General features: G+C 29.2%; 3 protein-coding genes across 6 annotated transcripts; all 3 read left to right on the forward strand.

Moving 5' to 3' along the window:
- The first annotated feature begins 17354 nt into the window (after positions 1 to 17354).
- LOC111290848 (uncharacterized) lies at positions 17355 to 25046 on the forward strand. The gene is made up of 4 exons (XM_022882346.2): positions 17355 to 18663; positions 22168 to 22739; positions 22825 to 23044; positions 23447 to 25046. Exons 1-4 carry the CDS (start codon positions 17425 to 17427, stop codon positions 24794 to 24796), a joined length of 3381 nt encoding a protein of 1126 aa, XP_022738081.2. The 5' UTR covers positions 17355 to 17424; the 3' UTR covers positions 24797 to 25046.
- A 17068-nt stretch (positions 25047 to 42114) lies between these two features.
- On the forward strand, positions 42115 to 47387 carry LOC111290824 (uncharacterized protein At4g14100-like). Of its 3 annotated transcripts, none has more exons than XM_089745251.1 (3): positions 42115 to 42704; positions 42809 to 42961; positions 47252 to 47387. In XM_089745251.1, the coding sequence occupies exons 1-3, from the start codon at positions 42236 to 42238 to the stop codon at positions 47341 to 47343; spliced, it is 714 nt and encodes a 237-aa protein (XP_089601377.1). In that variant the 5' UTR covers positions 42115 to 42235; the 3' UTR covers positions 47344 to 47387. The 3 variants fall into 3 exon arrangements, with proteins under 3 accessions (XP_089601377.1, XP_022738048.2, XP_022738056.2); XM_022882313.2 differs by lacking the exon at positions 47252 to 47387 and adding an exon at positions 46776 to 47133; XM_022882321.2 differs by lacking the exon at positions 47252 to 47387 and adding an exon at positions 46023 to 46250 and having other exon boundaries at positions 42116 to 42704.
- An 11648-nt stretch (positions 47388 to 59035) lies between these two features.
- On the forward strand, positions 59036 to 62001 carry LOC111290797 (E3 ubiquitin-protein ligase At3g02290-like). 2 transcript variants are annotated; one of them, XM_022882279.2, is made up of 6 exons: positions 59036 to 59174; positions 59885 to 59953; positions 60049 to 60279; positions 60700 to 61138; positions 61336 to 61445; positions 61676 to 62001. In XM_022882279.2, the coding sequence occupies exons 3-6, from the start codon at positions 60160 to 60162 to the stop codon at positions 61700 to 61702; spliced, it is 696 nt and encodes a 231-aa protein (XP_022738014.2). In that variant the 5' UTR covers positions 59036 to 59174; positions 59885 to 59953; positions 60049 to 60159; the 3' UTR covers positions 61703 to 62001. The 2 variants fall into 2 exon arrangements, with proteins under 2 accessions (XP_022738014.2, XP_022738022.2); XM_022882287.2 differs by having other exon boundaries at positions 60101 to 60279.
- Positions 62002 to 72089: the final 10088 nt, after the last annotated feature.

Raw genomic sequence — 72089 nt, forward strand, 5'->3', positions numbered from 1 at the left:
TCCCTAAGCTCAAAGCTCAGTACTAACAAATATCTTTCCTTTTTATTTTCTTTCTTTTTGTTTTCAGATTTTACATCCTAAGCTTCCTTTGTTTAGATTACTTTGATTCTCTTCCAAATTCTTTAAGGGTGTTTGGTTCTGGAAAAAGTAATATTGTTGGCTAGAAGCTTGCTTTTTGTAATCTGATTCCTTATTTTGATTAACAAAATCTAATTCCTAAAATTTTCTAGATTCCAACAGTGTCAAAAAGGAGGGTGATAGCTCTAAATAAAAAATTCTCATCTCTTTAAGTTTTTCTAAAATTCCTAATATAACGTAAAATTTGTCCCATTTTTGCCCTTAATAATAATTTTTTACAATCTATTTTACCTTTAAAAATTAACATAATTGCATAATAAATCAAGACCCATTCTAGCACATGAAGCTGCATTCCAAGCCATATGATTGGGCAATTGGTAATGATCATGTGCAATTGAATTTTTATAAATTTAAATATTTGCTTTCAACTGATAAAGTTTTAGAAAGACAATGTTTCATAATTAAAAACTTAGTTGATCTTGTATAAAATAAATTTAAAATTTTTCATTTACACAATGTTATTATTTTAAAAACGTAGTGATATGCTATAATATGTATGAAAAAATTTAATTATAATAAAAACAACTTTTTTAAAAAGAAAAATGTAATAGATTGTCAAAAGTTTTAATTTTAAATTTTTTATAGTTTCAGAAGCATTATTTTTTAACATATGAAACATAGTTAATCGTAGAGAATAATAAAAAAATAAAATTTACATTTTCGATGTCAACAACGTTTCACAGTATGTAATTATAGTAATTGATAACAAGTAGTAATTAAGGAAGGGAAAGTGATGTAGGGAGAAAATGATATTGACTTTATATTTGGAAATTAAGAATTAACGAAATTTTAGGACGTTTCTAAAATAAAAATGCAAACTTTGTTGAAAACATGAAAAAAATATATATATATTTTTCAAAATTTAAGAAAAACGATGTTTCTAAAATAGAAAACATAATTTTTGTTAAAAATGTGAAAAAAATTAATTTCTAGAATTCAACAAAAACCGATGTTTCTAAGACAAAAAAACATAGTCTTTGTTGAAAATATGAAAAAAAATATTTTTTAGAATTTTAGCAAAAATGACGTTTTTATAATAGAAAATGCAATCTTTATTGAAAAAACGACACTTTTAAGATAAAAATGCAATCTTTATTGAAAAATGAAAAAAATATTTTTCAAAATTTAATAAAAACAATATTTCTAAAGTAAAAACGTAATTTTTGTTGAAAATATGACTTTTCTACTATTCAAAATGCTCTTTGTTGAAAATATGAAAAAAAATAAAAAAGTAAAATTTCTTTACTTAAAATTATTACATATAAAATATAAAATACATTTACTTAATATTATTATACATAAAATAATAATAAAACACAGGTCGATCTGTATATTTTTCTGCGTAAAGCCAATCAAAGTTATGATATTAATTAGAATTGTGAGATTATATTTGTTGAAAATATAAAAAATCATTTTTCAAAATTATTTAGTTTTAATGAAAACAATATGTTATTCAAATATCACGTGTTATTATCTGTTATCAAGGATAATATAGTAAAAGATTTAATTAGGTAATTTGACATTCTTATAAACCAAATATAAAAATCTTACATTTTTTAAATCAACAAAAATTCAGAAATCACACATTCCCCTTCAATATTATTTTCTCCCTAAATCACTTTTCTTTTCGAAATTAAAAATTCGCAAATCAAATACCGCCTTAGCATTTTTGTGGTTCTCATGTTTTTTCACAATTCAACTTTATGATTCGTTTACCTTTTAATTTTTTGCTTTTTTTTATTTTTCCTTTTATATTTTTGACTTTTCCTAAAAAACTTTTTAAAAAGAAACATGATTAAAAAAAATTGAAGAAAAAAAAGTACGATTTGGCATTTTACTTGGGCTTACGATCCAATCATGAGTTTGGACTCATGGCCTAGAATACAATTAAATTATTAACAAATAACGATAATTAACAACGATACAACCCAATTAACAATTAAATTATTAAAAAATAAATTCCACAGCCTAAAATTAAATTGACATCAACATTTAGTCAAGTTCCAAAATTGAATTTTAGTCCCTCTAGTGTAATTAATAAAAATCACTTCTTGTACAAGTTGAATTTGATAATTCTGGTTCAATTATCAACATGATTAATTACTTTCCATTAACTTTGTTAATTTTACCATTATCCTTTTAGAAAATCATTCGAAAATTAAAAAAATAGCCTAAAATTTTTCAACAACAATTTGAAAAATTAAAAAATCTCAAAAATTTTAAAAATGACTTTTTAGGCGTTTTTCAAAATTTTAAAAACATTAAATTTATTTTTTTTCAAATATTTTACTTTTTTTAAAAATCATATTTCTTGAATTTTCTTTAACAATCGAATTTTAATTTTTAAAAAAATCAAAATTTGGAATTTTTTCTAATTTTAAAATTTTAATTTTAGTTTTTTTTCATTGCTTTAATTTTTTAAAATATAATATTTGTTGAATTTTTATGAAAAATTGGATTTCCTTTTTTGAAAAATAATTTTAATTTTTATAATTTTTTAAATATTTACTAAAATTTATTTTTTAAAAAAATAATTTTTTAATTTTTTAATAATATCAAATTTTTTTAAAAAAATTTTATATATTAATTTTTATAATTTTTTAATTTTCTAAAGTATTAATTTTGATTTTTCAAAATTAATGTATTGGAAATGTTAAATTCAATATTTTAAAAAGTGGATAAATTATAAAAATTAAAAACTATTTTTTAAAAAATTGAAATATGATTTTTTAGTAAAAAAATAATATTTTTAAAAATAATTTTTAAAAAATTAAATTTAATGTTTTAAAAATGGAGAAAGTTCTAAATAATTCACAAATTTAATTTTTTAAATTAAAACTTTATTTTTCTAAAATCTTGAAGAAATATTATTTTTTAAAAAAATTAAAATATAGGAAAAAATTTTAATTAAATGTTATTAAAGAATCTGAAAAGCCTAAAAAATTAATTTTTTTTACTTTTATTTTTTAATTTTCAAATATTTTCTTTTGATTTTTTATGACTTTTTAATGTTTAGATGTTTTTCTAAAAAGATAGTAGTTATATCATCAAAATCAACAAGAGAGTAATTAATCACATTAGTAATTTGATCAACATTATCAAATTCAATTTGTGCAAAAACAAGATTTTTGTAAATTATACTAGAGGAATTAAAATTCAAATTTCTTATGAGTTTATGGATCATTTGCATAATTTGCAACTGGTTTAATTCATCCATATTGTCATGTTAGAAAAGTCAATGTCACGTCAATAAGGTCAATGCTTAGGTCATCAAGTAACCATCCATGTTTGCATTTTTAACAATAAAAATTTAACGAGGTTAGTGATTAGACTAAAATTATTAAATCAAAATAGTATAAGAACTAAATTTTTATGAATTATAGTAGAATGACTAAATTTCATATTTCATTACAATATAGGGACCAGTATCATAATTTGACCATTGTTATGTCATCTAACAATTTTAAAAGAAAATGCAAGTAGGATATAATAAGAAAACAAGGTAAATTTCATCTAGGTCCTTAAAGTATAATTCAACTCAAATGAATTAGTTTGAAAAACAAATACTTTGCCTCAAACTTTTCAAATAATAAGACAATAGATTTTTTTATTAATTATCTCTTAATTATTTCATTAAAAGTATTTTTAAAAGACTATTTTACCCTTAAAAAATTAATATCCCTAAATATTTACATAAACTAATAATTTATATAAATAATTTCTTAAAATATATAAAATATACTAATAATTTATAAAAATGATTTTTAGGTGTAATAAAAAAACAAAATTCATAATTATAAATAAGCTAATATGTAAATATTTATAATAAAATGAATATGTTGAACATGTAACAATTTTTCAACATGGAACAAACTTCTAAGAAAATGAACAAATAACATATAATAAAAAAAAATGTTTGGTTGAAAAAAAATAAAAGAAAAGTTTGGTTAAAATTTGTACATGCTTAATATATTTATTTTGTTATACATATATTTTACATATTAGCATATTTATAATTGTAAGTTTATTTTTATATGTTGCATTTAAAAATCTTTTTATATTATTAATATATTTTATGTATCTTGAGACAAAATAAAAATAATTTATTGTTATAAACTACTACATTAAATGAGTATTTGAATATATTAATTTTTTAAGAGTTAAATAATATTTTAATAAGATTTTGAACAAAATAATTAACAAATAATTGACGGAAAGACCTCATTGTCCTATTAATTGAAAAGTTTGAGGTAGAGTGTTCATTTTTCAAGCTAATGGACTTGAATTAAATTATGTTTAAAACTTAAGGACCTAGATGAAATTTACCCAAGAAAAAAAGTTTGGTTGAGAAGATAAGAGAAAATAACTCTAATGGGGCGTTTGGTTTGAGGAAAAGTTAGATTATTGGTCGGAATCTTTTTTTTCATAATTTGATTCCTTAGTTTGGTTTGTAAAATCTAATTTATGAGATTTTCTAAGATTTCCAATAATGTCAAAAAAAGAGAGTGATAACCCTAAATCAGAAACCCACTTCTTTTTAAGGTTTTTTAAGAATCTTGGGGGGAATGTAAAATTTGTCCCATTTTTTACTTCAATAATAATTTTTTACTATTTATTTTACTATTGAAAATCAACATAATTATATGATAAAATGATATCCATTCTAACATGCAAAGCTACATTTCTAACCACACAATTAGTCACCTAAGAATGATCATGTGTATTTGAATTTTTATAATTTTAAATATTTTTTTTTAACCAATAGAGTTTCAAAAAGATAATATCTTTTTATTATAAATGCCATTGACCTTATATAAAATAAAATCTTAATAAATCAATTTTTTTTCATTTACATAACGTTGTTATCTTAGAAACGTAGTCATATATTATAATATGTTATGAAAAAATTAATTATAATAAAACAATATTTTTATAAGAAAAACATAGTAAATTGTTTCAAACTTAGAATTTTAAATTTTTTTATAGTTTTAGAAGCACTACTTTTTTAACATATGAAACTTAGTTGATCATAGAAAATAACAATCAAATAAATTTTATATTTTCAATGTCAATGTCTTTTAGTATGCAAATGTAATAATTGATAAAACATAACTTTTTTTATATATAAAAACATAGTTGTTGTTAGTAAAGTTAGTATAAACCAAAATTTTATTTTTGTTTTAATTACATTTTATATGAAAAAAATGTAGTAATTAATAAAACTAAATTTTTATTTTTATTTTTCTATATTAATGACTATGTTTCCTGTTATGGAACTTAGTCATTAATAAACTATAGTAACTGATCACTTGTAACTGATAATATTTTTTACATATAAAATATAGTTAAAACCAAAATAAATATTATATTTCTCAATATCGATAATGTTTCTTGTTATAAAAATGTGATTATTGATAAAATATAATAATTGTTCAGTTATCACTTGGTAATGATAATGTTTTTTTACATATAAAATGTAGTTGATAATAGAAAATAATAACAAAATAAATAATATTTTTGCAATATCAACAACATTTTTTATTATGAAAATGTAGTAATTGACATATCTATTTTTGTTCTCCTATTTTAATTTGTATAGTTATTATGTTTTGCCAAACACAGACCTCTAGTCAAACTTTAGATCACAGCCTTTTCTATTTCACACAATATCACATTCTAGCTTTTTGATTTCATCTTTATTAGGTTCAATTCAGATTATCTTTATCATTATCTAGTCCGTCGACTCTCGAATTTGTATGATCTAGTTTATGTTTTTGCATTTCTATATTATTTGTTTATGTTAGATAGCTTTTTGCTATGTTGGTAGATATGGGTTAGATCTTGATTTAAAAGTTATTGATATATCATATGTGTTCTTACTATTTGTTATTTGTTTGATTTGACTTAGTTTTTGATCTATTCAAATGTTTTCTTGCTATATGTTATTTGTTGGATGTGGCTTAGATCTTGACCTATCAAATGCACATTGTTACTTTCAACACATGTTTTCAATATTAACAAAAATCTTGTTTGTTAAATAGTTATGATTAATTTATCAATAAAAAAAGATGTAATTGGTAATAGTTTTTATTTTACAAATTAATCAGATGAAAAGTATGTTTCCACTGTTGCTTATTATTACTGTGACATTGGTTGTTGTGATATTAGTTGCTATGAAACTTAAAAAAAAATAAAATCACTTATGTTGATAAAACTCTTGATAATCATCATATTAGGTCATTAAACTTAAACAAAATAGTCATTGAGAGTGATATACAGAGTGTGGATAATTGTAGAATGGATGGAAAAGCTTTTGCAAAATTAAGCCAGTTGCTTCAAACACAAAAAGGATTAAAGGCATTTAAAAATATGCTAATAAAAGAAATGGTTATTAGCTTCCTTCACATTATTGCTCATCATACGAAAAATAAGGTTATGAGGTATCAAGTAGTCAGATCTGAAGGGATAATTAGTAGTCAATTTCATGTTAAGTTGAAATCTGTTTTGAGACTTCATTCCTTATTGTTTAAAAAACTAAAATGATAGCCGAGTATTTAATATATAATAGATGGAAATGGTTCAAGATAATGCATTAATCATTGCTTGCTCTAAATGAAAAATTAATAAATCATAATTTTGTATAATGTATAAATGTATTAATAAAAATTTTTGGATTTAGGGTTGCCCTAGATGAAATTTACATAAGGGTGAATTTAGACTCAATTGACAGACTTAGGTATAAGTTTAGAAAAAAATAAAGTTGCTACAAAATTTCTTGGTGTTTGCACACCAGACATACAATTTATTTTGTGTTCTACTAGGATGAAAAGTTTTACAATAGATGACAGAATGTTTAGAGATGTCATTACATATAGAAATAGTTTAAGGATCACACAAGATATTAGCTTTCATATTTTGGTTTTAATTATGCCATGGAACACATTTTAAATGTATATTAATGCATTGTGACACTAAATTAGGTTTTTACTATTTGTGTAATGCTAAATACATAAATGAAAAAGATTTTTTGGTACTTTATAAAGGTCAAAGATATCACTTGAATGATTGGAGGTCAAGATACTAACATATAACAACCTAGGATTTGATTAGGCATGTTAAGTCAAGTTCTGCCTAAACTAAGTTTATAGACAAGCTAGTGGAAGAGATGTTCCTGAATTGGTTACAATACAATAGTTAAGGATAATTTATTTAATTTTTTTCTATTTGATTGCTAACATTGTTAAGTGTATGATATGTTGAGTTTATTATTTGTTTTCTACATTTGTTTTAAATTTGTTTTCTTATTTGTTTTGTTGTTGAGTGTATGATGTAGTTGACTATTATTTACAATAATATTTGTTTTGTTACCATGTTTATTGGTTTTCTTCCCTTTATAATTATTGGTTCATCTTCATTAGTTTTTGATGTGATATGCATTTGTTATATGATGTCTAACTAAAATATTAGGATATCAATATATTGTCATCTGTTGTGAATGTAAAAAGTACAAACAAAAAAAATAAACTTTTGGTAATCACATAGAACGGTTGAGGATGTCACACATATTCAATATTTACATATATTGGCAGATAATCCTAGATAGAAAGTTGATAATTAAATATTTAGAGTTAGGTACCTAAAATAATTGAAAAGGATGTTGGAAGCTAAAATTTTTGAATCATACCTGAAGGCAAACCTTTACATTGAGTCAAAAGTCAAGTTACTGAAAAGATAGTATAATGCTATCTATGATATGATAACCACTAGAAGTGGATTTGATTGAAATAATAAAGACAAATGTTTAGTTACATTTAAGAATGTGTTTAAAAAGTAAGTTAGGATAAGTAGTTAACATGCAAATATAATTTACTTAGAGTGCTTATTTCTTATCAAAATATTTTATTCATAATTATCCATATACTAATAATGTATATGTAATTAAAAATAACAATTAACTTCATTTGGTGTACTCAAAATATCATTATCTATTATTTCTTTCATGAAACAGAGACATAATATCCATATTCTTGAGTTTCTGGTTAATGAGAAACTTACAAATGATTGTTAAGTTATTAAGTACTTTTCAAACTAGTACTAACAATTAATAAAATAAAATAAACAAACATACTATGAATGTAACCCACATTATTTTTTTTATTACGGATAATCAATCCCCTAAAATAATAGAATGTACTCGTAAATAAATCGTAAACATAATAGAACTAATTTCCCATAACAAAAAATAAATACCTTTTTATTATATCTTTGAGTTCTTATGATAATTTAGGATTACCTTTTTTTGAGTCGAAAAAGTAAACCATATGATTTGCAGAGTCAATCACAATAAACTGCCAATGACCCCTAAATAAATAATATGGATTACAATATTGAAATTTAAGACTTTTAACTATTTTCAAATCCGTATAAAACAATGTAAAGTAATTAACTAACGATTAGGGTATATGATGAAAATATACATAGGATTATAAAGTGCAAGAAAGTATTAGGACTCTTTTTCCACTACAAATGTCAATGCAATAGAATGATTAGAAATAGAGCTTATGCCACTAGATATACAATTTGGAATGAAATTATACCAACAATCATCTATCTCTCCTTCACATACTTGTAAGAGAGGCTATAATGAAATACAAATAAATTATAATACAAGTTTAAACTATATATGAATGAATATATATTATTTATATTTTAATGAATATATAAGCTAACCTCATGTACACCATTATTTTTGTAATTGATATTTCTATCATTAAACAAAATCTTATTATTTTCCCTTTTCCAATCCATAAATTTGTTGGATAATAAAATAATCCAACTTCGTTTACTACATTAATTAGTCCTCCACCTACTAATTGATGTTTCGCATAATGAAAAATCCCATGCATACTATTATGAGATGGAACTTGGCTATCTTAGTCTCTAAAACCTATTACATACAAAATTCAAGTGTACTTATATAAAATGAAATCACAAGGACTCTAAAACCCAATTAATTAAGTCAAAACATGTATTATTAGAGGAGATGATTGGTCAAAATCTTATCCACAAATACATTTTCTACATTTTCAAAACTTGCCCATTATATTAGTTGCCATAACTACTAATTGTGTCTCCAATTCAGTAATGTGTAAATTTTATTGAGTTATTATAGTCATCAATTCAACAATCTTCAATGTGCAGGATTTAAGTTTTGTTTTGAATTAGGCTGTTGGACAAACAAAGCTCTCAATACCCCTAAAATGGCTAGGATTGTCTTTAGTACTAAAAGCTAAGGTCAACATATCAACACCAATTTCACCGAACATGCCTCTCATACCTAAGTCATCTTAAAACATAAAACGCTTACATAAGTTAATATGATATATAAACATGGATAACGTTGAAGTAATAAACGAGATATGTATGAACTTACCATCATTTTTGTCATTTATGCAATTACTTTATCAAAATACTCTTTAGTTTTTTAAGCATGTGCCTTTTTCCAAACATCTAATATTTGATATTTTGTTGCTTGATTTGAATGTTTCTTACAACCATATGAAAATATAAGTTCTATTTATAATATAAATGAAGTTCAAATAAATTGAACCAAGTGTATAATACACAATAAAAAAAACTTACAAGTTCATATTTCAAATTTGCATAATCCTTTCTTAATATTTTATGGTTACACTTTTTTTGGGCCCTTATTTTCTATTGAGTTTCTTTTATTTTCTATGACAAAATAGGATAAGAACTACTGTATATTAAGAACCCGTGAAACTAACAACGTTGATAACAATTACTCTTTAATAATTTTTTTCAAAAAGATTACTACACATATATTAAATTCATATGATAACTGAGCTGAAACAAATTTTGTTGATTTTGCATCATTAATTATTTTTTAATATAGCTAGGAGATGACTCAAAAGTTCAAAGTTATCAACATTAGGTAATATATATTTTAAAGTTAATATGCCTTTGAAGTCTTTGAATTTCAGACCACCAAATTATAATACAACATTCTTATAGTCAATAGGTACGTCAAATCATTCCTATAAAGAATGAAATAATGTATTAGAACAAGGTAGTGTAATTGCATTCTATAAGTAATAGATATCAAAGAAGCAATAACTTATACTTCATTAATACAACTTACCACCATTGATTCTCATATTTTATCCCTTTTCTCTATTAAAACTTTTCTCCAACAATTATAGTTAATGGATATCATCTCTCAAATGAGACATCTAATATGACCAGTCATATTTAACTCTCTACTTAAGATAGTCTAGCCATCGGTATTGAACTCAACATGTCTTTTCTTTCTAGTTGCTTAAAGTAACTTAGATTATCCCCTAGCTTTTTTTTTTTTTCAAAAACGATGTGTCAACCAAATGGTTTAACGAAAAATCATGTCCAGTCGTGGGAAACACATGTTTTTCCTTATGATCGATTGGAGAGATATGTGTTCTTTAGAATCCATTATATCTACAAGAAATTTATATCTCTAGAAACAAATATAAAATGGAAATAAAAGATAAAGACTTTGAAACTCTATTATTTTCTCTATTTCATATTGTAAAACAATGAAAAATGGCTTGTTCTTGACTAGGTAACTTTGCAAGCGCATAGGCCATATAAGTAATAATAAAGGTCGAAAAACTTAAATGTCGATCCCTCAAGAATTAGCTAAAGATGTTCTTAGTCTAAAAACCTTTTATTCTTACACCCTATCTAAAGTTGGTTGAATCGAAATATATGCATAAAACCAAGCAAAGTAAAATAAAAAAATTACAAAAATGGTAGCTAAAATCAAATGAAATGAACTAAACATGAATTAAAATAGAAATCTAATCTAGGAATTGAAAATGACATGCAGAAAATTTAACAAAAACAATAACTAAGTGAACATAATCGAAATAACTAATTATAACCAAAAACTAACTTTCAGCTTCTAACATTTAGAATTTCTAAAGAAATAATCCAAACAAGCTAAAAATTTACAAAAATAGAATGTAAATAAAGATTAAACTAAGAGTAAAATATAATTGAAGTAGCAAAAATGCAAAATTAAAAAAAGACAACAAAATCGAATGCTCAAGTGCAATTCTAGAACAACCAAATATGCAATAAAAAACTTAGATATAAAGGGCTACAAATTGAATGAACATAAGTAGTTGTTGCAAAAATAGTAAGTAAACTAAGGTAAAAATAGAATTAAAGTGCAAGCAATGGAAAGGAATTGCAAAATCTAACTAGAAAATTGAAAATCAAAACTGATTTTGAATTCTGGAAATTACCTATTCTTGAAAACAAATTTAGATCTACAACTCTCTAGATGGAATGAACTCGAATTGAGCTAACAAATCCTAGATCTACAAGTTTATAACATTAATCAACAAAGAAATTGCATCAAACACAGACAATTCTAGCTCATTGAACTACAAATTCAAATTAAGTGCAATTTTGGAAAAACAAAGCATTCTCAAAGAAATTTATCCAAACAATAGGTAAAATCATGAAATTAAATACAATCAAATGAGAATTAACAAGTAAACACATAGATTTAAGAGTGTAAACTACAAAAGTTGCAAACCAAATACGAAGATAGAATCCTTAATTTGTTGTCACTCATCTAAAGCTCAACTCTACCAATTAGTTTCAAATGAAATTTTGAAGATTTTTCTAGAATTTTTTGGATGGAATTTGAACAAAATTTTTTCTTTCAATTTAAAGTTATCTAAGTTAGGAAATGAAAAAAACACATTTGGCTCAAAACCAGCTAGATTTCATCAAGATCTTATCAAAGCATTGTGAAGAGGTTAAAACTATGAGTTGAAAAATATATTTGATGTTTATGTGAAATCAATAAAAATTGAAGATGAAAACATGAGAATGTAGAATTTCATTGAGAAAATCTGAAACCAAATTGAAAATTAATGCAAAAAAGTTAAATTTGCATAGAAAGTAAAAGAAAATTGGTTGCCAAATAGCTTTATTTGTAGAGAAAGAAAATAAAAAGTGTAGAGAAAAGTAAATGCAGAATACTTAAAACTAAAATTTGAAAAATCTATCTAATCTTCCTTCTTTTACTGGCCATTTCCCTTTATTTATAGGCAAATGAAAGGTGCCCCAACCCCTAAATTTTTAATGAAAATATCTAAATGTTGCCAATCTTTTAGATCCTTCTTCTTTCATTTTTTCATGCCCTTTGCTTTTTTGTTTGGCACATTTAGTTTTCTTTGCTTTCAAGCTCTTTTCTCATGATCCTTTACACCCCAAGATCAAAATTATGACCAATAAAAGAACTTCAAATAGCCAACTCAACAACTTTAAATGGTTTTCTTTGAATCACTAAGAGAGATGCCAACATTACATTTGGTCACATAAAGCTCGCTACATAGCACACTTGCACTTTAGCAACTTCATTTTTTGGTCTCTATTTTAACAACTTTCTTTTTCATTTTGCTATCAATTTTCAAGCCATTAAGTGAACAAATTTTACATTTTAATCACTAGAAAAGTTTTGAAAAATTACAAATTAAAAATTACCTTTTAACTACATTAATGCATTCAATAACTTTTTAATATGTATAAAGATATCATAAAGGTCATAATACACTAATGAGCTAAAAAAGATAAACTTCAAATGAAAATTAAGAGAAGTGAAACTTGAAATAAGGCTTTATGAAGTATATTTGAGCTTAAAAAATCATTAAAAAAAAAAGTTAAGAAGAACTCCCCTAAATGATAAGATTGAACAATCACACTAGTTATGGTAATTTTTAACTTTTACCACCATAAATCCTCTAAAATGAGTCCAAATACTCCAAAATTCCTCATTTTTCATATTTTCTACTACAAATGAGACAATTATATATTTAGGAATATTTTTGCTAAAATTTTCAAGGATCAAGCTAAAAATCAAGAGAAATTACACTAAAAATGAGTATGATTAGTATAATCAAATCTTTAAACTTAAATTTTTACTTATCCTCAAGTAGAACAACATTGAACAATAATCATCATATACTTTCAATGGTTCATTCATCATGAATGCCTCATGAATTTAACAATGGATATAACTAAAATAAAATCATAAACATATGCTAATATATAAGAATCAACCTAAGCTAAGCTTATTCCTAACTATGGTTTTGAAAAACAAAAAATACTTCTCACAAATCCTTGCATGAAATCTAATAATGTTATGTAAAATATGAAAATTCAAGAATAAAAATCAATAAAGTGTGTTTAAATTTCATATATTTGCTCATCGCATCTCTCTCTACTAATGTAGATAAAGATTTTCATAAGCTTGTAAAGTAAGGATATAGTCAAGGTATGATAAAAGATATTTTATGCTATAAAGTACCTTAACTATGCATTACTTTGTCTAGGATCATTCATAATTGAGCTCTCAAGGTAAAAAAGGGTAATCTTTTCTAAAAAATCACTCCCAAACTTTATTTTTACCCACTTTTCTTTCTTTTCTTCCTTTCTTTTCTTTTTCACCACTTTATTATTTTTACTTTCTTTCTTTCTCTTTTTTTTTTCACTTTTTTTTTGTAAGCTAGATTGACTTTTTTTTCTTTAAATTTTTGTTCATTCTTTTTTCAAACTCCATCCTTCTTCCCTAATAATGTATAATTTATAAATGATACATGAATGTCTTAATACTCATCAGGTAAAGGACAAAAAAGATAAAAAATATCAACTCAAAAGCTTGGGCTTGTGATGTGGTCTTACAACAAAGAAAAGGTATCATTAGGCACAAATAGGGTGATTAGAGAATAATTACATCAAGGTTGGCTTGAAAAAGCTCAATCAATCCAAAAATAGCTTATATTATTTCTATAATCATGTGTACTCTAAGATTTTACCTTGAAAAATGATTAAAATAAATTCTAGAATATGAAACACAACTTCAAAGACCAATGAAAAAAAATATTTCATGCTTACATAATCAATCATTAGATAAAAAAAAAATGTAATTCAATGATCAAAGTATTAACTCACAAATGAAAACTCATACTTAAAAAGTCACTAAACCTAATCATCGTTTCATATTTCTCACAACATTTAATCCTTTTCTAAAGCTATATTCATTCTCAATCTCTACCTATCATTGGTTTTATGAAGAATTGATCAAAGAAAATATGCTAATAATTTAAGTTACGACAAGTTAAGCTCAATTTTCAAGTCAAAACTTAAGAAAATTTCAAAAAACTTTGCAATTTTTTGAGAAATTTTGAGCAATTTTCTCAAAATTTTTTTAATTTTCTCATACTCTAAACTTAAAAAACACATTGTCCTCAATGTATAAGCATTAAGAAATAAAGCATAAAAGAGGAACAAAAAAACTCTCATATCATCATAGAAGCATGGTGGCCAAATGTACAATGTAACTTTGGTCAAAACTTATGCTTCTTCCTTAGGCTTTTATTCAACCTACAAAATTAAAAAAGAAAAAAATAACTACACCAAGAAACAATATCAATATGTATAAGGAAATATAAGCAAAATAACAAAATAAACAAATGAATAAAAAAATTAAATGTAAAGCTTGAGTCGCCTTTCAAAAAATGCTTTATTTAAATTTAAAAACTTGACTTTCATTGGTTGTAAAGAATCACACAACATTTTCTTCCCGAATCTACCCATTTCATTCTTTTCCTTTGCACCAAATATGTAATAGTGAAGTTTAAATGTATGTGGTGCACATAGATAAATTCATGTTCCACCTCTATGAATAATCTAAACATATCGCAATCTAACCAAATAGAGGTGGTCGTTGGCTTTAATACTAATGAATTAAGTACGTCCATGGAAAAGATAGGTTTCAACTCTAACATGTAGGTTTTGCCACTAACATGAAAAATTCTTCCATGAATGGTATCCATCGAGTGAGCATAAAGGATGAGAAGTCAAAAGTATCAAGTTGAAAATTAGAGGTTTGAGAAATTTCTAAGCAACTAAAAAGCCTTTCTATATCAACATCATCCAAATTCTCTATATTATTAACTTTTGGCATTTCTTTTCAAAATTTCTTTTATTGTATCATTATCTTTTTCACTAAGCTCATCAACAGTATCAAAAAGTAAGCTTTCAACCACATGCATTTTCAAATCATTATCTAGTTGAATCTCAAAGAGCAGAAGAAATTGCATAAGTGAACTATGAGGTTCAAAGTCTTTTTTTATCAAGACCAATGCTAAGACCTTCTTGCAATTTAAAGTAGGGAATTGAACCATCCTCTCCAAAATCCATATCATTCACTTTTTTCTCCATAGATGGTTTATCTAGAAGAAGTTCTAAGAACAAAGTGTTTATAGCTTTGAACATAAGATGGAATTCAAAATATCCAAACACTACATTTATAATGATCAACATGTCATGCTTGTTCAATATTAAGTAATTTTTACTTAATAAACAACGTCTTTATGTGGTCTTTATTATCTTTTTTATTTTTTTTCATAATATACAACCTTATTTTTAACATAATAAAAAAATAAAAACTTTTTTTTATTTTTGTTTAAGAAATTAATTAACTAAAATAATAAATTGTAATGAAAGTTTAATAACATATATGACAAATTAACAATTATATTTAAATAAGATGTTAAATAATATGTCCTTTCTATATTGTAATGAAGAACATTATAATAAAAAAATTTATTACATAATCTAACCTTCCTAAGGAAGAATCAACCATTCCTTGGAATTAACACTTCACCTAAGATCACTTTCCCTATGACAATTTTAAATTCTATGAATCAAACACCCTCTAAATTTATATTTATCAAATTCATTTTAGTGAATAATGAAGGACATTATAGCAAAAGGATTTAATTACATAATTTGACATTTCTAAAACGAAACACAAAAATTTAACATTTTCATTATAGGAAAATCATCCATTTCTCGAAATTGACGCTTCTCTCAAGATCACTTTTTCTATAAAAATCTTAGATTTCATGAACCAAACTTACTCTAATTGTATGTTTGTCAACTCCATTTTCATTATTATAATAGTTTTATATATATGTTAAACTTAAATATAAATGTTTGTGAAAATATAGTGATAATAAATTTATTCATTTTAAATAAAAATTTTAAAGTAAAACCAAGTTAAAGAATTGTATCGTTTAGATACAAATAAATTTATTACTATACATCCAATAGATATATATAGTCAAGAATAATATATAACTAAAATATATTTATATTTGAAGGGGCTAACTAATTATTTGTAAAAAAATTCAAAATTATCGAAGAAATAATATAGGTATAAAATTTTTTTAGCTCTAATAAGGAGTCACCTTTGTGTAGAGACAATGAGCAGTAGGTTAGTAATTAGATTCTACACAATTTAACAAAATATGCATATGAACATTTTTCAAATATTTATTAATAAAAGTATTATTTGATATATGTATAAATAATTTTAGTAAATTTTAATTATTTATTAATTTTATAAATATTAAATAATATAAATTCTATTATATACATATTTCAATATAATGTTGGTCATTTTTTTACTACATTTTACTTTGTCACCATTGGTATGTGTGCATATAAATATATATATTCTACAATTGATTTTAATCACATTGTTATAATACTCAATATCATTATTATAATAACTATCTCATAGTCACCTAAATTTTTAATTTTATCAAATTCAATTTTACTTAACATCTTAATGGATTGTTATACTCTTTCATGCTCCTCTCATTTTTAATTTTTTGGATTAATGTCATGAATTCTCATAAATTATTTTAAAATGTTTAATATTGTATTTAAATTTTAAAGTTTTTTAATATGATATTTGACTTATAACTTTATTAATTAATAAAATATTAGTTTTTAATATATCTATCTTCAAATGATGATATATGATGAACATATTTAATTACATATAAGTTAACATAATATATTCATAATTTAGATATTAAATTAAAATTTTTTTAAATTTTGATACTATACTAAATATATAAGTATATATATTTAATTTATGTTGGCAACAGTAAAGTAAATTCCTGTCCGATTTACAATTGTGAATTCACTTTGGACGGATAATGTTCCAGTGTTAAGAATAATGTTCACAAGCTAATTCATAATCCAAACACAAAAAAAGAAATTAACCACAGTGTAAGTGTGAGCTGTCTCTTCTTTCTTATACCCTTCATTTTCTTCAGTGTGCCCTTAACGCAGCCCAATCTTATTCATAGATCAGATTTCAGACCATACTCAATATCCCCCCAAATTCCGGCGAAAATGATGCCGCCGGAGCTCCAATCCCGCTCCTTCCGACCCTACATCTCATCGTCGATAAGCGCCCCTTCTTTGTCTTCCTTCAACAATGCCTCTTCCCGTTACTCCTCCGAACCAGACCCCAACCCCAACATCAATATCACCTCCAACTTATCCTCCCCTTCTTCTTCTTCTTCTCGATCCCGGTTCTCTCCTTCCTCTTTCGCCCACAACGCCCGTCTCAGCATCGCTCTCGTCCCATGCGCCGCTTTCCTTCTCGACCTTGGCGGGACACCCGTCGTCGCAACCCTAACCCTAGGACTTATGATCGCTTACATCATCGATTCGCTGAACTTCAAATCCGGCGCTTTCTTCGGCGTTTGGTTCTCTCTCCTTGCCGCACAGATCGCTTTCTTCTTCAGCGCGTCTCTTTACTACTCCTTCAATTCCCGTCCTCTCTCTATCCTCGCTGCCTTTCTCGGCGCCGAAACCAACTTCCTCATAGGCGTCTGGGCTTCGCTTCAGTTCAAGTGGATTCAAATTGAAAACCCTTCGATAGTCCTAGCTTTGGAGCGGCTCCTCTTTGCCTGCGTACCTTTTGCCGCTTCTTCCATCTTCACTTGGGCTACCATCTCTGCTGTAGGTATGAACAATGCGTCTTACTATCTAATGGCTTTCAATTGTGTTTTCTATTGGGTTTTTGCGATTCCTAGAGTTTCTTCTTTTAAAACCAAACAAGAAGTAAAGTATCACGGTGGAGAAGTTCCTGATGATAATTTGATTCTTGGTCCACTCGAGAGTTGTCTCCATACTTTGAATTTACTGTTTTTTCCTCTCATTTTCCATATCGCTTCGCATTACTCGGTGATGTTCTCGTCGGCTGCTTCTGTCAGTGATTTGCTTCTTCTTTTTTTTATTCCTTTCTTGTTCCAATTATATGCTTCAACAAGAGGGGCACTGTGGTGGGTCACGAAAAATGCCCACCAGCTGCGTAGCATACAATTGGTGAATGGTGCAATTGCATTGGTTGTTGTTGTGATTTGCCTTGAGATTAGAGTTGTATTTCGTTCGTTTGGGAGGTACATTCAGGTGCCACCACCTATGAATTATCTTCTTGTGACCACTACCATGCTTGGAGGGGCTGCTGGAGCTGGTTCTTATGCACTGGGAATGATATCCAATGCATTTAGCTCTTTGGCCTTCACTTCTTTGGCTGTTGTTGTCAGTGCTGCTGGGGCGATTGTGGTTGGATTTCCAATACTGGTATGTTTGTTTCTTTCTTTGCCTTTTTTGAAATGAATTCACTTGATGACTGTTCTGTGCCTTTCTGGAAATGTATTCTTTGAAATTTATACCTTGTGCATATAAATGTGTTGGTTATTCCTGTGTACATATATGTAAATATAATTGCATAGGTCAAATTTATGAAAAACCTACTAAATTTGGCTCTAGCCATCAGTAACATCAAAAGTGACTGTCAACCCACCGAAGTGATTTGAACATGTGGTTAGTTATAGAGCAAAATTAGCTACTAACATTGTTGCTAGCTAAAAGGCAAGATTCCATGTGCCTATGGTGCAAAGTTTGTATGACAGCGGTAGCTAGGTAATGGAGAATGAAAAGGAACTGGTTCCCATTAGGGCTGAGCAAATAAATCGAAAACCGAATCAATCCGATGTCCCTCGGTTTGATTTAGTTCGGGTTTTTATATAAATAAATTCAGTTTTGGTTTTTAAAAATAAATAACCAAAGTATGTGGTTTGGTTCTGGATTTCACTCAAACTGAGCCGCAGGTTACATGAATAATTAAAAAAAAAATTCATAAAAATCAAAGAAAGAAAAAACCTTCCCTTGAAAACTCCAAAGGCTGCTTACCGTAAACTATTATTTAATGGTAATTTATTGTTTCCTGTCATGTGAATTGCATTATCCAAAGCATAAAGACTTCAAAATTCTGTCATTCACTCATCATCATCATCAACATCATCATCATCAAAATGGAGAGCTGTTTTGACTAAAAATATATTTAGTATCAAATGAACACTTCCTGTTTCAAGACAATTAATATTTGTCTTTTATTCTGTCTACTTCCTTATTCAATTTCATATTATCACAGCAGTTACAGTTTCTTCTGATCACACTCTCTTTGTTCTTCTTTCTTTTTTATTTTTTCTCATCAATTTTTTTTTTCAAGTTTGTTCTTGTTTTTGTCACTCTACAACTTAGATGTAAAGATCTAGATTTGTTATGAATATGTGAGAGATCTAGACATATCTATATTTTCTTTTCTTTTTTTTTTTTTATTGCAAATCTCTTCTTTGCTTTTATATTATTCTCAATATTTAATTTAAGGTTTGAATTCTTCTTATTATTTTTTTTTGAATTTGAGTAAGGTGTTTCGTTTCCTCAAAGAAGAATTTAGAAGGAAATTCTTTATAAAAAGATTTAGATTTTAATCGAAATTGAATCGAGATTTTCGGTTCTTTTCTGTTCAATTTTTATATAGGTGCATTCGGATTTGGTTTGTGATATAAAAAACTGAATAGTGCAGATTGGTTTAAATCTTTTGAACATTTGTATGAAATTTAACTAAATCGTATGCACCTATGGAAATCTAATCTTCATTATTACTTGATTAGTTGACTTTATCTATTTTAGTTAAGTTTCTTATTTTTAGAATAAGGAGTGATTTGGGTAATTATACCAAAACCATTAGATATTTTCCTATTATGTGTAGAGAATAAATTTCTCATTTGATTAACTATTTCAATCATGGAAATCTTGGATTTTAAGGTTGAGAATATTCAGTCTTTAGCCTATATATTTTCATGTAATTCTAGCATTGTAATAAGAAAAATATAGAAGAATAAAATAGTTTTATTTTAGAGATTTCTTTAGCACCCTAATTCCCATGTTTGATTTCAAAATGTATAATAGTTAGATGTACAATTAGCGATATCAATGCTTTTCATGCCTAGGGTTGTTGGCTGGTTGAGTAAGCTATTCATTGATAGTAGACTATGAAGTATCGACATGGCTCCAACCTTCATGTATTCATGTTGGATAGATGTTCAATACGAACACGCATTCAAAATGGTTGGATGCATGTTGGATACCACCTAATATGTAAAAAGGGTTAAAAGCAAAATTGTTATTTCGGACACGTCATGGACACAAGGATGATATGGTGTGGACATGGCAATAAAGGGGCAAAATGTTCTTGCTGCTGGCGATGAAGGTATAGAAGGTTTTTGTCATTGTTTATTGAGTAGAGAAATAAGAGTAGAGAGGGAAACATTGAGAACAAAACAATCTTTCTTTTCTTTTGGCCTCAAAAGGTGCCAATCTAACCGCGTGAGACTCCATTTAATGAGGAAAAGTTGGTGGGAGGATGATCCTAAGAAGAAGTGGAAGGAGATGAGCTTTTGCTTTGTTCAACAAGACAACCAACCTCCACATGGTTTAAAAGAAAAATGTGTTTATAACTTGGATGGCCCTAGGGTATAGTTTATTTTGGGCTTGGTTCAAATGGATAATTGATTGGATGGCTCAAAATCTTATTGGGCAATTACTTTTGAGCTTATAAAATTATTGGGCCACATTTATTTATATAATCCAATATACCAATGAAATTACCTTAAAATTTTGTAATAACTAAATATTTTTGTGAATTTTTTATATTTTGAAAGAATTTTAGTGCATGTTGGTTAGATTTTCGTTCAAAATCAATAAACTTAATTAATATATATTTGTTATTTGTTAGTTGTATCCCGTCATGTCTTATGCTAATTTTTTGAAAATTGCCATATCAAGGTGTCCATCTCGTGTCTAAATCCTGCTTTGCCCATGTCTGTTTGAATGCTCCTAGATTGTAGATCATTCCTGTGCTTTTTTCAACAATATTCTCATTGGCTTGCCTATTAAATTTATGGGGGAGTGCAGCAAATGTAGCTAAAACCTAAGTACTTTCAAAGGTTGTTGGCAACAAGATGTAATTGAAGGAAGAAGATTGACTTCCTAGAGCATTTATGGAATGTACTTGGTATCATTCTTCAAGCATCCTTGGGGCCTTTTTTTGAACCATAGGTTGACCTACCATGTTAAGTTGACGTGAAAGTGAGAGCAACCACTTTTCTTATTCTTTTTTCATTGTGTTCTGATAAATGAGGTTCAATTCACCATATAGTGTTGGCTTGCAAATGAGCTTGCAAGGCTGGAGTGAATCACACTGAAAATTTGGTAGCTTGGATTTGATTCTAGAATGGTGACTCCTTTGAGCTTGGTTCTTGTTTCATTAACTGTGAGGCATAATAGCTGATATTGAAGATGAAGTTGGCTGCTTTTCTTGGGTATAGTTGCAAAGACTATGTGCTTTTTTAATGAGTTGTTGTATATGCTTTACGGATGCTTTACAAATGCCTAGGATGGGCTATCTTCTTGTTATCTGATTGTTTTAGCCTCATTAGACTTCAATTATTCATTTGTAAGGTATGGTTTACCAGAATTGGCTATGCTTTGGGATCTCTTTTTGTTGAAGTTTGTATTTCAACTTCATATTATCAATAAAACTTGCTTTTCAAAATAAAAAATGTGCTGCATAGTATTGCATGCTGAGTTTACTACAAATATTTGGATCTCTTTAATAATTGCTATTCTTAGCTTGTGCTGTTTATATAATGGTTTTTTATCAAAAGAAGGGACAGAAAAGAAACGAACTCTTATTTTAATGTTCAGAAGTTTTAGTAGTATTTCTACTTTATTTTGCAGTTTATTCCATTACCTTCAGTTGCTGGCTTTTACTTGGCTTGTTTCTTTACAAAGAAGAGCCTTCCATCGTATTTTGCCTTCGTTGTGCTTGGCAGCTTGATGGTCATGTGGTTTGTGCTGCATAATTTCTGGGATCTAAATATATGGTTGGCAGGCATGTCCCTAAAATCCTTTTGTAAACTTATTGTTGCGGATGTTGTTCTAGCCATTGCTGTTCCAGGTTTAGCCCTTCTTCCGTCAAAACTTCATTTTTTGACTGAAGTTGGTTTGATCAGCCATGCATTGCTGCTATGCCACATTGAGAATCGGTTTTTCAGTTACTCAAGCATATACTATTATGGATTGGATGATGATGTAATGTATCCAAGCTACATGGTCATCCTAACAACATTGATTGGCTTTGCGCTAGTGAGAAGACTATCTGTGGATCATCAAATTGGACCCAAGGCAGTATGGATTTTGACTTGTCTGTATTCCTCAAAGTTGACTATGTTGTTTATTACATCAAAATCTGTTGTGTGGGTGTCAGCTGTCCTTTTATTGGCTATTTCGCCTCCATTGCTTCTTTACAGGTAGGCACTCTCTCTCTCTTTCTCTTTAATTCTTAAATTTAGATGAAATCAATTTTTTTTTTTTTTCACTTTATAAACTTTGTAGGGATAAGTCAAGAACAGCATCAAGGATGAAAGCCTGGCAAGGCTATGCACATGCTGCTGTGGTTGCATTGTCAGTCTGGTTTTGCCGTGAAACAATTTTTGAAGCATTACAATGGTGGAATGGTAGATCTCCATCTGATGGTTTACTTCTAGGCTTTTGTATTCTTTTGACAGGATTGGCTTGTGTACCTATAGTTGCTCTGCATTTCTCTCATGTCATGGTATGGATACATTTTCTGTTGCTTTTGCATTTATTGTTTAAGTTATTGTTTGTCATGAAATATCCTTTTATGTTGTTATCCATAAAAAACCATCTTGTTTCGTGTTAATTAGGAAAGGAGTTGTTTAACGACTGAATCGTGCTTCCAATAACTTCTCTCCTCTTAAAACTCTAAAAGAACAAGCTACTAACTAATAACTGAGCAGGGAAAGTAAACTATTCGGCACATGCCTTTATCTTGTTGAGTTGAATATAGCAGTTGATGTGGTGCTTTGTTGATTCCTGATAATGATGGTTGTTTTGTGCTTCAAATGTATTTAAATAATGTCTGACAACGTATTTTGTTTCTTCACAGAAAATGTTCTTACATTGATTATACTCTTTTTTTGTCTTGCTTGTGCAGTCTGCAAAGAGATGCATTGTATTGGTGGTGGCAACAGGTCTCCTGTTTATCCTAATGCAGCCACCAATTCCATTGTCATGGACTTATCGATCTGATGTAATCAAAGCTGCACGTCAATCTGCTGATGATATTTCCATATATGGCTTCATGGCATCAAAACCAACTTGGCCATCTTGGCTGCTTATATTGGCAATTCTTCTCACTTTAGCTGCTGTGACATCTGTTATACCCATTAAGTACATTGTAGAGATGAGAGCATTTTACTCCATTGCAATGGGTATTGCTCTTGGTGGTTACATATCTGCTGAGTTTTTCCTGCAGGCTGCTGTCCTTCATGCCCTTATCATTGTAACAATGGTTTGTGGATCTGTTTTTGTGGTATTCACCCATTTTCCATCTGCTTCTAGCACAAAGCTCCTACCATGGGTGTTTGCCCTCCTTGTGGCTCTATTTCCCGTAACATACCTATTAGAAGGTCAAGTGAGAATTAAAAGCTTCCTCAGAGATAATGAATTCGGGGGAATTGGAGAGGATGACAGGAAGCTTACTACCCTACTGGCTGTTGAGGGGGCAAGGACATCTCTTCTTGGTCTGTATGCGGCAATCTTTATGCTTATAGCTTTGGAAATAAAATTCGAACTTGCCTCACTTATAAGGGAAAAGGCTCTTGAGAGGGGTGCAGTTAGGCAGAATCAATCTGGTCAAAGCAATTCTGCAGGTTTCCCTCCACGAATGAGGTTCATGCAACAACGTCGGGCCTCTGCTGTGCCGACCTTCACAATTAAACGGATGGCTGCTGAGGGGGCATGGATGCCTGCAGTTGGTAATGTTGCTACTGTGATGTGCTTTGCTATATGCCTGATCCTAAATGTTAATCTCACTGGTGGCTCAAATAAGGCAATATTCTTTCTGGCTCCTATATTACTGCTGCTCAACCAGGACTCTGATTTTGTTGCTGGATTTGGGGACAAACAGAGATATTTCCCTGTTACAGTGGCCATATCAGTCTATTTGGTCTTGACCACACTATATAGCATATGGGAAGATATCTGGCATGGAAATGCAGGGTGGGGCATTGAAATTGGGGGTCCTGGTTGGTTCTTTGCAGTCAAGAATCTAGCCCTCCTGATCCTTACATTCCCCAGCCACATCCTATTCAACAGGTTCGTGTGGAGTTTCACAAAGCAGACAGATTCGATGCCACTGCTAACATTGCCCCTCAATCTGCCTTCAATCATAATAACGGATTTGATTAAGATTAGGGTTTTGGGGTTGTTAGGAATGATTTATTCCCTGGCCCAATATATAATATCTAGACAGCAATATATCTCTGGATTGAAATATATTTAGACATATAGATGGTTTGTACAAATGTAGTTTGAAAATTTTCAGGTGGTTGTCAAAGATCGGGTTGTTTTTCACTTCACTAACATTCCCTTCGGGCTTTTTCTATGCTCGTGGTTGCCAGAATTGTTTGGGTGACATTAGAGTTTTTACGGCAAATAATTATATCGAGACTCGCTGAGTAACCTCACGAGCCACTCATTGACTGCTTGTTCTGGATTTAACCCTTTTAACAAGATGTTATATGCTTTCCTTCTTTCTTTTGTGAAGCTTTTTTTGATGCAGTGTTTGTAGCCTGTGCACTTTTTGCATCAAATGAGCTCTTGGGAATTCTGTCTAGTTGCCAAAAAAATGAGAGCATGTCACTTGCAAGTTTTTTAATTATAATGTTATAATTATTCAATTATAATAAAAAAATTGTTTTAAGATTTATCATTTATAAGCATAGGATTCATATAAAATTTTAATAAATCTCACTTGTATCATAATCATTCTAAATGAATTGTTTCTAAAAAATGATTAAATTACATCTTTGGACACTTATTTTATTTATGAAGAATGAAATATTATGTCAAAATAAATCCGAATCAATCTTCGATTCCACTCGAAATTCAATCGAATACTTTAATTGAATTTAGCTAATTATGTTGTACTAGATCATAATAATAATAATAATAATAATAATATTATTATTATTATTATTATTATTATTATTATTATTTCATTCATTCTTTCTTTCTTTCTTTCTTTTAGAAATAAATAAAAAAAATAGAATTAAAATAAAATGTAGATTTGATAAAAAAAAAATGCATAAATCTTTAAAAAATAACTATTTAAGAAAAATAAAATTTTGTAATCTTTTAAGGAATTGTTTAAGTTAATCTTTTAAATGTAATTTTTTAAAAAAATTAAAAAAGTTTGGTTTTTTTTTAATTATTACAAGTAAAAATAAATTTTTGGATTTCACTACAGAATTGGGATAATCTAAAAATTATTTTTATTAGAATAATAATTTATTTAAACAATATAAAAAATAATAAACAATATAAAAAAATATTTTTAAATTAATCTCTTAATTATTACAATAAAAAAAATACTTCTGGATTTTACCAAAAAGTTTGGATAATCTAAAAAGTTATTCACTAAATAAATATTTATTTAAATAATAAAAAAGAAACAATAAATAATAAAAGATAAAAACATTTCATTAAATGAATCTTTCAATTATTACCAAAATTATATTTTAAGATTTCACCGAAGAGTCGAAATAATTCTAAAATTAATTTAATAAAATTAGTTTTAATAAATAAATAAAATATCCTATGGCAAAATTTTGAGAATTTTGTGAATGGTCAATTTTTTTCAAAATTTTTTCTAAATAATGATTTTTTATAAATTTCGTCAAAGTATTGGAGAATTTATAAAATACAAAAATAATAATAATACTAGTTTCACAACAAAAAAATATTTTATCATAAATAAATTTTAAAAAATTAAATTTAAATATAAAAAAGATCATATTGTCAAAATTAAAAGATTATACATGTTTAATTGGTACCATTATTTGAACATGTGATATGAGGGTGTTAATATTTTTCTCATTTGTAATTGTACTTTCGAATCTAACCTTGATTTCGTAAACTTAAGTGTCTTTTAAATAAATCTTAATTAATTTTAAGGTTTTTATTAAAAGATAATATTTTGGATGTCCAATTATACCTTACAAAAAAAAAAAAAGATTGGTGGTGACTTTGAAAATTTTCACCAAATTTAGCGATCAAGTCCTTCCAAATGAAAAATCATTATGACAGCTTGGTAACTTCATTGGAGATGCTAGAGAATCAAGCCAAAAATTAAACATGTGTCATGCAAACTTTGATTTTATGGTTTTTTCGATATTTAATTTTAATTCTTTATCTCACTTTAGAATAAAAATAAGATTAGAAAAAAGAAAAAATAAATAAAAATTTGATGGTTTCATTTAGTTTTATTATGTTATTTGTCTTATATTATTGCTAATTATGTTGTTGATTATATTTCAATTAATAATTGTTACATTTTCTCACATACGTGCACATTTGTATTCATGCATGAGATCTATACCTGAGCTCCCAAATCTGTCCCTTGTAGGATGAAATAAAGTATTTACATTTTCGTGAGGTTATAACACCTTTGCTTGGGCTAGTGAAATACTTTCATTTAAATTAAACCCTTTCCAATGGTAGCCTATTATAGGCGAGAATTAAGGGCCTTACTAGTTCAGAGTGGACAACAATGAAGATTATTTTGGGATCTTTTTAAGCCTTTGTTCAAAACCAAACCATGCATATAATGAACCTTACGAAAGCAACCTTATATAGAGCCATACCATTTTTGTAAATTATACCCTAAATTAGGACACATAAAGGAATATTCATTTTAATACAGTTACTAACCCTAATTTGTTCTGCTTTATTTTTGTTTCATTATCATGTATCAACATATACATTTGCATATGAGATGTGCTTGTCAATGTGCCAATATCAATTAGAAGATTTTTTATCTTACTTCGAAAACACCATTATGATATTCTTAGCTTAGAAGCCCACAGTGTGTGAAGAGACTAATATGGTGATAATTTTATTATTAGAAGCCCAAAGCAAAATGGGAAACTATTTGAAAGAATCTAAATAGGAAACTTTGCTTGAAGAAATCAAATTGGGGCTTCAACAAAATGACATCTCTGAGATGGTCGAGATTTGGCGTCAAGTAACAACTCCTAGAAAGATGGCTTTCAAGGAAAAATATGGTCACATTGCTTCACTTCTTAAGATGCCTATGAAAAATTAGTTAATACAGGCTCTATTTTAGTTTTGGGACCCTACTTGTAGATGTTTCATGTTCAACGAGATAGATATAACCCTATCGATCAAATAGTATACTACGTTCTATGGTTGCATCTCCTTAATCTAGATAAAATCTATTAACTGGGTCAAAAACTCGAATCTCGAAAGAAACTTGCCTATATGATGGAGGTTCCCACTCAGAATGTGAACTCATATATCCAAACAAAAGGCAAAAGTGATTGTATCCCATGGAAAATCTTATGTGATTACATCATCAAACACTTAAAGGATGAATGAGGCATGAGAATGAAGCTTTGGCAATTTATGGCTTGATCATTTTTCTAAAAGTCCTAAGGTATATTAAGGTATTAGTCATTGACTTCCTTGAGTAGGTGGACAACAAAATCAATCATGTTTTTTCTATATTGGTAGAAACTTTTAGATCATTAAATCATTGTCGAAGAAGAGGAGGACACTCATAGGGTGTGCACAATTACTCTGCATTTAGGCAAAAAGTCATCTTCAACATCCTATGGGTAAATTTCATCCTACTTATAGTAATAAAAACAAGTCAATTAAAGAATTCTGTAATGTTGAGTGGCCAGAATCAAAGTTTAAGAAAGAGTAGGTATCGATGTTGCAAAATCTCACTAGTGTTTAGGTTATATGGAGAGCTCCATGGATGCCATGAGAAGCCATGTTGTACAAGTGTGGTGACAAGCTGTGGTTCCACTTTTAAGGGCCGTGGGGAGGTATAATCTATGCTCTGACAATGGTTCGTCAACAATTGGGGTTAGAGTAGTTTGTTCCGATGACTTATAGGCTTTGCAAATTGAAATTCTCTTTCAAGGAGCCAAGATTTCTTGGAAAGGTGAAAAAGATTATCAAAGAATGAAAATAGACCCAGAGAGTGGATCATGGGAGGTATATAGACAAAGCCACACCTAAATATCTGATATAGAAGAGACAACACATTAAAAGCCAAGTTGGTCCTAAAGCAGAGAGATGTGCCACCAAGAAAACACCCATCATGAAAAGGTCCTGAAGATATGAAGATTATAAAGCACAAATTTGAAGAAGAGAAAGAAATATGGCAGCTTGAAAAAAAGAGGTGTCAATATAAAATTAATGAATTGAAAGATAAAATTGAAGAGAGTGAAGCCAAATTTCGAAGGCTTGAAAGAAAATGAAAAGATATTTTTGAAAACTTGCATAAGTTCTTCATTTCAATAGCCATTGAGCTTAAAGAATTAAGAAAGAATGCAAAACAACTTAAGTCCAATTTGTTGACTAAGGAAAAAGAGCTTAGTCAGTCTGTAGAAGAAAAAAAGATATTATAGGGTCCCATGGATGACTTGAAAAAACAAATACACTATCAATGAAAAATGATTCAAGTTTTAAGAGAAGAACGAGATTGATTCAAACTTAGAGCAAACGAAGCCTAATATTAGAATGAAGAATGTTTCATGAATGAATCTCAAATCACTCGCTTAGTGAAATAAATAAGAGAAGTCAGCTTCAAAACAAAAGACATGGCCCAAGAAGCTAAACAAGTAAAGGAAGAAGTCTACCCAGGATAGCATAGCCAACGTTTGACCAATTTTTTAGATAGTACTTATGAATAGTACAAGCATGTAAGGTGGTTTTTTTTTAAATTAAAATATTATTCTGGTTTGAATGTAAGGAGTCTTCAGTAAGATAGTATGGCAAACTTAAAGTGCAATATTGCAATTTAAGTAATGAGATGTTGTGATGTGGTAGTTCAAGTTTAAACTTAAAATCTTTTTAATATTGGATACATAACAAGCACATCTTTTGCATTCATGCATTCATGCATCATATGTGTGTTTCATCCGATGTTAAATTTTTTTTTAAAAAATGCATCATGACTAAAAGAAAAAGACCTCAAAATAACAATTCTCAAAAAGTTTCCCTTAACTTGACCAAGTGTAAAGATAGTCAGGCCATGAGGAAACATAGATTAAACTACTCGTCATCGTTACAACACTTGCTCACAAGTCAAAATCATGAAAAATGAGCAAGCATCTAAAATGAAAAGGATGGAGAAAAGTCAGTTTGATATGTAAGAATAAATTATTAGGTTTTAACAAGAGTTGATAGAACAAATGACTAGGTCTCAAGAAGAAACTCGAAAAAAAATGGCTACAATGATAAACATGAAAAGGAAAATGACTAAGGGAAAAAGAGTAGATGAAGAAGTAACCACTAAAAAAAGCCCTAAGCCTAAGAAAACACTAGTGATAAAGAAGATCCATTGTATCCACCAGGGTTCACTCCACCCTATGCTCAAACCTCTCATAAGTGCATCCACAAATGACATAGCTTGAAAGGCATTACATGCTTAGTTTAATTTACCTCCCTTCATGGTTTAACCACAAAGTCAAGGATATATTGGTCTAAACATTAGGGCAAGTTATGTTGATCCCAATATGATCCCAAATTTAGATGATCCAAGAGAATAGGAGAAACTAAAAAAAAGTACTTTTGAACAATTTGAAAATATAAATGAGCAACAAAAATTAGATCTCTTGGAAGAAAGGCTATGTGCTATTGAAGGTGTGAATGTTTTTTACACAATTGATATGGGTGAACTCAGTTTGGTTCCAAATTTGGTAATCTCACTAAAGTTTAAAGTACCAAAATTTAAAAAATATAATAGAATCAAATGCCCGTTAGCACATATCACCATATTTGCTAAAAAACAACTGGGTATACAGATAATGACAAGTTGCTTATCTATTATTTTCAAGATAGTGTTATCGAATCAACTACTATATGGTATATTCTATTAGATAGGAATCGTATTCATTCATGGAAAGATTTGGGCAAAAAATTTATTACTCAATACAACCATGTCACAAACATGGCTCCAAATAGATTGTCCTTGTAAAACATAGAAAAGAACGCTAATGAAAACTTTAAAAAATATTCCCATAGATGACGAGATGTTGCCATCCAAGTTTAGATTTTTCTCACCAAGAAGGAAACAACTATTCTATTCATCAATACCGTTCAAGCCCTATACTACAACAGGCTCATTGATCATGCTATGAAAAACTTTGTTAATATGGTAATTGCAGGTGAGATAATAGAAAATACCATTAAAAATGAAAAGATCAAAGGGGGTGATGTTTTTAGATAAAAAAAAAAAGGATCACCCAAGAAAAAAAAAAGTAAAAGTGCAAGCTATCAGCACTAAAAAACCAAAACCAAGACCTTTTACTCCATACCACTCATATCTTGTATACCAACCTGCTTACCTAACCATTTCTAACATTTCTTAAAATTCATACCATTACCAACTAGTGCAAACCTAAATACCTACTTTTCAAACCAATTTTCATCCTCGAGCACCTCCACCATGACTTTTCCTTAAGTCAAACACCATAGACTTTTATCGAAAGAAACCCTGAAATAATCAAGAGCAACAACAATTTGATCTAATTCTTATGACTTACATGAAACCGTTCTCTTAGTTATTCCAAAAACACTTGGTGGCTTGATAACCCATAAACCTTTTAAAACCTCCATATCTGAAGTGGTATGATCCTAAAGCTTCTTATGGCTATCATTATGGGATTTAGGGCCACTATCTGAAAAATTATACAATTTTCAAACGTAAGGTGCAAAGCTTGATTGATAATGAAATTTTGAATTTCTCAACAAAAGTCAGAATAAATGTAAAGGCCAATCCATTACTCAATCATGGTGGGGGATCAGTAAATGCTTTAAGTAGTGAGACAACTCAAAATATTAAAAGAGAAGTAAGCGAGATCAAAACCTATATGGATAAAATATTTGCTACCCTAGTGAAAACCAATATGATTCACCTAATACCTAGAGAGATAGAAAATGAGAATTTTACATATAATCCTAATCAAATTTGTGAATTCCATAGAGGGGCAATTGGTCATTCACTTCAAGATTGTGAAGCTTTTAGATAGGGGTTATAGAAGATGATGGATTCTTTCCTAGTTGAATTTTATGAGAAACATGAAAGAATTTAGTGAATGTTATAACAGAAGATTCATCCAAAAGTAGGCTTTACCGAATGAATTTTGAGCCTGTTACCATTTTTTATGAAGAGAAATAGCATGTTAAGGTTGATAAGCTAGTTTGTTTGAATTTTGAGCCTGTCATTATCTTTTATGATAAGAAATCAAGTGTTAAAATTGTTCAACCAGTTTGTATAACTATGCCAAAGGTGATAATTGAGGTCTTTAGCCCATTCCTGTATAAAATTGATAAGACAGTCCTTTGAAAATATGATTGTAATGTCATAACACAAGGTTTGGACAATGAATTTCATCAATGTGACTTGTGATGCAAGTGTAGCAAACATAACTAATGTAGGGAGCATAACTCGAAGTGGAGAGTGCTATACCCTAAAAACACTTAAGAGAACACATAAAAGAAAAGTAAAAAAAAAAAAAAAGAAACAAGCTTAGAAAAGAAGATAGACCACCCAACAATCAAGAAATTTGCTCGACCCCACTTATAAACTGAAAACATAAGAATTCGATTATGAAAAAAGAAGCTTATGAGTTCTTAAAACTTATTAAGCACTGTGAGTATAGTGTGGTGAAGCAATTGAATTACTTACTAGCTCAAATTTTTATGCTCTCATTATTGTTGAATTTTGAGCTCATAGAAATGCCTTACTCAAAGTACTCAATGAGGCTTATGTAGCTTATAATATATCTATAAAGAAACTTGATCACATAGTAGGAAACATCACAGTGAAAAATTTTATATCGTTTAGCGATGATGAGATTTCACCTAGTTGTAGAGGCAACGATAAGACTTTACATATCTCCACAAGATACAAGGATCATACACTAGCTAAAGTGTTTATTAATAATGGATCCTCTTTGAATGCCATGCCTATAACTACATTATCTAGATTGCTAGTCAACATATCTTACATGGAGACACATTACATGATAGAAAAGGCTTTTGATAGGACTCACTGTGAAGTAATAGGCGCTATCAAGCTACTAATTCAAATTGACCCATGTACTTTTGATATAGTCTTCTAGGTTATGAATATTGCTCCCTCTTATAGCTATATTTTAGGAAAGCCATGGATTCATATGGCAGGAGTTATTTTTTTCACTCTACATTAGAAAGTGAAATTCATAAATGATGAAAAGGTGGTCATTGTCACTGATGAAAGAGATTTACTGGTCACTAAACCATCAACTATGCTATATGTTGAAGCAACTTAAAAAGCCTTGAAATGTTCTTTCAAATCCTTTAGATTCACTAATGCAATCTATATAGGTGAAGGATCAAATATCCTACTTCATGTCCATCCAAAGTTTCCAAAATGGCCCTAAAAAAAGTGGCAAAAAAAAGATAATAAGTGTGGACTAACTTGCAACGGATGAAACAACCATGGATAATACCTAAGAAAGATAATCGATTTGGTCTGGGATACAAGCTTACTTGAAAATGAAGAATGAAATTCATAGAGGAAAAAAGAGAAAAAAGGTTGGCTCATTTTTTGGGACAAGAGATAAAAACTGAAAGCTTATCTTCTTCTCCCCTCTATGAGTCTTTTATCTCAACTAGTTATATCTATCGAGATGCAGTAGGAAACATAAAGAATAGACCTACACCATCATTGAAAGATATCTTCACTGAATTTTAAATACAAATGGTGGGTGAAAAAGAGGTGAACAAAGATCCAAGAAGTTCATAGGTGTATCTTACTCCTCTTAGTGCAAAATTGAATAATTGGCATGTTAAGGAGCTTCTTATTATTTTAAATTTTCTTCAAAGGATGTGTTGAACCTAATCTAAATATTTTTGTTAAAAGTATTAAATGTCTTGTATGTGTGCTTGTTTCCTTATTTTCATTTGAAAAAATGATAAGTATAAACCATTTGTCACATTCATTTTGCCTCTTTCATTTCAATTCCTTATATTACTATATATCCCTCTACATTTCGTCCATTTCACTCATTTTTAGGTATTCAAATAATGAATGCAAAGATCATCATGAAAACATTCCAGGATTTGATTTTGAAAATTCTATTTATATTGGTGAACTTGATGATAAAAAAAATATGGAAGACCATGCAATATCCCCAGAATTATTGAGATTAATGGAATAAGAAGAAAAGCAAATCATGGATTTTTAAGCTACATTCAAATCAAAATGGCACAAGAACATATGGAAAAGACTACTTTTATAACATTATGGGGAACATTTTGCTATAAAGTCATACTATTCAATTTGAAAATTGCTAGAACATCTTATTAAAGAGCCATAATAACTTTATTTCTTAATCTGATGCATAAAAAAATAGATGTGTATATGGATGACATGATTGGCAAATCTCATGAAAAAAAAAATCATATGGCTAATCTCATAAAGTTATTTGAGAGATTAAGAAAGTTTTAGCTCAAGCTTAACCTAGCTAAATGTACTTTTGGTGTAACTTTAGGAAAATTACTTGAATTTATCATTAGTCAAAGAGGAATTGAGGTGGATTCAAATAAGATATGCACCATCCAAGAGCCACCACATCCACGCACATAAAAAGAAAAAAGGGGATTTCTAAAAGTTTGAATTATATTGCATTTTTCAACTTACAGCCAAATGTGATTGCAAATTCAAGATTCTTAAAAAATATGGGTCAGGGGAATGGGATGAAGATTGTCAAATGGCATTTGAAAAAGTTAAAAAATACTTATCAAACCCATCAATATTAATGCCATATATCATTAGAAGACCCCTTATATTGTATTTAATGGTGCATGAAAAATCAATGGGATGCGAGTCGGGGTAACATGATAAAACAATAAGGAAAGAACAAGCTATTTATTACCTGAGCAAAAAGCTCATCAATCCAAGTATTCACTATTAAAAAAGATGTGTTGTACACTAGCTTGGACAACTCATCGGCTTAGACAATACATGTTGTACTATACTACTTGACTTATTATAAAAATACATCCAATCAAGTACATTTTTGAAAAGCCTTCATTATAAAAAAGAATAACAAGATGGTAAGTGCTACTTTCTAAATATGACATTATGTATATATCTCAAAAAGCAATTATAGAGAGTGCTATTGCTGAATTTCTTGCAAAATGCGCTCATAAAAATTATGTGCTTGTGACATTCGATTTTTCAAATGAAGACTTAATGTTTGTATTGCACATAGATGAATAAGAGCCTAGTAAAGATGCATGGAAAATGTATTTTGATTATGCATATAATGCTTTGGGGCATGGTATAGGGGTAGTCTTGAAATCTTCAAAAAGAGACCTAATCACTACAAAACTAAGTTTTAATTGTACCAATAATGTGGTAAGATATGAAGCATGTGTTACGGATCTTCAAGCTGCTCTTGAAGGGAAGGCTTATACATTGAAAGTTTATAGAGATTTTGTCTTAGTCATATATCAATTACGAAAAGAATGAGAAACCAAAGATTCAAAATTGGTTCTATACCAAAAGTATATATTAGAATTGATAAAAAACTTTGAGAATATTTAGTTTTATCATTTATCCCAAAAAGAAAATCAGATGGTTGAAACTTTGGCTACATTGGCAGCAACGTTCAAAATAAATGAAAATGCTAAAATCTAACCCATTAAGTTGATTTTGTGAGAAAAACCAGCTCACTATTCAAATGTTAAAGAAGAAGTTGATGAAAAATCATGGTATTCTGACATATTACAATATGTCAAGTATTAGCAATACCTAGAGCACATACCAGATAATGATAAGAGAACTCTAAAAAGACTAGCAATGGGTTTTTCATTTGACAAAAAAATTTTATACAAGAGAAATTGTCAAACACTATTTAGATGTATGAATGCTACTGAAACTAAAAAGTTACTAAAAGAAATCCATGAAGGTGTTTGTGGAACTCATGTAAATGGTCATATGATGAATAAGCAAATCATGAGAGCACAATGCTATTGGTTGACAATGGAACGAAATTGCATTGACTATGCTAGAAAATACCGTAAATATCAAATTTATGTAGATAAGATACAAGTTCCTCCAATATTCTTGCATTTTATATCAACACCTTGGCCTTTCTCTATGTAAGGAATGGATGTGATAAGGGAAATTATGCTAGAAGCTTCAAATGGACACCAATTCATTTTAGTGGTGATCGACTACTTCACAAAGTTAATAAAGATGACTTTATATGCTAATGTGACAAGAATAATGGTTTACAAGTTCATAAAAAAAGAGATCATATGTAAATATAGACTTTCAAAAAAGATAATTTAAGATAATGCTCTTAATTTGAATAACAAAATAATGAGTGAGGTTTGTGTTCAGTTCAAAATCAAACACTACAAATTGATGCCTTATCATTCGAAAATAAATGGGGCAATTAAAGTGACCAATAAGAATGTAAAAAAAATTATTGAAAAGATGACTGATGTGTATAAAGATTGGCATGAAAAGTTATCATTTGCATTACATACTTATCAAACTTCAATTCGTAGATCTACAAGAGCTACACCATTTTTATTGGTATATAGGATGGAGGTAGTGTTACTCATTGAAGTTTAAATTTTTTCTTTGCGCATTGTCATGAAAGTCGAGTTGAAAGAAGCTAAGAGGGTTCACACTCTGTATTAATAGTTAAATCTCATTAAAGAAAAAAGACTAGCTATATTATATCATGGTCAACTATATCAAAGAAAAATGGTACGAGCTCATGACAAAAAAATTCACCTTCGATAATTTTGAGAAGGAGAATTAGTATTGATGAAGATTCTTCCTAACCAACAAGATCCTTGGGTAGAATGGACTTTTAATTAGAAAGGTCTAAATGTGGTAATGAAAGCGTTCTTTGTTGGGGCACTGATCTTGGCAAGAATAAATGGGGATGATTTGTCAAATCCAGTAGCAATTTTGAATAACTTTTTTTCTCCATCTCTTATTTCTAATTGTCTATATATATTCTCATGGATTCTAGTCTTTAAATCTCGAATAACCTCTTTTGCCTTTCTTTTTCGCTGTTTTATAGTTCAGATAACTCGCCTAATTCTTATTGTTCCTTAAATTCCTAAAACACTCCCTCTTAGCTTTAATTGTCATTTTCACATTCTCATTTCCCCACTAAGATTCCTTTCCTAATGGTGCACAACTCCTAGATTCATCAAGTGCCTCTTTAGTAGCCTTTTGAATTTTGGTAAAAATATTTTCCCATATTACTTCTACATCCTCATCAAGCGTCCAATCGATCTCTTTTACTAATCTATCCCTAAAAGCTAACATTTTGTCCCCTTCAAGTTTTACAATTTAATACGTGATTCATGGCTCTAGTGCATCCAATTTGACCTCTAAAGGTGAAAGATATCTAAAACTAGTAGTTTATGTTGTGTTGTTATACTCTTACTCTATATAATTTTACAATCCTTATAGCTATTTCTATCATCTTTCCTCATAAAAAAAAAAATTTGACTAGCATTTAACCCACTCCTAAAAGTCACTAAATGCGATTCTCTTTTCCTAAAACACATGCTTAATATAAATAGGTCAAATGCTAGAATATTATCCATTATATCGTTTTTTTCTCCAAAACCATATCTTCTACACAGCATTTCAAAGTCACTATAATCCTTGTCTAGTGACCATTTATGTCTCCTCCAATAAAAAAACTTTTCTCTAATAAATAACTTAAAACATATATATATATGCCTTAAGTTATTGTGTCTTTAAATTCTTGTTTTAAGAGTTATGTTTCTATTGTTTGATGCGTTCTATTTATAGTTCCCATTAAAGTAGAAATAACTTTATTAATATTGGATAAAAAGTCAAAAAAATGTTTGATGGCGTAAGACTTAAGTTAACCGAATGTAACTAAGTTGCATTGTTTCTCTTCCAAAGTTATATATCGCCAGGCTACTAAAAATATTGGTAATGTTCAAACTCTGATGTGATCAAACTATTTGTACCATGTCTCATTATGATGAAAATAAGACCATTTGTTAATATATATATTTCTTACATATGCTTTACAAATTTATTTTAGGTGTACAGTTATATGGTGAGGATTCATAATGAATTAAAATTTATTCCAAATACAATTTTTCACCTGAATCATATTATATTAGTATAATGTTAATTTTGTTTGGAATCTTAAAATTAATGGATCAACTTTCTTTTTCTTATGTCATAGTGCTTTAGGTATTCATAAGGTACAAAATTGAAATATTGAACTATTCTTCTATATTTGTTAGTTTGCTTAATATATTTTTTATAAAATTAAATAAGTAAATTTAATTGAGATAATAAAATGATATAAAACAAAAAAAAATTATCAAAAGGTTTTTCATGTGTAGATATTTTGTTGGCATTTACCCTCTTTATATTTGACAAATCTTTATATCATTTAATTATCCAATGGTTTTATAATCCTTATTTGATTGCCCTTATTTCATAATCTTTGTAAAGTTTTGTTAGCATTTACCATTTTTAAACCTTATTTGGAAATTTTCATTTACATCGCAATGACTTCATATCTACTAACATTTTCTTAGGTTTTAGTTATTGCGATGTAAAAAAAAAATTTATATCATTTAGTTAGGGGCTTATCTTTTATTAAATGTTATAAAATATATTCAAATTATAATTTCATCATGAAGAATTTGAAGGTTGTTGAGATACATCAAAATCATGCCCACCCATCACGAAGCATAAAATTTCTACTCAATATTAAATTTTTTTATTATTAAAAATTAATTTTACATTTAATGTAACATATTTTCATATTATTAATAAATGCTTTTTTAATTTATTTAATTTTAATTTTTATATAATTTAATTATATTTAATTTAAAATTTTAATAAACTAAACATGAATAATTTGAATTTTAAATTTGAAATAATCCCAATTCAAATAACCCAAAACCCAATTTGCCTAAATCTAAAATAACATAATATGAACTAGATTGATAAAAAAAAAAAAAAATGAAATGATCTACAATTTTCATTATCCAAATTGGAAGTAAGTCAAATTTTGTTTTACATGAAATGATGTACCAAAAATAATCTAACACTACTTTTGGTTAATAATCATCATGCTTAGCATGTATAATAATTTAACAAAAGCAAAGTAACGAAGATGGCCTCTTTTTTGAATCTAATGAAGTTTGTACCTAAGATTGTGCTCTTCCTCTTTCTCATTTTCACTACTTCACCCATATCGAACTAAGATCCAACCCTAACCCCATGGACCCACCAATTCCACTCCATCTTGGTTATGAACTATAGTGGAATTCTCCCGGTGATTGACTTTTGGTACAACTAGCCCAATGAAAGAAACTTCAACATAATTCAACACCAACATGGTAATATCCTTTATGACCTTGAGTGGAACAATGGCATTTTCTTCTTTTATACCTTTGACTCCTCCAAAGAGTGCAACAGTGCAAAACTTGAGGTTGGGATTCCACAACCTAATTGGTTAGATGGACATAAGCTTTATTCTTTGATAGTTCAAATAATTTTATATATTATCTTTATTCTTGTATAAAAGCACTAAAGTACTTTTTGTCCATTCTTCTGGCATCTTTTAAGTAAGCCAAATTTTATTAAAAGGATCCGTCAACCATCCTATCCCTATTTCACCTTAAGCATTTCCAAATTTCAATTGGGATTCTATCTGGTCCTACAACTTTCTTTGCTTTTATTATTTTTAAAGCCTCTTTAACTTGATATCTTTTAATATTATGTTTAAATACATAATTTATATCCTTAAAATGTATAGTAAGCTCACTTATATCATGTTCAAAATTGCCATTAAAGAGGTTATCAAAGCAATCTCTCTATTTCTTTTTAATCTCTTCATTCTTTGTTAAAACTCTTTTGTCACTGCCTTTTATACATCTTACACCATTAAGATCCCTACTATTTTCATCCCTCATCTTAGAAATTTTTAACAACTCTTTTTCTCCATCCTTGTTTTTAGTTTTTTATATAATTCTTCATGGGGTCTTTGAATCTAGAATAACATTTTCAGCTTCTTGTTATGTTGTCTTATACTTTAGATAACTTGCCTAATCCTTATTGTTGGTTAAATTCCTATAACACTCCTGCTTAGTTTTAATTGTCTTTTTCACATCCTCATTTCACTGCCAAAATTCATTTCCTAATGGTGTACAACTCCTAGATTTGCTAAGTATCTCTTTAGCAACCTTTTGAATTTTGGTAAAAATATTTTTTCACATTACTTCTATATCTTTATCAAGCTTCAAATTAACCTATTTTACCCTACTATCCTTAAAAGCTAACATTTTGTCCGTCTGTAAGTTTTACCACTTAATACGTGGTCCATAACTCTGGTGTATCCTTTTTGATCTTCGGAGGTGAAAGATATTTAAAACTAGCGGTCTATGTTATGTTGTCATACTCTCACTTGATATAACCTTGCAATCCTTATATCTACTTCTATCTTTTTTTCTTAGAAAAAAAAAAGAAACTAATTTGACTAGCATTTGACCAACTCCTAAAAGTCACTAACTATGATTCTTTTTTCTTAAAACATATGTTTAATATAGTTAGGTCAAATACAATAGCAAACTCGAGAATATTATCTCTGATATTGTTTCTTTCTCTAAAACCATATTTTTTATGCAACTTTTCAAAATCACTACAATCCTTGCCTAGTGATCATTCATGTCTCCTCAAATAAACAACTTTTCTCCTTTTAGTATGGCTTGCACTACTTCCTTTAAATCTACCAAAAATGTTTACTTACTTGCTTGATCTAAACTTATTGCAAGGTATATGCACCAATGACGTTAATATTTTTCCTCTCCTAATATAAGTTTAACATGTAAAATTCTATTTGTCTTTTTTTTTTTCTTAACCTTAACCACATCATCTTTCAAATTCTTATCTACAATTATCCTCACTCTATTTCTACTTCTTACCTTACTCGAATTCCAAAACTTAGAGTCTCATGTTTTTGTCTCTCTAATTTTTTCTTTTACCCATTTAATTTTTTTGGAGACACATAATATTTTCTCATCTTAATCATCACATATCCTATCTCTATTAACTTACCAATTAATGATCATATATTCAAAATAGCTAAACGTAACTTATCCCCATGAACTAACTTCTTTATTCGAGTTCATTCATTAAAACAAGAGTTGTTGTGTTTTTAGTTTTAATATATATATATATATGCCTTATGTTATTGTGTCCTTAAATTCTTGTTTTAAAAGTTATGTTTCTATTGTTTGATGCATTCTGTTTATAGTTCCTGTTGAAGTAGAAATCTTTTATTAAAAGTGGACAAAATGTCAAGAAAATGTCTGATGGAGCAAAACTTAATTCAATCGAATGTAACTAAGTTGCATCCTTTCTTTTCCGAAGTTATATCTCGCCAAGCTACTGAAAATTTTAGTAATGTTCAAACTCTAATGTGATCAAACTATTTGTACCATGTCTCATTATAGTGAAAATAAAACCATTTGTAATATATATATATATATATATATTTTACATATGCTTTGCAAATTCATTTTAGGTGTAAAGCTATAAGGTGTGGATTCATAATGAATTAAAAATTATTCCAAATATAATTTTTCACGTAAATCATATTATATCAACATAATATTAATTTTGTTTCAGATTTTAAAATTAATAGATCAATTTTCTTTTTCTTATGTCATAATGTTTTAGGTATTCATAAGAAACAAAATTGAAATATTAAACTATTCTTATATATTTGTTAGTTTGCCTATATTTTTTATAAAATTAAATAAGTAAATTTAATAGAGATAATAAAACGATATAAAACAAAAATTTTATCTAAAGGTTATATATATATATATATATATATATTACTAGCATTTACCCCTTTTACATTTGACAAATCTTTATATCATTTGATTATCCAATGACTTTATAATCCTTATTTGATTATCCTTATTTCATAATCTTTGTAAAGTTTTACTAGCATTTACCATCTTTGAACCTTGTTTGGAAAATTTCTTTTACACCATGATGACTTGATATCTACTAATAATTTCCTAGGTTTTAGTTATTGTGATGTAAAAAAAAGAAAACTTACATCATTTGATTAGGGGCTTATCTTTTATTAAATATTGTAAAATGCCTTCAAATTATAATTTCATCATAAAGAATTTGAAGATCGTTGAGATACATCAAAATCAGGCCCATCACCGAAGCACATAAAATATCTGCTCAATATTAAAATCAATTTTAAATTTAATGTAATATATTTTCGTATTATTAATAAATGAATTTCTAATTTATTTAATTTTAATTTTTATATAATTTAATTATTTTTAATTTTAAAAATTAATAAATTAAACATGAATAATTTGAATTTTAAATTCGAAATAATAACTCAACCAAATTTACCCAAACCTAAAATAAAATAAGATGAACCACGTTGATAAAAAAAATCAAAATGATCCGTAATTTTCATTATCCAAACTGGAAATAAGTCGAGTTTTGTTTTGCACGAAACGATGTACCCAGAATAATCCAACACTACCTCTGGTTAATAATCACCACACCTAGCACGCATAATAATTGAACAGAAGCAAAGCAACGAAGATTGCCTCTTCTTTGAATCTGATGAAGTCCGTACCCAGGATTGTGCTCTTCCTCTTTCTCATTTTCACTACTTCACTTGGCTTCCGCAAATCCACATCGGACCAAGACCCAACCCCCACCCCATGGCCCCATCAATTCCACTCCATCATGGTTATGAACTATAGTGGAATTCTCCAGGTGATCAACCTCTGGTACGACTGGCCCAATGGAAGAAACTTCAACATAATTCAACACCAGCTTGGTAATGTCCTCTATGACCTTGAGTGGAACAATGGCACTTCCTTCTTTTATACCCTCGACTCCTCCAAAGAGTGCAGTAGTGCACAACTTGAGGTTGGGATTCTACGGCCCAACTGGCTAGATGGAGCTAGGTACTTGGGTCAGCAGCACGTGGATGGATTCCTCTGCAATGTGTGGGAGAAGGTAGACTTTATCTGGTATTATGAGGATGTTGTCACCAAGAGGCCCGTTCACTGGGTCTTCTACACCGGTAATTACTAGATATTCCTTACTACTAGTTTTACTATTACCCTTTTTCAATTGAATTAATCTATTCATCTGGGTTGAGATTGAGAATCCATGGTAAAACTGTAGGGAGGGAGGCGCATGTGATGACATTTGAAGTGGGAGCAGCTCTTGAGGATGCTATGTGGCAAGCCCCCGTCTACTGCTTTGACAATAAAACCAGTGCAGCTGCTTCAATCACCAGCATTTCCGCTAACATATTGGTGGATAGAGTTCTCAAAGGTTCTACTCTGCTCTGAATTTTCATGGGACTATGTACTCATTTCATGACCATCTATCCTTCATCCCTGTAGTTTTGATAATACTAATAAATTTCAACTGTTATTCCTCTCTTGTTGCTGGCTGCCTTATTTCTCTAGTACCATTCTAGGTTTGTCTCTAATTGCTTCCTTCTAAATGGATCTACATATCCGCTGTCAGTTTAAGAGTAATGGATTCTTCCATACATGCCTCTATATTAGCTATCAAGAGTTATGCAACATTGCGAAATTATGCCAGGACCAAGCTTGTTTTACCAGTCCATTGGATGTCTTAAATATTGCATATTAAGGTTGATGCCTTTTCATTTCTTTGCTGAATTCAAAGATTAAAAAAAGGCGTGGATTTACATGAAATGGTCATGCAAGCTATTTCCAGCCTCGAGTGATCTGCTCATGAGCAATCTCTCTTCCACTTATAGTGGCATTTCAATACTAAATACGTGAAGGCTTGGTAATCTAAGAAGAATGGAAGCTGTTCTGATTTTAGAAACTCTGATAAACAGAAGACAATTTCATTTCAATTTATATACAAAATACAGTATAAGTTTTCAACTACTTTAATTACTACATCAAGTTTTATCTGCCTTACTTTCCTTTGGATTACAGCATTCAAATCTCCCCAAAAGTTTTGGAGTTTAAAACATCAGCAAAATATTACCAAAAACATTTTTCTAAAATTGACATGAAAATTACCAGATCAGTACTTAAAGCTACTTCACATTTTTGCTGGAAACACCCACACTCCTCCTTAATGTTTCAACTTTGCTTTAGGCAAGGCCTTGTTCAGAATGTTTGCAATTTGATTTTCTGAGTTGCAATGGACCGGCTTTACTCCATTTTCTACTTCAGCTTCTCTAACAAAATGATTCTCTATCTTCATATGCTTAGTTCTTCCATGGAACACAAGATTTTTGACCATTGCAATTGCTGACAGGTTACCACAATAAATTTCTGTTGCACCCTTTTGCTTTTGATTCAAATCCATCAATACTTTCCTTAACCAGATTGCGTGATTAATTGCAGTTGCTGTTGATTGAGCAACAATATCTTTCTTCATTAAATTCCAGGTGAAAATACTTGATCCCATTCAAAACACATATGCTGAGGTGCTCTTCATGGCTTCATTAGAATGAGCCCAGGCGCTGAAGCCAAAAAGTCTTGAGCTTCCAATCCTCTTGAACCAAATTCCAATTTCGTTAGATTCTTTGATATGTTGTAACAACCTTTTAGCGGCCTTGAAATGCAACTCACTAGGATTTTGCATGAACCTAGAAAGCAAACTTGCTGCAGGCATGATATTTGGCTGTGTTGCCATCAAAGACAACAAGCAACCAACTAAACTTCTATAAACAGAGACATCAACTTTGCCTGCTGCTTCTTCCTTGATCAAGTTTTTGTTTTGAAATATGTAGTGCCGACTGGTTTACAATTTGCCATGCCAAACTTGTACTGAATCTCATTTGCATACTTTCTTTGAAAAATGAAGATTCCTTGTTTGTCTTGATGAATCTCCATTCCAAGGAGATAAGATATTTTCCCCATATCTTGCATCTCAAAAACTTTCTGCATTTCACTTTTAAAATCCTTCATAAGAGCAAAGTTGCTACTGTCACCAAGAGAAAATCAAAATACAAAGAGATAACAATCAAGTCACTGCCAGATTGCTTCACATACAGAGTAGGCTCACTGATGCTTCTGCTGAAACCGAGCTTCAACAAATAAGCATATTCTGCTATACCAAGCTCTTGGAGCATGCTTCAAGCCATAATGAGTCTTCTTAAGCAAATACAGTTTATTTGGATAACCAGCAGCAACAAAGCCTTCGGGTTGCTTAACAAAAATTTCTTCTTTCAAATAGCCATTTAGAAAGTCTGGTTTAACTTCAAGTTGGAAGATTTTCCAACCTTTTTGTCCTGCCAAGGCTATTAACACCCTAATAGTGTCATACCTTGCTACCGTCACCAAGAGAAAATCAAAATATAAAGAGATAACAATCAACTCACTGCCAGATTGCTTCACATACAGAGTAAGCTCACTGATGCTTCTGCTGAAACTGAGCTTCAACAAATAAGCATATTCTGCTATACCAAGCTCTAGGAGCATGCTTCAAGCCATAATGAGTCTTCTTAAGCACATACAGTTTATTTGCATAGCCAGCAGCAACAAAGCCTTCGGGTTGCTTAACAAAAATTTCTTCTTTCAAATAGCCATTTAGAAAGTCTGGTTTAACTTCAAGTTGGAAGATTTTCCAGCCTTTTTGTCCTGCCAAGGTTATTAACACCCTAACAGTGTCATACCTTGCTACTGGTGCAAAGGTCTCAGAAAAATCAACTCCATAATGCTAGGAATAGCCTTTCACTACCAGTCTTGCTTTGTGCTTATTGACAGAACCATTTGAATTGAGTTTGGTTCTATACACCCACTTGACGCCAGTCAGCTTCTTGTTGCTAGGCCTATTCACAAGTTCCCATGTTTAATTTTTTCAATCATGTTTAGCTCCTTCATTGAAGCCATCTGACAATTTGAACTTGCTGCTTCAACATGGTTGGCAGGCTTTGATAAAGCTGTGTTGCACCTCTAATAAATCTCAAACAACAATCTAGTACCTCTGATTGCCATCTCAGTATCACTTCTGGAATTAGAAAATTCTTTAGATATATTTTGTTCTTGGAGATCATTATCCCCAAAAAGAAGTTCACCAGCCTTAGACATTGCTGCTATATCCTAGAAAGATTCCAACCTTAGCTCTTTGATCAAGTTTGTCTCTCTTTGCTTCAGGAACATAAGAGTAGTATATGCAGCCAACAGTTGTAAGATGCTCCACGATTGGCTTAACTCCATACCGGGCCTCAAATGGACTCTTGTTCTTCGATGCCTTGGTTGGTAGTCTTTTGAGTAGATACACTGAAGTGTTGAGTGCTTATGCCTAAAAACTCTTAGGAAGGTTCTTTTCTAATAGTGAACACGTTGCCATCTCCATTATAATCCTGCTTTTCCTCTTACTTCATTTTTGTTGGATGTAGGAAACAAGCAACTAGTGCTCGATACCAGCTTCAATGTGAAATTTGTCAGAGCGATCCTCAATGCCATTATCTGATCTTAGCACCTTGATCTTCCAATCAGCATGATTCTCAACCAAGGCTTTGAATCTCTGAAACACACTAGCAACTTTAGATGTCATCTTCAAAAAATAGACCCTACACATTCTAGTGAAGTCATCTATTAATAGAATAAAATATATGCTTCCATTCAAAGACAAAGTTTTCTGAGGTCCACATACATTAGTGAATCAATTGTAACTTCTCTGAAGCTCTTCATGCCTTATTTGCTGGAAATGGAAGCTTGCTTTGCTTCCCAAACTGACACATAGCACATACTTTCTTGCAATTATCAAGCGCAGGCATATGTTGAGTTTAATTTTTACAATACATGAATAGAAACATAGTTAAAATGATCAAATCTCCTGTGCCAAAGAGTGGATTTATCAATAGAAGTGGTGCAAGCATGCATATCAGGTTTTTCCATTCAATAGGAAAGCTCGTCTCTTATTCTAATAGTCATCAGTTCACTACCATCATAATCAACAATTGTGCATGACATATTTCGAAAAATTTAAAACTAATTCTTCTCAAGCAATTGACCCACACTAGGCAAGCTTTGGCTTATTTTAGGAACAAATAAAGCTTCTTATAATAGTTTTTTACCTGTTGGAATTCCAACAACCACAACCACTTCATACAAATTCACTGTTTTCAATCCTTAATCTTGAGTTGTAGGTCTTGTCCAGCTCCTTGAAGCTGCTTTCATTCGAAGTCAACTGGTTTGTGCAACTGCTGTCAATCAACCAGGCCTTGATATAAGTGTTTGTTGCATAGCATGAAGCCACAAACGATTGCTCTTCTTGTTGCTGCTTATTTTCAACAATCTATGCTTGTTGCCCTTGTTGATCTTTTTTGTTCTTACAAATTTTCTCTACATGGCCACATTGCATACACATCTGCTCTGAATTATACGTTTAAACCAGCAAAAATTTTCTGAATGATTCCTCTTCTTTTAGTGAGAACAAGGAGGATACTTGCCCTTCCTGCCACCACCTCTGCTGCCTTGAGTCTCCTTGCCTTTTTGCTTTTCTCTCATTGGTTTGCTTCTTACCTCCATTGCTTGACGCAACCTTTTCTTTCTGTTTTTCCAGAAATGTTTCTGCAATTGTTTGCTTTTGCCTGATGGCTCTTCTTTGTGCAAGTGTTTGCAGGGCATTTACAAGCTCTGTCAAAGACATGCTTGAAAGATCCCTTGAGTCCTCAAATGATGAGAATTTTTACTAAAAATTTTCGGGCAAGTTGACCAAATCCTTTCAACAATCCTTTTATAAGTGAGCTCCTCTTGAAGGAACCGGATCTGGTTCACAACAGTAATGAGCCTGTCAGTATATTATCTGATAGTTTCGTTACCCTCCATCTTTAAAACTTGAAGTCTCTTCTAAGGTTTATGACTTGCATTTGTTTGGTTTTATCACATCCTTCAAACTCCTCCTTGAGCTTGTCCCCGGCTTCTTTTGCTATTTCACAAGCCATTGATTGAATGCAAGACATAGCCTCTAACTACTTTGCACATTCCTCACTCTGCTGCTTTTTTGAGCTATAGTGGGATTTGCTCTCAGTGGTGGTGGATCTCTACCTCCTTTTACAACCTCTCACAAATCATGTGCCTTGAGATAAGTTTTGATTTCACAACTCAAATTGGATAGTCTCCCCTGTAAAAAACAGGAAGTGGTGGTAGTGAAAAGAAAATTTTGAAGACATGAACGTGCTCACTGGTTTCTGGATTTTCTGGTTTTGTAGTGAAAAGAACCTTGCTTGTTTTCTCTCTCTTACAGCCTTTCAAGGTCACAATAGCTCTGATACTCTTTGAAGGCTTAGTAATCTAAGAAGAATGGAGAGAATAGAATGGAGAGAATAGAATGAAGAAGAGAACCTGTTCTGGTTTTAGAAACTCTTGATAAGCAACAGACGCTTTCAATTCAATTTATATGCAAAATACAATATAAGTCTTCAACTACATTATCTACTACAACAAATTTTGTCTGCCTCACTTTCCTTTGTATTACTGCATTCAGATCTTCCCAAAAGATTTACTGGAGCTTAGAACGTCAGCAAAATATCACAAAAATGCATATTTCTAAAAAATGACAACAAAAATACTAAATCAGTACTTAACTAAACAATCGTGTTACCATGTGATTTTAAGGGAATTTTTCTCAGAAGTAAAGGTTGTGTTATTTATGTCTTTCTTTGTGATTTTATTATTTCATGATCACTGATCATTGTAGGATAGAAAAGAAAGATGCCAATATGCCGTACCTTTTACTAATTTTGGTTCCTATGGTTAGAGGCTCCTTTTTAACGAATAGAATTGAGCAGACTCTCTTTACATTTGCAAAGGAATCCATTTGAGCAAAATTGCATTCAAAGTCTAACAAAATCCGTGTAGATAATTTGCATTCGTTTGTGCCCCCACAGGGTGTGAATTGATTGTCTAGATAAAACCGCGTCTAAAGTCTTTGATCTACAAAAACAGAAAGAGAGCATATATAAATTAGGATACAACTCCATCCAAATAGTAAGAAAGAGATTTAATAAGCCCAAAAACAAACTAGTTAACAAGAGTTTGATTCATCACTTTTTCAATTTGAAAAATAAAATAATAAAAGAGAACTCCATGTGAAGAGGATCATGATGATAAAATAATTCTTATTTAATGAGTTTTTTTTTTTTTTCAATTTGATAGGAGCGATTTTCATTTTTAATCAGGGTGAGGGGGTGGGACTTTTTTATTTTTAGAAATCGGGGTTAGATAGGAAGTTGGCTTAAGGTGTTTTGCTCCAATGCATTCTTGTGTATATATAAAAATATTTTTTATTATTTATTTAATTATTTATTTATTATATTAATAAAATTATTATTTAATATTTAGATATAGGAGATTAATTTGACAAAAATATTACACAAATATAATTAAGATATAATTTATATTAAAAATAATATTTTTTGAATATTATATTAAATTAAAATAGTTAAATTAATTTTAGGTTGAGTTGAATTAGATGCAAGTTATATATATATATTTCACGTCAGAGTTAAAGATGTTAATGGATAGGGTATAGGGCGGGTAAAGCATTCTCTATCTCCAAATTTTTATATTATTCACATGCTCGTATCTATATTTAATAAGAATTTCAAATTTATCCATATCTTCATCCTTAACAGTATTTAATGGGTACAGATAATATTTATACTTGTAGCTTTAAAAAATTTTATTTTTTTAATTTTTAATTTTTATCTTACTCATTTATATAATTTTTTTATAAATATATATTAATATATATTTTTAAAATAGAAATATTCTATATAATAAAAAATAATTTATATTATTTAATAAAAAAATTATTTACTCAATATATATAAAAATATATATTAACGTACGGGTACGAAATCGATGCTATATTATCTATTCCTATCTCCATTTCTAATAAAATTATAAAATTATATTCATCCACATCTCTATCCCTACAATGTAATACCCATATTCATTTTCATTCAAGTAAAAAGTCAAACTCTTCATCAAGTATGGATAAGATTGTTATATTTAATTAGAGTTGGTACTAAAAATAATAACTAAATGTTAGATCAAGGCAAAATCAGATTAAATTATTAAAAAATGGAGTTGAAATCAAGACAAGCTTAAACCTGCTTTAACTCAATCCATTACCATCCTTAAAAAAGATAATGACCTATCAACTTGGTTCAATTCAAAAGAATAAAATGTTTAGATAATATTGATTCGTATCTTTATGGTATGCTATTTATTATAGCCACTCAAGTTCAGCATGTTGTTGCAACAACAAAACTAATAACATTAGCTCACAGAAGTTGTAATAACTATGTAGATTCAGACAAAGTTTCACTAATTTAGTTATTTAACTTGTTCAAATAATTATTAGCATTTTCAGATAGATTTTTAGCTAATAAGTATAGCTTGAGTATGATTTTGGATTGAGATTTGAACTTGAACAGAGGATGAATTTGTACTTAGGACAAACTTAAGCTTATTTAGTTAACACCAAGTTGCTCTAATGTGTATATATGTACAATAAAGTAGTTAAACAATGTAAGCCTTTCTTAAATAGAAATAGATTGTCTTTACATAGTATCAGAGGTTTTTTAAGCTTAACAGCATTAGTGTTCTAATGGCTTCAACTACCATGGACATCTCAACCATAAACATCACAATAGCTTCTTAACTTGAGATCATCCAAATCAATGCCACAACACATTTTCTATTAAACTCCAACAACTTCGCATCTTGGTATATGCAATTTGAAACACTTTTGACAAGCTTTGATCTTATAGGCTATGTCAACAGAACTTATCCATATCCTGCTGCAACTCTAGCCATTGAAAAGTTATAACTCTAAATCCATAATATCTCAAGTGGATTAGACATGACAAACTAACTCTTTATGCTATTATTGCCTTAATCACGAAATCAATGATTCCCATGATAGCCACCTTTAAATCCTATCAAAAGGGCAATGATAAAGCTTACAAACTTATTTGCAAGCAAAATCAGGTCAAGGGTCATGTCCCTCAATAAAAAATTATCCTTTTTTACACATGGAAACAAACCAATGGCTAAATTTCTACATTTAATGAAAAGCATTACAAAACAACTATTACTAGCCAAGCATAAGTGGTTAAGGATTATTTGATCATCTTCATTTTTAATGGATTTGGAATAAGTTCAAAGAATTTTTCATAACCATCAAAGTTAGAGAAAGTGTAATTACTTTAGAAGAATTGCATGACAAATTGGCTAACTTTGAAATAGTAATTAAATAAGAAAAACCTGTGACTACACCTACCATGATGGCCTATATGACAAAAAGAGAAAAGTAAACTTCATATACACTGATTGTGGTATTCATATTTCCCATATTCACTTCTTAGGTTTTTCACATATAAACTTAAGCTTAGCTACCATTACCAATAAGACTTACAATGTTAAATAGTTAAGAGAAATATATTAATTCCTTTAGTATTAATTCAATTTTTCAAATTTCATCCATGTTATAGAAAAAAAACTTAAAAACCCTAAATTCTCTTTTTTCTCTATTTGCTTAATTATTTTTTCTCTTTCCAATTTCATGCTTATAACGCCTGAACTGTTACATTCTACACCTTGCCATGCTTCAGCACAGAGGTTTCTGCCATAAACAACCCATTTAAGAAGTAAGGGAATAGCCAATGTAGTATATAAGTTATTAATTGTAGTAATTAATTCGATCGAAGCAATGCTAGTTGTTAGATACAAAGCTCCATATGACAACTAGAAAGCATCATAAGAATTGGGATGAACAAAAAACACACAAATTAAAGCATAACAATGCAAAAGCAAATCCACATATAATCTCCAACTAAATTGAAAGAAAAATCCTAGCTAAAAGCTATATTTATAACAGAGAATACATAAACAACTAAAAAAACAAATTTTATGGAACTAAAACTTCTTTAGTATTCAATTATTTAACGCAGTCAAACCAACAACTTTAAAAAGTGATACAATTTATGCTTATATATTTCACTTTCCCATGTTTTCTTAGTACACAAGTAGTTAAAAGCAAATAAAAAAATGATGCATTATTAGCTTTACAATCACCAAAATTAGTGAGTCTAAAGGAGATTTTAGATAAAAAAAAAATCAACAAAAATCCCACAAATGTCTTCAAAATTTTCCATTCTCTACCAGATCTCTTATTACCCATTGATTTCTAAACTCAATCTAAAAATACTCTAATATACCAAATCTCTTTTCACACCATTAATCACATAAGAACAAACTTTCAATCTAAAAAATAAAACAAAATCTAAAAACATAAAAATAAAGTTATAAATCTAAACCCTTATTGGTTGATGGGTAATTTTTTTTATTCTCCTTAATCTAGAAATCAAATTCACAACCTCTTAAATTAAAAGAATCCTAACTTTAGGTCATCAAGATGGTGACTTTAAAAATAATAATTTGTGCAGCTCTGATTGATTTGGCTTCAAAATTGAGTTAGAATGATTTCAAAACATACAAGCATGAGAGTTGTGAAAAAGAAAGGGAAAGTTAGATTTGAGGTGATGGCTTGCTAAGTTTTTGTGGAAAAAAATTTTGAGATGATATATGTAAAAGCTATTGCAAACTTTGCACATGTTGTAGATTTTGAAGCTACTAATTAGGTGTTTCACATGATATCACCAATAATCTTAGTAATTCATTTATTTATTCAGATAATGGGTAACTTGATGAAATTTTGGTGGGAGATGATTCAAGTTTGCATATTAAACACACTGGTTCTACTAAAATCATCACTCCACAAAAATCTTTGGTTCTTTCTAATATTTTGCATGTTCTACAAATGCAAAGAAATATTATTTCAGTTTCTAAACAATGCAAAACTAACCATTTTTCTATTTAATTCTTTCAAAATCATTTGCTTATAAAAGATCTATAAGCGGGACACCATTGATGTTTGGAATAAAAGATTAAGCCATTCCTTTTCAAAAACTTTAGACTTTATGCTTAAATCTTTAGTCTAAATTATGACATTTCAAATAAAGTTTCAAATTGTAACTCTTGTTTATGTAACAAAAGTTACAAACTACTTTTTCATAAATCAAGCTTTGCTAGTTCAAAACCTTTGTAAATATTATTTACTTATGTTTAGGAAAGTCCATGGATTCAATCCATGATAGCTATTATTACTATGTTCTTTTTATTAATCATTATTTCAAATATAAATTGTTGTTCCCAAGTAAGAATAAATTTGATGTTGTTTATTTGAGAAACAATTCAATACTTAAACTTTATCAATATATTCTGATAATGGTAGTGAATACAAAGCTTTATCCTCATTATTTGCTACTATGGTATTCAACACTTAAATACACCATTTCATTAGCTTGAGCAGAATGTTATCTTTAAAAAAAACACAAACATATAGTTGAGAATGGCCTTACACTTCTTCACCAAGCTTTTGTACCTAAATTCTATTAGTCACATGTTTTCAAATAGTTGCTTACCTTATTAACCAAATGTCTACCTCAAATCTACATTACCAATCCTTATAAGAAATTTTGCTTCACATCAAACCCAACTATCTTAAACTCAAAACCTTTGGTTGTCTTTGCTTTATAGCATAAACCTTACATTGATACCAAACTCCAATCAAAGTTCAAACTGTGTATATTTCTTAGTTACTTAACAAATCAAAATATCTACAAATGTTTAAATATATCTACCAACAAAGTATTCATATCTAAGCATGTTAGATTCATTCAGTCTTTTTTTTCATTTACAAATTTAACCTTTAAAACCATATATCATAATCTATAAATAATGTCACTTCACACATGTGTTTCTGATGCAGTAGTAACTATTCTTCCTTTTATGTCTATTTTTAATTCTAATGTTAATTTTGTTTGGCCATCTTCTTCTACCAATGAGGCTCTTACAATCGATTTTTTAACATGTAATAATTTTTAATCTTCTGTTGATGACACACATAAAACAAGTACCTTGTCACCAGATGCTTTATCACTATCCATACCAAATACAACTTTACCCACTTAACTTAGTGTTTCACCAAATGCCTTGTCATCGTTCATACTAAATACAATTTTGCCCTTCAACTTATTAGAATACATCACATGGTCACACATTCTAAAAAAATCTTTAAACTTAAACATTCCTTTGTGGTGTTTAAACACACTTTTCCTTTACCTCTTGAATCAACATGTGTAAAAAAGAAAGAGGTAATGTTAGTTGATTTTAATGCATTGATTGCTAATGGCACTTGGATATTGCTTCCACATAAATCTTTTCAGAATATTACAAGCAATAAATTAGTGTTTAAAGGAATCCCGATAATATTATTGATAGATTCAAAGCCAAGCTAATTGCTAAAGGCTTTCATCAAAGACCTAGTTTAGACTTGCACAAATCCTATTCAGAGAGTCTTAGTTGGACTAAATTTTTTTTGAAAAGTCTTAGTTTGATTAAAGCTTCATTCGACGATTAAGGTGACCTAGAAAGTTCTAGTCAAGGTAAAACTCTGCTTAACTTAACCTAGCTCACAAGTCCAAACCTACAAATGTCATATTGGATCTTGTATCAAGTGGATCCGTTCAGGTATATTTCTTAAAATCCTTAGCCATTTTAAATCTGTCATTAAATTATTAACATGTGACATATAGTTAATGATCATACGTCATGTAGTCTTAGGAATGCATGATGTATATCATTTAGTTATAATTAGGATTTATTTTATTTTAAAAGCAATGGATATTTATAATGTAAATCCACATTTAACATGTCATGCATAATCCTATCATATAAAATAGGCATAAAAACGAGTTGTATTAAATATACACTAGGGCATTTTATAACTTGTCATTTATGTATGCCATTTAGATTATGTCACATTAAGTGTTTCTTTGGTAACTCATTTTTATCTTTATAATAATAGCATGAACTGTTTTACTTATATAAATTTAATTGACAACATGATACCTATATCATTAGTGGTTGATAAATCATTTGAGGTTGTCAATGCATGTATATTTTTTTCGATGAATGTGTGACAACACATAATATATAAATTGTTGATACAAGTTTCTTGTTATTAGGAATAAAAAAAAGAGGCATGCTCTTTAATCATTCTTTGGTAAAGATGAGATTGTGATATTGAAATCGACATTGATTTTGGGGATATAAATAAATCAATTGGTGACTCTTAATTAAACCTTAGATCTCAATACTGAAACAAGCACTAGGGATGAAACCCACACCACTCACAATAACCTAACTTGGTGATCTTGGAGGATTAGTGCTTGATGTAAATAAAGAAACTTTGTAAGCAAAATTTTGCTTGTAATTGAAACCATGCATTGTTATGTATCATGAAATCAATAATTGATCTTGTGTTTGGGAATGAAATTTTTAAAATTCATGCCCTAATCATGTTTAAATCCAAATATCTAAATAATGAATATTTATAGACAAGTTGTGTCACAAGCCTATCATACTTTAACAAGAGTAAGCTTGAGATTTATTAAAGTAAATCACTTAATACTAGGTTTAAAGTGTCATACTTTAACAATAGTAAGCTTGAGATTTATTAGAGTGAATCACTTAATACTAGGTTTAAAATGGCAGCTTAGGTTTGAGCCTAGTAAGCTAGATTGATTTAAGTAGAGTTTGGCTTTTTGGGCATGTTGAAGCAAATTTTAGGCTTTCCTTGGGCTTCTGAGTTTAGTTAGCAAAGTTTAGGTCCTTTTTGGGCTTCTAGGCTTAATTAGGTAAAGCCTTGGCTATCTTTTAACATCTAGGCTTAGTTAAGCATAATTTGGATTCTTTTTAGGCTTCTACGATTGGATTTTTGGGTTAGGCTAGGCTCTTAGTCCTATATTGAGCTTTTGGGCCAAGATTTTTAGGTTAGGTTAGACTTTTGGGTCTCTAGGTTTGGCTAAGTTAGTAGACTGACCTTTAAAGATTTTAGTGCTTAAAGAGTGGCATAAAGCACTAGAAAAAAGAAAGAATTCTCAATTATGATCTAAAAAATGAAAAATGGAAGAAGTTTGTTTATATAACAAATGTAAGGTGAAACAAACGATTAAGATAAGAGTTAATGGACTACTAGGATTTGTGATAAAATTCAAACTTCATTAATTGGAATTAATAATGATCGAAATTAATTATCCAAGTGATAAATAATGAGATAGTTCACAAAATTATTAAGCTATCTCGAATTTTCAACACATATATGTTGATAGACATTAAGGGATATCGATCAACACTTCTTGGTCCTTTAAGACTGAAAAAATTCAAAAAATGGTTGATTCATCCTTACCAGGAATTTTGAGTCTAAGCAAATCGACGTTATTGAGTTCAGTAGGGCATAATTTCTCGTTCGATTTCAAATTGAATGATTTTTTTTAGTTGGAAAGCTTAAATAACTTAAATAAAAAACAAATTTTCTTCCTTCCTTTTTCATTTACCAAACATGTGTGAAATTTTCAAGATTTTTTTATTTTAATCTTTTAAGGTATTGAGTATATGAATGGTAACGAAACAGATATTTGTATCCGAATTCGTTTAATTTTTATGATATTCAAATATTTTTAAATATCCGATTAAATTTAATATTACTATCTAAATCCGAATTCATTTAAATAAATATTATTCGTTAAACATCTGAATCCATTAAAATATTTTATTATTTAATTTTTTTTGCTAAAATATAAAATAAACAATAATTAAATTTAATAATCAAGTTTACTTTTTAATTAATAACAAATAAATATTGTTTGTTAAGGTCCATGAGCATAAAATTTTGCATAGTTTTCATATCCAAACGAATAACGGATTTGAATACGGACTTGGATATCTAATATTATCAGGTAAAACTTAAATAGATATCTAAAGGGTAATATCTGAATCCAATCCGAATTCATCACAAATAATAAAACTACTATTTTAAATTCATTAATTATTCATTTATAAATATCTAAATATAATACAAACGAATCAAATAATATTAAATATTTAATTATTTATTATCCATTATCATATCTAGTACAATATAATACTAACATATATATATTATATTACAATATACATAATTATCAGATAAAATTTACTGACGTGGACAACTTCATGTTTTGATACGTAAGAAAATTTATAAAATTTCTCTTTACAATAACATAAAAGATATTTACTAATTTTACATTATTTATCAAAAAAATATATTTTAAAAATTATAAAATTATCTAAAATTTTGCTATTTATATGTAATTAAAAATTTTAAAGTAATTTATCATTTTCAGTTTATCTGTAGTTGAAAACTTTAAATTAATTTATTAACATTTAAATGAAAAATCAATTTAAATTTAAAATAATTAAATAGATAAAATTATTATTTTTTAAAGGTTTATTTAAATGAATTTTTGGATTAAATAAATATATTTAAAAAATTATTTGGTTGTCCAAATCTTTTCCTAGACCTTGATTCTTTGCTGACTTCCTGTTAAACTTATTTTTCAAACACTATTTCACACTCAGAATGTCAAAAGATAGTCAACTCCTCTACAAACCCCACCTAAGGCATTGAAGAAAGCTGGTGATCAAGAGAATTTAGCCCCATCAAGTGAAAAAAGACAATCAAATCCCACATCGAAGTTATCCAATCATAGTGTGTTATCCAAACGAGTAACTTCAAGAATTGGGAACAACCATGCTCTTGTTAATGAGCAGAAAAGAATAGTTCAAAAATCCTTTCGCATGTCAATGAATTTCACTCTGCGTGTTGGTGAAACCTATAAAACATCACTCAAGATATCCAAAGAAAGTTCGACTCCACTACAAACACCAAACATGGTACTTTTTTTTGTGCCACTTTATTTATTTGCTTTTTTCCATATCTGCACATTAAGACACAATTGCTTCTGCTGAAATAGCACTGGATATTTTCAAGAGTGGATGACAAAATAAAAATATTTGGAATGTTTCAATTGATGAAAAAGTCACAATATTGTCTGAGTGTACATTTTTTATTTTCATATTATTTTAGAAGATACTAAATTTTTTGGAAGTAGACACCAAGTGGCTTAGATTTATTAAATGACCAAGAGGAGTTACATTCGTAAATAACAGGCATTTGTTAATTTGGGGTTCAAAGCATGCTTCAATAGTTCTTCGGTCACAAGATAAAAAGGTAGTTTTCCTTCCCAAAATGTCTTGCTGAAACTTTGCTTAAAAATGGTTTTTCCCCTTCACTGACATAATCTATTTCTACAGGACTAGAGCAGTACTCAATAAGTCAGTTTCAGAAGGGGTAGCAAGAGATGGGAGAGGCCTTCCCTCTCCAGGGAGGGGGTAACAGGTAAAATCAATGATTACAACTTTTTTCATGAAAATTTAAAAATTAATTGTTGCACATATTTATACTTTATATAGAAGAGAATCAATATTTACTTGAGAAAGTATAAGAAGTAAGTAGTTTAATATATTTTATTAATTTTTGTCAATAATTTTTTTAAGTAATTATTTACAATTTAATATTATTATTTACTCAAAATTTAAAATTAATTTATTTCAGTTTTTATACTAATATAATTCTACATCATATATCAATTTTAAAACAATTGAAAATCATAAATATTTGAAAAGTTTTATAAATCTTAAAGATCATAATATTACTAAAACTTGTGTAAAAAAAATGTACATGCGAATAAATTATCACTTATATTATTTAAATATTTAAAATTATTATTTGTCTTAAATAAATAAAACTTATTTTAAAATTACATAAATTTGTAGGGTATAAAAATAATAAGAGAAGTTGAAGATGATGCAAATTGAATAAAATTAATTTTAAAGGATAAAATTTTTAATTTCTATTTTAATAATTTATCGGTATACTTAATAATATTATTTATAATTTTTTTTGAATTTTTTTCTTCCTCTAATATTATTTATTGTACATTTTAAAGTTTGTCAATTTTTTAATTACAAATTTTATTTTTATTATAATTTGATATTTTAATTATATTATTTATATTATATATATATATATATTTTGCACATGTAAATGATTCGATAATATTAATTTTTATTTTATTTAAATTTGAATAAAATAAAGACAATTCATAGCAACCTAGTTACAAAATTAACAACAACCAGGTTAGGTTGGTGTCGGCAATTAACCCAAATCCAAAATTAATGAGACAAAAAGGATATAAATGCCTTATGATTATACTAATGATGGGCTGAGCTGGTCTAAGCGGTCACCTAATCCATTTCATTGCATTTGCCCGTAAACTCTGCAATTAAAGCGCCTCTCTTCCTTCCCCAAAGCATCAGAAAAAAAATTCCTTTTTATTTGTCTTCCGTCTAAGGCGCATGTTAGATTCTCTTAGCATATATTTAAAAATAGAAAGTTCCCCTCTTCTCTCTCTTGTCTTTCTTCGTTTCTTCTTACAGGAACCCTAAATTTCAGGGTTTTTTTTTTTTTTTTTATATATATGTAAGAGATCCTGCGATCGTGAAAATGATGGTCTAATAGTTGATGATGAGTAAGCGTGGTTTCCTTACTTCCTGGTTTTCTTTTTCTTTTTTTTTTTTTTTATGCTTTCATGTGCTGAGAGCAAGTTTGATTTTTTTTTTTTTTGCTCAAAGAAAAAAGTTACTGTTTTTGCGCTGTGTTAGCTTTATTTTGCAGCTTATTAGTTAAAAAAATAAGATAGTAGATTGCCTCTTTCTCTTGTTGATATGTATACTTGTTGACTCTGGACTTGCAAATTTTTATGAATTAGTAATTTTTATTCTAGGAGATTGTAATTTCTTTGTGGCATTTCATTTCTCTAATGGAAAACGATCATTGCTGATTATTTTGGTTGTTTTATCACCCTTTTGATGGAAAATTTTCCCTTGTCTGTACTGTTGATCATTTGAAACAAAAAAAAAAAAAAAGAGGAACCTTTGCATTTGAAGGAAAAACAATGTTCAATGTGTTTGGTTTAACTTGTAAATTTACATATTGTGAGTTAGCTCATTGTTGAAGAGAAACTTCTATGGTTATGGCAAAACAAAATGCAGTATTTTTTTTTTTTTTGGTCCAAACAAACCGAAGTATTTTTGTGGTACTGTTTATCGTGAAAAAACCCAATTTGAATGGCACCCGCCAAGGTCCTAATGAAGGAGGTATCTAGTCTTTTTCTTGCTGCTTAGCGTTATCCTAATTTGTTGTCATTAACTTTGTGTCGGATTTCTTTTTTGTTGTAAGAATTGAAGTTCAGAATTCAGTCAAAACACCAAAGAACTGAGCAGCTTTTGTGACAAAAGAATTATCAAGGTTCTTATTTCTCCCATGAATATATCAAATCTGCTTTACATTGTAAAATTTTTTTCTCCCAAGTCATATTATTCATTTTTTTCTCAATCCCATAGGTTTTGTCTTGCATTTGGAAGCTGAAGCAATTTTCTTTTATAAATTTCTCAGCAAGCTTTAAAAGCTGTTCTTAAATTGAGTAATCCGAAATACATATATTGCAAGCTTAAATGGGTGCTTTTTGCTGCTGTCCATGTGGTGATGACTATGAAGAATATGCTTATTCTAGCAATTCAATATATAGGCACTGTATTTGCCTAAGATTCTTCTTCTACCAGCTATTCACTGGGGTACGTCTCTTCTTATCTTGTGGTTAGCTGCATAAAAGCAACCTGTTATTCTTATCGGCTTGCTTTCATTTTTATGCTGCTGATACATGCCCTTATATTTATAAATACCAAAGGTAAGGTATGACGCAGATATCAAGGCCACTTTGTTAATTGCTTTGAGCCTCAATTTGCATGAAATTAATCTATTTAAGAAAGAAAATAATCAAGATTATAAATACTCCTAGATAGATTTCTCTGAAATTTGGAACAAGAACTTTAGATGCTAAATTAGCTGTACAAAGATTTTATATGTACTTTGTTTCTCTTGAAAGGCAAGTGCACTAGTTCTGTTGCATTCACGATGTCATATAACCCAATTTTTACCTAAGTTTAGTTTGATGAAATAACTTCTTAATTTTCAGTTTCTTCTTTGATCTGCAGTATAGTGCATTGTTTAATAGATTGGAAGGGCGGCATGTTTCATCCCAGATCCAGGCAGCTTCTCTGTCATCAACAGCAATTGTTACCACAATACCAGATAATTCAGCCAACGAAACTCATGTTACAATTTCCAGACCTGTCCCTTATGATACTGAGCAGAGGTACTCTCGCTTGCAGCGTGATGGCTTGGTCTCTAGGCGTGATAAGTCTGTGACTCATTTTCAAGACGAAACAGAACCACTAAGAAGAAATATGAGCAGTTCTGGTATGGAATCATTGGGTATTGGGAGGAAACGGAATGGAGTGGAGTCAGAAGAAGACTCTAAAATTGCCCATCCTGAGTCATCAGAGAGGACTTTGGCACCAAAAGTTGCATATAGACCTGATTATATGCAGCCTTCATCTGAAGATGAAGATGTCTGCCCCACTTGTCTTGATGGTAATTTAGCATATTTATGTCTTTAAAGAAGAAAGAACTGTGTTTTACGGTTGTACTGGTATGCTTGTTATTTTTCAATATAGGTGTCTGATAAGATTTTACTAAGCAGTGGTGATAGTGGTTAGAGTGAAAAAGGTAATTTGTTTCAGCATTTTAAAGTTATGCTTATATTCATATAAGTGATTAATTTCTTGCAGAATATACCCTTGAAAATCCTAAAATCATTGCACGCTGCTCACACCATTTTCATCTTGGTTGTATTTATGAATGGTTGGAAAGGAGCGAAAGTTGTCCAATATGTGGCAAGGTATGTACCAAGTTACTCATTCTAAACTGCAGATATGTGCAGTCTCTGTAGTGTAGTTTAGATATGTCAGGGTAAATTCTGTAATACTGTGAATGACAATGACTACCAGGATTGTTGATTGGTTTTGCCTTTCGGCTTGAGAAAATAGGAAGCAAGCAGCTCATTTAAACATACCAGGGTTATATACAAATTTTGTTGACTACCTTCTTTCCATTTCTTTTGTGGTTCAGGAGATGGAGTTCTGTGAAAGCCCTTAAGTCTGTTGCATCTGATTCCAATGCAATGGAGCAAATACGTATAGAGCAGCAGGTAGTATCGGTATATTTAAGCGCTCTGATATTTTCTTAAAGAGGCATCGCATGTATAGAGGTGTTTGTTTGTTATCTGTTACTAGTTTTACAACCTGGTAATTTCTTGGTACTCATACTTACAATGCTCATGATGTTACTTTCTATGTAAAAAAGCTAATAATTTGTGTGAAGTTATATTAACTGCCTGTAAACATAACTTTCATGGAATCAACTTGATGACGTGTAACAGTCAATATCAGCTGTCATTTGTTACCTATACTAAATATGCTCATGTTACAAAAAGTATGAGGATTAGTCATGGGATAAAATAAAAGAATTTATACTTGTGCATTTTCCTCTGATGGCAGCCATTATGTTCAACTTTCACATTAAGTTGTTTGTGAATCTTAAGCCGCACTAGGGTTGATTTTTGCAGGTGCATGTCATGTAAGTCTCGTTATTTTGGTCATATCTTGTTTGTAGTATAGGATGTAAGATTTAACCATTGTTTGGCTTTTTTTTTTCCAGATTTATCTAATAAGTTTGATGGTTCTTTAACATAATATTAGATTAGATTAGGATAATCTAGATTCGTATTTCAATATACTTTTCGAATTAATTCCAAGACTCATAGAACTCATTTAAGGTTGAATTTTAGCAGGTTGATATTTCCATGCTGAATGTATAAGCTTTTTCTCACTGGTATAACCATAATTTATTTGCCGATCGACTAATTATAGAGGTCCAAGTTGGATTCGAGACTCGTAATCCTATCTATTCGTATACTCGTGTAAAACACAAACAATTAGTTGCCGAGAGCAGATTTCTTTTTCCAACGTACTTGTGATACTGTAGACTTCAATTTAGTATATTCACTACTCCATTTATTAGCGACTTGGAAGGAAAATATGACCTCCAACTACCTTGTTGAGGTCTTTGAGTGCTCTCTCTTTACAAAATAGGACCCAACATATTAACATGTAGATGCAAATCAATGTCGACCATTTTGGAGGCTTTAATGTTTGAAAATATGAAACTCTTTGCTCCTTTTTTTTTTAAGTTTCTTGTCAATGTCATCACAAAGAAAAGGGGTACTTTACTAGTTTTTCCATTATTCACTTGTCAGCCTTGTTTTATTCATGCAAATCGTAAAACGTAAAGAGCAATAGCTTGGTAATGAAAGGGTAGCGTTTGATCATTATAGGACTACAAGAGTCAAAAATTAGAAACTCCCCCCCCCCCCCCCCACTCTTTTTTTTTTTTTTTGGAGAAAGACTAGTTCTGTTAAACTAAAAAAACGTGAAAAAAATGGGCTGATAATTAGCAAGGACCGTGTTAATTGTCTTCATTCCAAAGGGCAAAACACAATCCAATCGAACTACGAGATAGTTATTCGAAATTTTAAACGTGTGAATCGGAGAAAATTACACTTTTTTTAGAATGAGATTTCTCTTAAAAAGTAATCAACATAAATTGACAGTAATATGTCATGGATGTGTTTGATACATATATATACATATATATATATGTATATTTAAAATTAGATGAATAATTGTTAAAATATGCCACATAAATGCTTATATAGATAATTTATATTTTTGACACAAAATTCCATAAATAATTCTTCAATTTACATTATTATTTACTAAATAATCTTATCTAGTCAATTTTTTCATAATTACTATCCAATCAAATATTCAATATTTCAAAATTACAAAAATTAATTTTATTCAAATCTTTTATTTTTTATATGCTTTTATCCTAATTAAATCAAAAAAAGTTTTTCTCTAACTCATTTTTTAAAATATGTTAGACATTTAAATTCATAAGATTTAAAAATTATCTATATATACTAATTGTAATTCAAGAAGTAACCTATGTTTTTTAGCCTATAAATGGCACGTACTGTTAGAAAATACAAGGCTCAAAGTATAAAACATAATGTGTAATTAATGTTTGAATTTGAGATTTTTTGTAGCGTCTCTCTTTTATGAGTAGAACAAATGAAACATTCAATCATGAAAAAAAAAGGCTTCAAGATGTGCTACAATGTCACTTTCCTTAAAGCTTATTTCGAAAGAGATTCGAAAATAGTCTCCAAGATACAATGAAGCTTATGCATTGGTTTTCCTTACATTAGAAAAACTAACCCATTAAACCTCCTTGATGAAAGACAAAAATACCTTGTTTTTAACAAAATTTTTATAGCAAACAATGCTAAAAAAAACAACCTTTAACTTGAGAAAATGAAAAAAAAAAAGAAAAGAAAAATACTTCTCAATTATATCAAATGAACTCACAACAATTTCTATTGTAAAGATTTATTTCTAAGATTGCGACTCTTAAATTGTATTGTTTTAATAAAAAATCACTTTTGTTTATTGAAAAGATGTCCTTCTAAATAATTTAAGGATGAATTGGTTCATTAAACTAATTGATCTTTTCATTCCAAGAGAAATTATTTTTCATATTTTAAGAAACTATAATTTTTCATATAAAGCAGTAAACTCCAACAAAAAGATAGTTGACTATCTTTTTATATTTTTAATTTCCAAAATGTTATTTGAAATTGGGCAATTGATTCTTCCTTAGAGTAGTCAACTTCTTTCAACTTCTAAAAAGCATTCGATAATTGAGCGGTCAATTGCTTTATATAACAATCAAATTTTTTTAATTTCCAAAAAGGTTTCAATTACAGCTTCCTATAAAGAAGTTGACTTTATTTTTATTAGCAGTTGACTGTTATAATCTCGAACCATTTTTTAAAAGATTATCAAATAAGAGCAGTCGATTCTTTTAGAATTTGAAATTAATTTCACTCATTTTCGACCATAACAGTCAATCTCTCAAAGATGAAAGTTGACTACTGTTTCATACATAATCTAAGTTTAGTTTATGTTTGTCAAACCAGTTGATTCCATGTTAATTGTCTTTAGTCTAAAGGGCAAAAGATAATCAAATCGATCTATAAGATAGTTATTTGAAACTTAAATTTACATTATTTATCAAATAATCTTATTCTATCAATTTATTTTTTCACAATTATCATTCAATCAATTATTCAATGTTTCAAACTTATAAAAATTAATTTTATTCAAGTCTTTTTAACCTTTTATATGTTTTATCTTATTTATCAAACAAAATTTTTCTCAATTCACTATTTTTAAATATGTTAGACATTTAAAATTCAAATGGTTTAAAAATTATCTATGCATACTAATTATAATTCAAGACTTATCCTGCGTTTTTCAGCCTATGTGCAATATCATTTTTTTTCTTTTTCAATTTACAAATTTTTCGTTCATAGTTATATTACCTTTGTTTTTTTGCTCCATAACCTTTTTTTAATTTTTTTTTTTCGTTTTGACACACATTTTTTAACTTTTTTTTCTATATTTTATTCAATATAATCAAAATAATATAAGTGAAGGAATGTCGATATTTTTTGAATTAGTGTTATAACTAACCCCTTAAATTATAATAAAACGTTCAATGTGATATTTAAATTTTAAAATTTTTTAATATAATACTTAAATTATGAATCTATTAACCAATATAATATTCATCTTTAACATGTCTAACTTTAAATGATGATACTTAGCAGATAAACAACTCAATATGTATTATATTAGTCAACAAATCTATAATTTAAGTATCATATTAAAAATTTTTTAAATCCAAATAACATATTAAATATTTTATTATAATTTGAAAACCATTTATGACAGTAATCCATACCTTTTGACTAATCCGATTCACAATTCAACAATGAATTAGAAACTATATAAAGAACACTATAAATTCGTTTTCAATAAAGCTATCAAATTCATATTTCAAATATGTTCAGCCTTTAACAGGGAATTTGATTTCTCCTTTATTACTTATTGTGTCTTTTCTAAATTTTAAAAAAAAAAATTATCAAATGTATGCACAACAGATTTTTTTTTTTTTTTTAGTTTACAACTCAATTTCCTTTCAAAATATATTATATTACTATTATAATTTTGTTTTTATATAAAAAAAAAAACATTTTTTTCAATTTCTTTTTCTTTTGACAGAAATCTTCTAACTTTTTTTTTTCAATTATCAAAACCTTTCAAAATTATATAAATTATATTTATCCAAACATCATTTTAAATATTATTTATAAACTTTTTTGTGGGATTAGATCCACACAAATATCTGTAGATAAGATGATAATAATAAAAGACTTACTAACCAAGTAGTCAGTTTTCAAGTCAAAAGCATATTAAATTTAAAAATAAAATAAATTATATTGATTTTTTAAAAAATAAATGTGCAAAAGGACATGATTAAAAACAAAAAGATAGAGTTGCTAAATATAAAATTATATATACATATCAATTTTATGTTCATCAATTTTCAAAATTTCTTATTATTACGCTATTTTAAAAATAAAAAATAACACATATAACTTGAGGCCTGCAAACATTATTATTTGCTACACCATTTTTCCCAATATTCAACTTTCATTTCAAAGATATATTACTTTTATAATTTTGTTACTTATTTATCTTTTTCAGTATTCAACTTAATTTCCTTTCAAAATTATATTTTATTTTTGTAATTTTGTAATTTATTTATTTAGATGATTTCATCTTTCGAAAATTATTATTACTCAATTATTCTTTGTCAGAAATATTTTTAAAATAGTTAAAAATTGTTGATTAAGTAATATACATGATTAAGATATTAAAAAAATCAAGTAAACAACGCTAGAATTAAATTTTATAAGGTTCTACAACTACCTTAGTTGATTCAAGATACAAAAGAATCAATATGTGAATGCTACTTAGCGGAGCAGTAAACCGTCCAAACTAAGGTAGTTGAATTGAATGCCATAGTTTTGAGGAAATGGAAAATGTTTCTGTAAAGACTAAAATATTAAGAAAGTCCATAAAGTCTTTTATTTTTTTAAATAAATTTTTATACTTATATTATATTCAAATAAATCTTTATCCTTTTATTTGTGGCAAATAAACCCTTATTCCAAACCAAAAATTTATTTATGTAAAGGATTATATTACTAACCCTTTAAAAATATAAAAAATGTCCGAGTTATAAAAGTAATACAGATTATTATATCTGTAAACACCCTATTTTATTTGAAAATTTTTCCCTAATCAAAATGAGCTTTGAGTTAAATTAGACCTTAATATAAAGAATTTTGGGGTCAAAGATTCAAAATCCAAAAAAAATGCTGATTTTGGTTTTGGTCTTTGATTTTAGTTTTAATTTTAAAATTTTGGTTTTATGTTTAAGTTTAATTTTAATTTTAATTTTTTTGATTTAATTTTCTTTTTGGTCAAAGTCAAAGAAGTAAGCAAAAGTCAGCAAAGTCCAAAAAAAAAAAAACCCCAAAAAAGAAATAATGTGTGAATTGGTTTCTAGGAAGATTTTGGATTCTGATCTGCTTTGGATTCGGTTTGAATTTGTGCAACTTAATGATGGATTAATCTTGGAAAGCTTGGGCCTAAGGCTAAATTCAATGAAAGAAAGGAAAGATTACAAAAATCGAATCTTAAGAAAAGTTTTTCTAGATTTGGTAGAGTTTTATAATTTCCTAAACTAAAGGGATTGAATCCCTATAAAAGGAACCTTAATCTGTGAACAAAAGGAATCAGGAGCAACAAGCAATCAAACAATTCAGAAGCAATTCAGCAGTAAGCATTCAAGTAATTCAACGGCAACAGAGGCAGTAGGCAATAAGATCAGAAATACAGTAACAAGCCCAATTTTCAGAAGCAATTTGCAGAGACACAAGACAGTCGGTTGAACCAATGAACAGAATCCAGCAATGAAACAGAAGCAATTAGCAAGCAGCAATTCACAATCAATACAGAGGCAATTGGCAGCAAGATTTTGGTGTTTCAGGAAACAAAGAAGCAAGAATCGATCAAACAATTCTCAATGACCAGAAAGCAACAAAGATCTAGCAATCCCAACATAAACCCAAAATTAACCCAGAAAGCACCCTCAATTCCCAGTAAACCTGAAATCAATTTCCAAAAATAGCAGCCCATGCATGCAGAAAATTCAACCAAAAATTGAACCCAAAGTTAGAAAATCAAGCAACCACAATAAACATAGAACCCGAACCCAACAAACACAACTCATAACTCAACAAAGCACTCACTACAGGCAAAAAGTAAAAATTGCAAGTTTTCACAGGGCTTTTCTTTGGGTTTTGGTCTAAGTTTTTTGGGAGTTTTTGGGTTTCAAAACAGAAAAGAAAAAATAGGAAGGAGGAGATGAATGATCGACGGCTTGGTGATGGCAGACGCTGGTTTTTTGGGTTAGGTCATTGGTGTTCTTGAGTTTTGGGTTTTTGAAGAGAATTTGAAGAGAAGTTAGAAAAGAATGATGCAAGGAGAATCGAAGAAGAGTATGCAATCTCCAACATACTAAAGTTGGCGGTGGCTGAACAATGGATCTACGCCGGATTCTCAAAAGGAATATCGATTTGTTGGTTTTGTTGTGGTATTTAACCATCTGAAGAAGCTTCGAAAAAGAAAAGAGAAGGCAGAGGTCATTTTTGGCTTGAAAGGAGCTTCACACAAAATGCTGCTATTTTGGATAGAAGTAAAGAAGCTGACCCATGTTACTTTAAGTCCTGACCCGACCCGATTGGCAAACCCTTTTTTTTTTGTTTTTTTGCTTTTTTGTTGTTTTATTATTTGATTTGATTTTTTTTATTGCTCTTTTGTTTTGCATTTTATTTATTATTTTTAATTGTGATTGAGTTAATTGTGATGAAAAATAAAAAATTTTGATAAGTTATATTTAGCATGAATAATTATAATATATATTTGCATAATTTTGCATGAATTTAATTTGCTTGCATGAGTCATTAATTTGGACAGCTTATTATTTACATGATATGTTATTACATGATGTTCTTATTGCATGATTATTAATATATTTTATGATATTTTATATTCTTGCATGATAATTATTGCATGATATTTTGTAGTCTTGCATAATTATTATTTGCATTATAATTTTTGCATGTTTTTGCATGATTTTGGTATGACTTTTTATATTTTTGCATGATTTATTTTACATGGCTTGATTATTATAATATTGCATGTTTTGATTTTGATTTTGCATGATTTACATGATAAAAAATCATTTTTGATTGACATTTAGGTAAGATAACATATAATTAATTTGGTACCAATTTTGAGTGTAATGGATACTAAAACCTTCTTTACATGTAATCAACTTCTAAACTTAATTTTGTTGATGTAAACTCTTAGTTTACACTTAGGATAACTTTAAAAGGGATAGATTCATATGAGTGACTAATCACACATAGGTAAAAAAAAGATTTTTGACGTATTTTTTTATGTCTAATGGGTCAGTTATTAGACTTAAATGTTATGATAGTCTCTTCAGGGATCGAGAGTTCTAGACCTAGGGATAAGTACCAATTTTCACATTTTTGGTATATCTGATTTTACAAAAAATTTTAAGTGAATTAATTACCTTAAATCAATATAACAAAATTACCAATAAATTAAACCTAATTAAACTACAAATTATGGAAAAGGATCTAAATGGAAAATTGCTAAAAATGGTAGTTACTAAAAATAAAATGCTACAAATCTGACAATTAAACTAAGCAAAGTAAACGTATGAATTAAAATAACAAATCAAAACTTGTAATCAGCTAATTAAAATCGAAAATTTAAGCTAACAAAATATAAAAAGGAAAGTTAGCAATTTTAACTAAAAATTAATCAAAATAAAAATTCTAACTTAGCCTAAAATGCATGAAATGTATAGAACAAAAATTAAACATGAAAATGACATGGAAATACATAAAATAATGATCCAAAAACAAACTTTAAAGATTGCCTAAAAACTAAGATAAAAACTAGAAAACCTTGCCATCAATTTTCATTTGAGGCATTTCATCTAACACTTAACATACTAAATACAAACTCTCAAAATAAACAACCTAAATCCTAAATTATGCAACCAGAAGTGAAATTAAACTATTCTAAAAGAAAATGTCATGAAAAAGCGTTGGGAAAAACACCTAAAATAAATAAAATTGCTTAGACACCTAAATGGAGCTACAATGCAGCCTGGACTACTTGGCCAAATGGAAGTATGACCTTAATGGATGCAAATACTAAATTTGACTTAAGTAATCTAAAATAGGCTCAAAATAGGACCAAAAATTTGTAGGAAGCTAAATGCAAAAGCTAAACCAGTTGACCAGAAAACTACAAGGCAAATCGAAACATGTAATAGCCATGAAACTAACCACCATGAACCTAAATGCTGAGAAAATGACCTAAGACCTAACGATACTGTAAAATCTAAATGAAAAGTTTTAAGCTAGACCTAAAATTGAACCAAAAAGATGCATGCAAACTTTTTCTAAAACTAACTAGAAAACAAGAAAAACAGGATGCAAACCGAAGCATAAAAATTGGCCTAAAACTAAAACCTAACAAACTAAATGCTACGAAAATGAAAATTGCTCTTATGTAACATAAACACTAAACACAAGGCCTTAAATTAGACATGAAACTGGACAGAAATGGTGTACGGAACTGACTCTAAAATAGAACTGAAACTGGTTAAAAACATATTTGAAAAATGGTGGAAAAGTTGCATGGAAAATGCTTGAAACCAAGAACTATGGCTAAGCTATTTTATCAACCATGTAACCAACTTCAACCAAACATCATTCACATCATCTCAAAAGCATAAAAACAAGAAATAAACACCAACCGACACAAAAAGGTAGCACGAAGACAAAATATGGGCAGAAACGCACAAAAAGTGTGCAAAAATAAACATTGTAAATGGACTCTACAAGACCTAGTAGGCTAAATGTAACTAAAACTAAAAATACCTAATTGAGAATTGAAAAATAAACACATGACTTCAAAATAGACTCAAAAACAAACAAAAAATGCAAGGTAACTTACCACAAAAACTGAACAAAATGACTTGAAAATAGCCGCCCCAAAATCAGACATTCATATGGAAGATAAAAGGAAAATAAATTAAATGCAAGTGCTGAAAAGGGAAGGTCCTAAACTATCATGAAACCATAGTAAAATAACATGAAAATAAATTAAAATAACAAGTAAACAGTAACAAAAACAAGCTCAATAAAAACAAGGGCTGGGCAGACAATAAAAGCAAGCAGAACCGTAGTTAAATGGCAAAGAAAAAAATCAAGCCTTCAAGAGTTAAGCTATTTTGATGCCCAATGATGAACAAGGGTTCATCCAACTATCAAAAGCCATACTTCTCAAAATGAAACAAGCTCAAAGCAAAGCAATTTAAATGTGAAAAAAAAAAATAAAAGATATAATAAACGAAGCTTAAATGAAGAACAAAGTGCAAGTGCTGTGAAAATAAGATAAACCTGGAATTAAAAGCAATAAAATGAAGAAGAAAACAGCTCAAATGGAGCCTAAATGCCAAAGCAAAGTCAACAAGAATGCTGCCTGCTATGGTGTCATTTACAAAGAAGAACAGAAAATGAAAAAATGAAAAGATTACTACTAGTTTCAGCTCTCCCTTTCATTATCCTAAAATGTCTTATATAAAGCCTAGTTCTAAGTCTTTTCTCAGCTAATCAAGGGTTCTCCTTGTGCAATCACAGCCCTCCAAAATTCCAGCTAGCTTCAGGATTTTTGCTCCTTCTGGCAGACCAAAACCGTGACATCCCTCCTCTATGTGTTGCATGTTGAGCTGGGCCAATAAGGGATCTTTATGCCTCCACCTAGGGCACATGTTGGCATCCTTGTCCCCTCTTCAAATGAGCCACTTGGAGGCTGTCTTGGTGCAAAAACCGAACCTGTCCACAAGTTGGCAGCTTGGTGCTGACTTGTCTTCCATGCACTTGTGCCACCTTGCATGAACCCATGTGCTTCTCCACTTATTTGTCAGCAAAAAGCCACCTCTTCACATGAGACATTCTTTGCATTTCCCAGCTTCAAGCCCCTCTAAACCGTGCAACTCAGCAACAAAAAGAATTTCAGCTACTTGTCCTTTGCCCAAGTGGTCCATTTTTGTCTTTTTGTGCAAATGGTCCCTCTAAACTTGTGCATTCTTTGCCAATTATTTTGCTTTAAAATTGCCTTTTTCCTTGGCTTGGTGCTGGTTTTTCTCGTCATTTAAGCTTCCCAAAGTCAGCTTGAAGCTTTTCACTCAGCCCCTCAAGTTATATGCTAGCCTATGCATGAGAGCAAGCTCACACATGCAATAGTGGCTAGCCAACGACTTGGACTCTTCTTAGCCAAGTCTCGGCAACTTCTCCTCATGAAATGTAGCTCGCTTCATCTCTAAAAATCCTTGATGG

The sequence above is a fragment of the Durio zibethinus genome, chromosome 16 (genome assembly GCF_047325235.1).
Source record: "Durio zibethinus cultivar Kanyao isolate XHJ-2024 chromosome 16, ASM4732523v1, whole genome shotgun sequence".
Classification (NCBI taxonomy): domain Eukaryota; kingdom Viridiplantae; phylum Streptophyta; class Magnoliopsida; order Malvales; family Malvaceae; genus Durio; species Durio zibethinus.

What these genes read in the sequence shown, in the direction of transcription:
- LOC111290848 (XM_022882346.2), top strand. Translation starts at nt 17,425, where the DNA reads ATGATGCCGCCGGAGCTCCAATCCCGCTCCTTCCGACCCTACATCTCA. An exon ending in TGGTTGGATTTCCAATACTG is followed by an intron (nt 18,664 to 22,167) that starts GTATGTTTGTTT and finishes TTTATTTTGCAG; the next exon opens with TTTATTCCATTACCTTCAGT. An exon ending in CCTCCATTGCTTCTTTACAG is followed by an intron (nt 22,740 to 22,824) that starts GTAGGCACTCTC and finishes TAAACTTTGTAG; the next exon opens with GGATAAGTCAAGAACAGCAT.
- LOC111290797 (XM_022882279.2), top strand. Translation starts at nt 60,160, where the DNA reads ATGGGTGCTTTTTGCTGCTGTCCATGTGGTGATGACTATGAAGAATAT. An exon ending in TCTACCAGCTATTCACTGGG is followed by an intron (nt 60,280 to 60,699) that starts GTACGTCTCTTC and finishes TTTGATCTGCAG; the next exon opens with TATAGTGCATTGTTTAATAG. An exon ending in GTTGTCCAATATGTGGCAAG is followed by an intron (nt 61,446 to 61,675) that starts GTATGTACCAAG and finishes TTTGTGGTTCAG; the next exon opens with GAGATGGAGTTCTGTGAAAG.
- LOC111290824 (XM_022882313.2), top strand. Translation starts at nt 42,236, where the DNA reads ATGAAGTCCGTACCCAGGATTGTGCTCTTCCTCTTTCTCATTTTCACT. An exon ending in TCACTGGGTCTTCTACACCG is followed by an intron (nt 42,705 to 42,808) that starts GTAATTACTAGA and finishes GTAAAACTGTAG; the next exon opens with GGAGGGAGGCGCATGTGATG. An exon ending in GGTGGATAGAGTTCTCAAAG is followed by an intron (nt 42,962 to 46,775) that starts GTTCTACTCTGC and finishes CTTGAGTTGTAG; the next exon opens with GTCTTGTCCAGCTCCTTGAA.